This window comes from Musca vetustissima, unplaced genomic scaffold (assembly GCF_032173495.1).
Source record: "Musca vetustissima isolate MV318-11 ecotype Yass unplaced genomic scaffold, APGP_CSIRO_Mvet_v1 utg106576, whole genome shotgun sequence".
Taxonomy (NCBI): Eukaryota; Metazoa; Arthropoda; class Insecta; order Diptera; family Muscidae; genus Musca; species Musca vetustissima.
The window spans coordinates 9,089-74,941 of NW_026886122.1; the positions used below are offsets into that span (position 1 = coordinate 9,089).

Here is a 65,853-nt window from a genome sequence, read left to right on the forward strand (position 1 = left end):
ACAGATACTAAATTTGGTGCAATTTCTTACACTTTGTACTCAAATCAAATATAGCTTCACCCAAATCAAAATTGAGTATCAGTTAGTTGAGTACCATTAAGTACCAAATTTCATGGTTTGACCTCGAAGGTTCACCTAAATCCAACTTTTGCCAAATTTATTTCAATCTAACACACATACCCCAATCATACACTCACACAGTGATCCTAAATCCATATATCAGGATTCGAACTCTATCGGTCCACACACAATACAAATTGTACCAAATTTAGTACACAGTAGTACGAATTTCAAAAACTTCCACCTTAACCCAAACAAACACCCCCACAGTGATCCTAAATCCATGTATCAGGATTCAAACTCTATCAGTTCACACACAATTCAAATTGTACCAAATTTAGTACACATTAGTACGAATTTCCAAAACATTCTACATTCCCCAATCCTACCTCCCACACTGATCCTAAATTCAAGTTTCAGGATTCCAATTCCATCGGTTCACCCACAATTTAAATTGTACCAAATTTAGTACACATTAGTACAAATTTTTAAAACTCCCAACATATCTCAATCTTACACCTCAACAATGATCCTGACTCCAAATTTCATGATTCTAGCTCAATTGGTTCACCTAAAATTCATCTAAGTAACAAATTTCCAAAACTACGTACATATCCCAATCGTATACTCCGACGGTAATGCTAATATCAATTTTCAGGATTCCAGCCCGATTTGTACCTCTAAATTAAATTTGTACCAAATATAGTACCATATAGTACTTTTCGTACACATGAGTACACGGTTTCAAAACCATCTTCTTATATCCCAACCCTAATTCGCATTTCAAATTCCAAGTTTTTAGCTCTACCCGTTCACATGCTACAGAATTGTACCAAATTTAGTACATTTACGTACTTTCGGATAGTTATAGTTCGAATTTTCAAAAACCCTTTGGTACATCTATTCTACACTCCATCATCGACTACCAAACCAAATTTCAGAGTTCTAGCTCCAACGGTCGAATTTCCAAAAACCCAGCCTTATCTGTCACATTTGGACCAAGATTTCGACCTCACCCAAAATTTCAAGATTCTATCTTCAGCTGTTTCGTCTCGTTAAATCAGTCAGTCAATCACTTTACTATTTTATTAGTATAGATAAATTGTGGTGGCACATTCGCGGTTCTAATGGAAACGTTGTGAACCAAAACAACTACCACAACAATCTAACTTTCTGCGGTTCCATATTCCGAGCCTGACAATATTTGTACCCTCTTGATTAATTATACATCAACAGCTAAACCTGGCATATTTCCAAATCTTTGTTTTCCCGAGGTGAATATTCACGCCATAAAATAGAAACAGACATCCTTTTTTTATGGCCAGACCCCTCCCTCTGTGTAAAACTTCGTGATGTTCGTGTCATAATTGTGGTCTCCAAAGCGATCAGAAAAACACAGATAAATAACGTTTTTGGTCCATTTCATCCTCTAAATATTAACCGACCATTACCAAAAACAATAGGTGGTCTTCTTTGGCCAGAACCCGATACACATTCGTGACGATTAGTTTATAACTTTGGTCTGTATCGTGTTTTAAAATTATAATGGATATACGGACAGACGGATGGACGGACAAACACGTGTAGGTCGACTCAGTTAGTCGAGATATACGGTATACTTAAAGGTGGGTCTAGAACCAATATTTCTCGGCGATAAAAACTCTTGGGGCTGCACAAAATTTTAATACCCTATAATTTTGTATAGGGGTTCCCGTAAATTCAAGGACTATTTTTATATTTTTGGCATGTCGTTCATCTGTAAAGAGAAATAAAATGTAGGCTATATCAAAACGTTGAACTATACTGATATTTTTCTGCCAGGAGGAGAAGATTCTTAAATTTTGGAGAAAATATTATAACCAATATTTTTTTTTTTTAAATGACTCCTTATTTTAGGATTTACCATGTATGTAGTAGAATCTTCGTTACGGGACATTTATATTATGGTACTAAATGTCAACAATCATACGCTCCCAGCTACAATTGTAGTTGTTATTTGTTGTGTGTGTGTTTGTCCATCATTGCCAAGATTTTTTTCAGTCGAACGTTCAACCACCTGTAGTTGTTGTTTAGTTATTGTTGTAGCTTATTTTTCGCATTTGACATTGCAGTTTAGATCCAAACACATTTCTTTATGACACTTTGGTGCATTTATCTGACATCAAATGTGAACTAATGTGGTTATAAACGACATACAGACAAACATGGCTATATAAATGATATAAAATCAAAAACACAACATCAAATTTGCTTTAGAAAATTATTAAAAAAGAAAATCATGGCGAATTTTATGGGACATTTAATTTAATTTCAGCTGGATAGAGTCTTTTTTAGCAGTGTTTGTTGAAATTTAAACCGTCCTATTTTCATATTCCTTTTGTGGCATATTTTATTTTACACAATATCCTTACTACACTAACAATTTTTCCCAAGTTAAAATTTAAGGTTATACAATTTTTAAAAACGTTGCAATGCCACCCTAATGTTAGACCATAGCCGCCGTAGTAAAGTAAATCCCTTACTTTCTCATTGTTGTAACTTTTATTGTTGACAATGCTGATGTGTGTGCGTGTGTGTGTTTGTTTGTTGTGTTAGTGCATGCCACTTAGGTGAGGTTTGTTGTAATCTCAGTAGTGCCTAGGAATTTGTTTTACCTTGAAAGCCTTCAGGGTAATTTTTTAGAAATGTTTAAAGTGCATTCATTCATTTATTATTAAAATACAATGGGCGGAACAGTGGGAGAAATGGAGAACGAAAAACTATTTTCATTCGACAAATTTAACCAAACTTAGGAACAAATCGATAACATGCAAATGGCAAGTGAAAAAGCGTTAAGTTCGGCCGGTCCGAACTTTGGATACCCTTCACCATAGATATACTACTTGAAATGAAAATATAGGGAACATACCAAAAAGTGGTCCTATACCGACATTTGTACTAACCGATTATGTAAACCATAATACAAATTTTTAATAGATAATTATACCCGCATCCTTATGGCTAACGAGGGTTTATACACTTTGACACGGTGAAAATGTACCTCATCCAAATATTGGTTCTAGACCCCATGTTTCTTTGGATCAAATCCGTTTCAGAAAATTTGGATTTCATCAAAACGTTGCCCATCTTCCAAACATAGTTCAAGTTCGGAGATGAGGAATATCGGTCCACTCCTTCTTGTACCTCCCACACAGGGGCTAGGGCTAGGCCTAAATTCGGGCTATAGTTCATATATAGTTCATTATCGAACCTTACGTTCTAGTTTTTTATCTCGATATCCTCCGCAGGTGAAATGAATACAACAGAGTCTTAGAAGCAAACTTAAACAAAAACGCGGAACAAATCGGATAACTGTTTTAATATAAAAAGGGGCGGTTATATGGGGACAACCCCAAAAAGGGGGCGAATATTAATACATTTTGGTAGGGAGATTTGTTACCATACCAAAAATATTGCAGCGAATTCGGTTGCAAAACGCGCTCAAGAATCCCTTCAGAAGATAGCGTGATTAAAACAGACGGACGGACATGGCTAGATCGTTCTTTAACCTAATCAAGAATATATATACTTTATAGGGTCGGAAATGAATTTTTCGATGAGTTACAAACGGAATGACAAAGTTAATATACCCTCCATAATATGGTGGAGGGTATATGAATAGGATACTTTGAGCCCCGGGCAGACCGAATTATGTCGTCATTGGCTGAATTTTTATCAGGTTGGTCTGCTGTAGGTAATAATGCCATCTATCGGTGTCTAGAAACAACACCTCCTTGAACTATTGTGCAGTGGTTGGGGTCTTTGCTTATATAGTGTTGCAATTTTCTTCTGGGTTGCTCTGTCCCGGGAAGATCGACTTATGTCGTCATTGGCTGAACTTTTATTTGGTTGGTCTGCAGTAGCTAATGATTATGGAGTTGCCATCTATCGTTGTCTAGCAACAACGCCTCTTTAATTTTTTGTGCAGTGGTTGGGGTCTTTGCTTATATAGTGTTGAAATTTTCTACAGGTTGCGCTGTCTTCTAACATTCTTAATTTGTTTTATCCTCATGTGTTGATGTCCATCCCGATTTATTTTTAGTATGTAATGATGCTTCGGATGAGGTTCGTCGAATATTTTACAAATATTCGAAAACCACTTTGAAAGATTTCAACTTCATCCGCTGGTATTCGATCTCTAGCCCATCTGCTACACTACCTACTGCTCTACTACATTTCATTTAACTACGAAGGAAGTTCCGCAAAATCTCGCACTACTTTAATATTTTCGCATTTATTATCAGTTTAATTTTCTAACATTTCCCCACACTGTGACCCACTGTTCCATCGCATTTACTGCACTTTAAACAAAAATCCTTTTTGTATAGGCGAGCATAGTGAAAGGATTTTGGCATTGAAACATGGTCCTTAGCGTAAATGCCCTGCCTGCATACCCAGGGCTGGCAGGTTGGCAAGCCAGCAAATAGTGAATCCATGCAAATGGGTTTGTTGCTGTAGTATTTCAGGGGTGTGTGTGTGTGCGTGTGTATTTGTACACTTATCTCAAAATCTTTAACTTGTTTTATTGTATTTGTATTGTGTTCGTTTTCATACTGGATCTGCATTGCTGCAACGAGGATGATGATGATGGTGTGCACACAATTTCGATTTTATTTCTCGTCGTCGTCGTTTTATTTTCCATTTTTATTTTTTTTTTGTTTTTCACTTTTGCAAATTCGCATTTATTTAATTTGTCAGAATTATTATTTACATTTCAAATCTTGGCATGACGACGACAACAACTTTGTTGACGTTGAATTTGTTGTTGCAGTTGTTGTCGTCGTTTGTTGATTTCATTCATCTTGACCTAAATCTAGGGAAATTGTAAATGTCTTTGTGTGTGAGACAAATGTTCCAGCTTATGGGATGGGCTATTGTAGTTGTGTGATTTTGGATGATTCCAATCGGAGAAAAAATAATTGATTTGTTTGTGCCTTGACAATCTATTTGGAAGGGAGAATCTGATTTCTTTTAAAAATAATTATTATAAGGATCGGAAATCAATAAGAAAAAGAAGATCCGTCTGGGATTTTAAGATAAATGCAAATGAAAATTGTATATAGCATAGATGTGTCAAATTTGTAAATAAACAAATTTTAATCTATTTAACATTTTCGAGTTTAGAAGGGGTATGTCTGTTGAAATCACGATAGAAATTTTAATAGTTAGGATTGAGCTTTGAAATTTTATTATGTATGAAAACTAATTTGACCTAATTTTTACCTGGTCAAAATTAAAGCAGCTTTTTGAATTTTTCTTGTAAATTTGCTAGTAATGGAAACCATAAACATTACTTTTCATTACGACAGCACACCTACGAGGCATTGAATCAATAAAATGTTTAATTTGATCCTTGGGTATACTATCGCTTGCATCCTGAACCTTTGGGAAGAGGTTATGTTTGTTTCTTAGTGAATCCGATTTGATTTTGCTATCTATAATGCTCCAAAGTGATTTCTATAGGATGAAGATCTCTTGATTGTGTTGGCCATTATAAAATCCTAATTTTGACTCCCGCAACCAATTAATGGTAGACCTGCTGCCATAGCTTGTCCAGGCTCTTTCCAACGATAACCCAATTAACTCACCAATTCCAATTAAAGTGGTATTTTTACTACTATTAAAATTTGTTGATCAGTACGAAATTATGCTTTCCGCGGTCTCCCTCCGTGATGAACTGTCACTACTGATTTAATTCAGGATATCACGGATATATATATGGAATATATCTCCGAAATAATATTCTGTGATAAATTATTTTCATCATTGGTAATTAGTTGTATTGGTTTCTAAGAAATCCATTATCCGATTTGGGCCAAATGTCTATCCGATTTGGGCCAAATATGCACCGTTTTGTTGCCATTTTAAGATAACTTTAAAATGCATGTCTCATAGATGTTCTGCTCTCTATTTGCAAAAAAAAACTCTAGTAGTAGATTTTCACAATCCTCCCTAGATACCAAAGAAAAATATGATAATCGCTTGGTGCCAAGTCCGGACTGTGTTGCGGATGCATTAAAACTTCCCAACCAAGCTCCCGAAGTTTCTGGCGAGTTACTGTAGATGTGTGTGACATAGCTTTGTCCTGGTGGAACACGACACCTCTCCTGTTAGCCAATTCTGGCCGTTTCTGTTCAATTTCTATCTCCAAAGGTCCTGTTGTTGACAGAGATGACAGGGAGATCAGAATTTAGCGTTTGGCCATATTGAAGCAACTCATAATAAAATAATCCCCTTAGAGAACCTTCCTGGCCGCTAGTTCTGTTTTGACCACGGTTTGAGGTGTTTCTCCGCTCTTTGACCACGATCGTTTTCGCACAGGGTTATTGTATGTGATCCACTTCTCGTCTCCAATCACCATCTGCTTAAGAAATGGGTCTATCTCATTCACTCTGTCTCATACACTCCGCTCACTGGTTTATGTCTAGTGGTTTTTTTTTGTAATTGAAGAAAATTCCTTCTTTTTGATGGCGCGCATGATTGCCGATCAATGGAACATCCGTATCTCCAAATTCCAACCTATAAACTGCGATTATTGACTTCGCTCCAAAATTAGCAAAATAGCTGACCTAGGAGAAATTATTTTTGGAACATCGCCTATTTCGATCAAAAACCATGCTGGAAAATAGGGAAGATATTCACAGATTGGATTTATTCTGGTTCATGCGATAGATCTTGAAAATAAAAAATATGACAAAAAAAAAAAAAAAACAATTTCCTTGATTAAAAATTTTATTTTACAGAAAAATACCAGTGAGGGAAGCAGTATAGTCAGACGGGGCCAGAGATGGCCTGTCAGAAACAGTGACGTAAATGACATACATTTCCGACGTATAATACATACGTCAGAAACGTCGGAAACCTACCCAAATCCATTAGGTTTTTGACAAAATAGCTATTTCCTTTAATCAATTTGGAAATTACGCATGCTTTACTCAAATCCATAAAAAATTGAAAATTTTCTTCTCAAAAAAATTTAGAAATTTTTATCAGTTCTAGCAAGGAATAGTCAGATATATGTAAAAATAATATATATTCTTGAAAATAACCTTATTTGCTGATAATATTGAAATAAACGACGTTTACTACATTTATTACATTTTATACAGGTATATGACGTTATCGACGTTTACACCTTTTTGACGGTCGAAAACCTAAAAATTCGTCACACGGACCATCCCTGGACGGGGCCGACCATACGATACCCTACACAACTATCACGAAACTCTAACTTTCTGCGGATGCCCGAGCCTGGGCAATATTTCGTGATATTTGCACCCTCTTGCCCAATTAGAGGTCAACAGCACCTCTTCCTTACACTGACATATATTCCTAATATTACTAATATTCAGCACAGCCCTGCAAATTACTTGTCCAGATTCCCTTCACCGTGAGTTGTGTTGTAATTGACTCAAAAAAAAAAAAAAATAAATAAATAAAACAAAAATAAGTTTTCGGTCCACTTCATCCCAAAATTATTATCTGATCATCACCGATTATAGGCGTTATTCTTTACCACTACTGGGATCTCATGGAAATTTAAAAGCGATCAGCGTTATATTTCCGCCCTCTAGTGTGGTAATGGGTTACTAAATAATATCTCACCTGTATAATAATAAACACCTGTAAATATTTAAGTGTAACTCCCACATCTGAGTACATACGACCATATAATTGGTATCAATTTAAAGGTCAACCACTCAACTTCTTGGGTCTATGTCCTCCAGGGGCAAATATATATATATATATACGCCATTGAATACAAATTTTGTAATTTTTCACACAAAAGTCCGGGTCCATTTGACCCACTAATTATTGACCCATCTTTATAAAAACAGGCATGCTTATTCTTTAGCCCGATCCCGTTCCCATGTAAAATTTCGCGATGTTCAGGCCATAATTGCGGACACTGGAGCGACAGGAAAAACGGACAAAAATTAAGTATTTGGTCTATTTCAACCCCTAAATATTAACCAATAAAAGGGGTCTTCATTGGCCAGAACTCATGCAAATTTTCGTGAAGATTGGTCCATAACTGTGGCCTGTCTCGTGTTTACAAATTATAATGGACAGACGGACGGAAGGTCGGACTCACATGTATATATCAACTCAGCTAGTCGAGGTATAATTAAAGGTGGGTCTAGGACCAACTCTCTTGGGGCTGCACAAACTCTTGGGGCTGCACAAAGCTATAATACCCTGACAACATAGTTGTTTAGGGTATAAAAAACCTACGTGGTATCTTTATTTTTGAAAAAGTTATGCGACATTTATTAACATTGCAATTTTAGTTGCTTTAGTTTTGGCCACCAGTATATGTATTTGAAGACTTAAAGAAGAAGAAAATAAATTGACATAATTTAGTTTTTCTTGTTTTGTAGTAGTTTTTTTGTAACTAAAGAGAAGTGATTCTTTTCGACGGCTGGCATGATATCCAACCACTGGAACGACCACATCCAAAAATTTCAACGCCATTCGAAATAGTACATGTGTGGCTCTGGTATGAACTAGGAGTATAAGCATTAAAAAAAATAAAAATGACGGACCTTTGAAATTTTCACTTGCAATTTTAAGGCACTTTCTTGAAATAGTGATGTTCCGAATTAAATAAAAAACAAAATTTAGTTTTATTGAAAAAGTTTCCAATCCTATATTTTTGTGACCGAGTTTATTGTTCTGTCCCATTATTTATAGTTTAAACGAAATCTTTTATAAGAATTCGGATACCTTGAACCATGTTGTCTGTTTATATACTTCGTCCGTTTTAATTAGTTAAATGATCCTACCGGCATATTCCAACCAAATTTGCTGTAATTTGGAATTTCGAATTCTCAGAAGATAATAAAGTCTACACTCTGTTAAAGTCTTCATATGACGTTTTCGCCGTAGTTTAAATCTTTTAAAGGTCCCGGTGTTCTAAACCAAACCACGTATGGGGGTTGTGTTAAATGTCTGTAGCCAATTAAGACATTAGGTCTCCTGCGTACTCGATATTTTGTAACAATTTTTACTAAATGTCTTTTTATACAAAACTTCAGAAAAAAAGAGAGTGAATTGAGACAGCAATTTTGAATTTTGTATTAAAGATTTCGTTAACCCAGTGGGTTTCAATTGCCAATTATATTATGTATCAAATAAATCCTCATAGAGTAAGTTATCCCGACAAAAAGTTCTAATGTAAATGCCGTTTTACTGAGTTTTGAAAAATCTTACTGGAAAATGTACACAGCAAAGTTTTGAACAACCAAAAACCAATGGATATGATTGTCGCCTCATTAGAAAATATCTTTTATCAAAACAGGTTCTTTATATTAAGCGAATAGTATATCCTGTGTAGTCGAAACATTTCAGACCTTAACCCTTTGTGGCCCAATGTTGCTTACAGGCAACAAAGTGTTTTAGAACTTATATTTAATATGCAGCTAGTAGATATATATTATTTGGATTTCATTTGAAAAGACCTGATTATGGACGACACATATCAAAAGAAAAAATAAAAAAATTCAAAATTTGTGTAAAGTTATGAGCTTTTTAATATAGAGAAGAGGGTAAATTTGTGTACAGTACTAATTTGTGTATACAGTCCAAATTATTTAAATCGCTTCGTATTTAAATTTTACGAATTCTGCCATCAGAATTATTTTTGATTCTTGTAAAAATGAATATAGAGAATAATTTAAAATGATTTTTCTGTCGATTTTGTATTCAGTTTTTTTGATATTGGACTTTAATTTTTCCAAAAAATGTATTGTATCTCCGGAATGCAAGGATGTAGCGATTTGTGCATATCCATATCAAAAGAAAAAATAAAAAAAAATCAAAATTTTGGTAAAGTTATGAGCTTTTCAATATAGAGAAGAGGGTAAATTTGTGTACAGTACTAATTTGTGTATACAGTCCAATTTTTACAAAGCCTTTTTATTCAATAATTATACATCATAAATCCGAATTCGTATATTTTTATAAGAATAATTTTTACTACGAATCTATTAGTGGCAAACATTTTGAATTTCCTATTTTTAATGCCATTTTAAATACCATAAAAATAGTGGACCATAAATTTCCTCCAACCACCACTCTATTCCGATTTATTTTTCATTGTATAAAGGGGGGTAATTCATCACTTGTGTTTTACATTACAAAAGTATGTAAATCTAAATAAATATTTAATTGAAATTCTTTTTAGAAGTGGCTTTTCGGTACACATTTTCTACCTCGCATTATGTGAGTTGAAAAAAATATATATTTAGTAATACGCTAAATATATTCTCGTTTACAAAGCTAAAAAGGATTATTATTACAAAATATGACCACAAAAGAAACTAGAAAAAAATGAGGGAAATCATATAATGAAAATAAAATACACTGGATGGGCACAGTGTCAAAAACTGAATAAAATTTTTACGGAACTGAAGTGAGTGTTGGAAAAATAAAATCGTTATCCATGAATATTCCCTTAAAAAAGATTCTTGTGAATACAAAATAATTGGTTTTTAGTAACAATTTATTTCTTCCAAGTTGCTAAACCTCATTTGTATATTTTCATCCTGATTTCAATTCGTAACACTGTGAACAATTTTCATAATGAGTTATTCATAAATAACCGCAGCAACTACTTCGAAAAATACAACTGACTGCCTGGTTGGCTGGCTGACTGTTACGTGTTTATATTAATTAAGACAAAAAAGGACGAAAAGCACGTGAATTTTTGTTTTTGAGTAGCTCTAAGTGCTACTTGTTTATGTATGACTATGCACGAACGTGTGTAAACCTTTTACAAATGTACATTAGAAACACACACACAGCTACACTCACATAGATCCATGCAAATAAGGTGGCTGTTTTAGGTGAGTGCACATTATCGCGCCAAAATTCACAAAAACTTTTTTCTTTTTAATCTGTGGCCTACGGCTGCCTACGCACGCAAAGTGGTAAAGTTGAATATCTCACACACATACACACGCACATAGTCACACTGCCACAATGTCTGTTTTAGCCGCTCCTGCTGCTTTGCATTTGCGAAAGCCAAAACAAGAATTCGAAATAAAGTGAATATTTTATGTGGACTTTGCGTGTCGTGTTCTCCAGCTCACCCGTTTTCACGGGTCTTTCATTCGCGCCTTCGACTTACGACTTGTTTAGAAGGTCCTTTCTTTTTTTATTATTTTTGTGGCTAACATTTGTTACTGTGATTTTTAACATGGTCATCAGCAGTTTGAACTTTCAACGAAAGTAGTCACCAAAAATAAAAAAGTAAAACGAATGAAAGAGCAGAAAAAATAACAACACCAACAACAATACGGAAACGTATCCAGTTAGTGGTTAAATGGAAAGGTGTGCGGATTATAGTATATTTTATGGTTTAATTTTTGGTTGTGGGAAATTTAGAAAACAGTGGGTGGATATTATTTAAAAGGACCTTGAAAATTGTGTGAAATATTTTCTTGAAAATTGTGTGGAATATTTTCTCAAGGAATATTTGCCAATGCCTAAAACAAGGCGTGGATTTTTTAAAGAATATTTTATTAAGGACCATAACAAGGCGTGGATTTTTAAAGAATATTTTTTTCAAGGACCCTTACCAGGAGTGGATTCTTTAAAGAATATTTTTTTCAAGGACCCTTACCAGGCGTGGATTCTTTAAAGAATATTTTTTTCAAGGACCCTTACCAGGCGTGGATTTTTCAAAGAATATTTTTTTCAAGGACCCTTACCAGGCGTGGATTTTTTAAGGAATATTTTTTTCAAGGACTCTTACAAGACGTGGATTTATTAAAGAATATTTTTTCAAGGACCCTTACAAGGCGTGGATTTTTAAAGAATATTTTTTCAAGGACCCTTACCAGGCGTGGATTTATTATAAGAATATTTTTTCAAGGACTCTTACAAGGCGTGGATTTATTAAAAAATATTTTTTCAAGGACTCTTACAAGGCGTGAATTTATTAAAGAATATTTTTTCAAGGACTCTTACAAGGCGAGGATTTATTAAAGAATATTTTTTCAAGGATCCTTACAAGGGGTGGATTTTTAAAGAATATTTTTTTAAGCACCAATACAAGGCGTGGATTTTTTAAAGAATATTTTTTTAAGGACCAATACAAGGCGTGGATTTTTTAAAGAATATTTTTTTAACGACCAATACAAGGCGTGGATTTATTAAAGAATATTTTTTCAAGGACTCTTACAAGGCGTGGATTTATTAAAGAATATTTTTTCAAGGACTCTTACAAGGCGTGGATTTATTAAAGAATATTTTTGCAAGGACTCTTACAAGGCGTGGATTTATTAAAGAATATTTTTCAAGGACTCTTACAACCCGGCGTGGATCCTAAGAATATTTTTTCAAGGACTCTTACAAGGCGTGGATTTATTAAAGAATATTTTTTCAAGGACTCTTACAAGGCGTGGATTTATTAAAGAATATTTTTTCAAGGACCAATACAAGGCGTGGATTTATTAAAGAATATTTTTTCAAGGACTCTTACAAGGCGTGGATTTATTAAAGAATATTTTTTCAAGGACCAATACAAGGCGTGGATTTATTAAAGAATATTTTTTCAAGGACCCTTACAAGGCGTGGATTTTTTAAAGAATATTTTTTCAAGGACCCTTACAATGCGTTGATTTCTTTTAAAGAATATTTTTAAAGGACCCTCAGGAGTCGTGGATTTATTTTAAAGAATATTTTTAAAGGACCCTCAGAAGTCGTGGATTTATTTTAAAGAATATTTTTAAGAGAGCCTAATAAAACGTATTTTTTAAAAGAATTTTTAAAATATTTCAGAAGGTGTGTAATTTTTTTAAGGCGTAAAATTAATTAAAAGGGCTCTCAGAAGGCGTGGAATTTTTGAAAAACCCTTAGGCATGGATTCTTTTACATAATATTTTTAAGGGAGCCTAAGAAGACGTATTTTTTTTTTTAAAAATATTTAAAATGTTTCAGAAGGTGTGTAATTTTTTTAAGGCGTAAAATCAATTTAAAGGACTCTCAGAAGGCGTGGAATTTTTGAAAGACCCTCAGGCATGGATTCTTTTAAAAAAACCCTCAGGCATGGATTCTTTTAAAAGAATCTCATGCAAAGATTATTTTAAAGGACCCTCAGGCATGGATTCTTTTAAAGGACCCTCAGGCATGGATTCTTTTAAAGGACCCTCAGGTATGGATTCTTTTAAAGAACGCTCAGGCATGAATTATTTTAAAGGACTCTCAGAAGGATTTGAATTTGTTTAAAGGACCCTCAGACATGGTTGTTCGTTTTGACCCAAACTATACGCAGCCTAATAAGTTAACCGAACTTGTATAACATTTGAAGGTGGGGCTAATGGTTCACTCCTTTATTACCTCTCATTTCAAAGAGTCAAAATTATTAAAATTTGTATATCTTATATGGAGGGAACGGAACATCCAATGTCAACCATCATGAGCAAGTACGAAGATGTGACCATTCGGTCCACTCCCTCTAGTACCTCCCCACAAAGGGTAAACATATATTTTCTTTAGCAAACCAAATATAGTTTGGGTTTTTTTTACGACTAAGGATTTTTAGAAATAATATTTTCTTTCTCCACTGTGCCTCTAAACCCCTCGAATTCACATTACCTTGACGCTAAGCAGTATTTACAAATTATTATGCCTGGGCAAGGTCAAGACCTTCATTTCAATGTTACTTTTACGCGCTAGAGTATTTTGAACTCGTTGAAAAGGAAACATTACACATTTTATGTAAATTACCCGCTCATTAAGGATTTCAGTGGATTCTGTTTGGTTTATGGTAACGTCACATTTATTATACAAAGGTACGAAAATATTTGGATTTAATTCTGTGATATTAAAAATAGCAGGTGTTAAAGGTGTAACATTAAATAGAATTTATTAACATAATGTGGCGAACGGTAAAACAATTTTTTATTAATTATTTTTTGCCTTTAATATTTACATTATTTAATGCTATTTATATGCAGTCTTTATGGCATAAATGAAATACAAGAAAAATATACGTTCTCACGTTTATAAATTACTATAAATATGCAGAATCATTTTTTAAATTCTTTAAAAATCAACTTTAAAAATCAACTATCTACGATTAAAGCGATCAGCCTAAAGCTTGCGACCATAACCACAATTCTGGGTCAACGGTATGTCTTCCCCAGCCCATTCTATCCCCATTCCCCATCAACATTTATTTACAATTCCAATTACAGCACCAACAACAACAACGAGCATTTTCAATCTATTTGTCTTACCTTCAACCCTAACATTGTACATCTAGTTTCCGGTCTATTCACTCGAACTAGATGAGTTTATAAATATCATGCGCCTTATTTATAATTCATACAAAATGTCCCAATACAATGACATGGGACATGAAAACAAACCAGCACCACCACTCTGACCAACATTTTGACCCAAGGCAGTGGTGGTACAAAGAACAAAATACACTATTGCGTATAATATATGGCTGTTTGTGTGTGTGTGTGGATGTGTATAATGGAATCCATTAAATGCGGTGGTCTTTGTTGTTATAGATGTTTAGTTTTTTGCCCTTTTGATTTCTCTGATGTATGTAGTCGGTCAGGTTGTCCGTCTGCTGGCCAACCATAAAAGACAATGACATCCGTCTGTCTGTTTGCCAGTTTTTCCATTTCAATGCCAAGAGCATTCGAATAATAATTGTGCATGTTTAATGTAGTCCTGCTTGCGATTGCTAACGTGGCCATTTCAAAACAATTTATAATTATAATTTTCATATTGAATAATTTATTTATTTGTGAGACATTGTGTATGATGGGCGTATAAGTGATGGGTGCTGAAGGATTACTCATACGCTACAATGTACTGCTTATAACCTAAATATTTCTAGAGGGAATATTATAAGACAGAGAAATTCAAGCCTTGTAATAATAGCCCTCAAAAAATATTCTTAAAAAAATGTTCGGTAGAAATCCAAGCCTCGTAAGGGTCCTCGACAACATTTTCTTTAAAAATCCACGCCTTGTTCTAGTCCTTGAAATATTATTTACAAATTCAAGACTAGCTACAGATCTCGGGCCCTTGTCCTTGAAAAAATATTCTTTAAAAATCCACGCCTTGTAAGGGTCCTTGAAAAAATATTCTTTAAAAATCCACGCCTTGTAAGGGTCCTTGAAAAAATATTCTTTCCACGCCTTGTAAGGGTCCTTGAAAAAATATTCTTTAAAAAATCCACGCCTTGTAAGGGTCCTTGAAAAAATATTCTTTCCACGCCTTGTAAGGGTCCTTGAAAAAATATTCTTTAAAAAATCCACGCCTTGTAAGGGCCCTTGAAAAAATATTCTTTAAAAAATCCACGCCTTGTAAGGGTCCTTGAAAAAATATTCTTTAAAAAATCCACGCCTTGTAAGGGTCCTTGAAAAAATATTCTTTAAAAAATCCACGCCTTGTAAGGGTCCTTGAAAAAATATTCTTTAAAAAATCCACGCCTTGTAAGGGTCCTTGAAAAAATATTCTTTAAAAAATCCACGCCTTGTAAGGGTCCTTGAAAAAATATTCTTTCCACGCCTTGTAAGGGTCCTTGAAAAAATATTCTTTCCACGCCTTGTAAGGGTCCTTGAAAAAATATTCTTTAAAAAATCCACGCCTTGTAAGGGTCCTTGAAAAAATATTCTTTAAAAAATCCACGCCTTGTAAGGGTCCTTGAAAAAATATTCTTTAAAAAATCCACGCCTTGTAAGGGTCCTTGAAAAAATATTCTTTAAAAAATCCACGCCTTGTAAGGGTCCTTGAAAAAATATTCTTTAAAAAATCCACGCCTTGTAAGGGTCCTTGAAAAAATATTCTTTAAAAAATCCACGCCTTGTAAGGGTCCTTGAAAAAATATTCTTTAAAAACTCCACGCCTTGTAAGGGTCCTTGAAAAAATATTCTTTAAAAAATCCACGCCTTGTAAGGGTCCTTGAAAAAATATTCTTTAAAAACTCCACGCCTTGTAAGGGTCCTTTTCAAAAATATTCTTCAAAAAATTCACGCCTTGTAAGGGTCCTTTTCAAAAATATTCTTCAAAAAATTCACGCCTTGTAAGGGTCCTTTTGAAAAATATTCTTCAAAAAATTCACGCCTTGTAAGGGTCCTTTTCAAAAATATTCTTCAAAAAATCCACGCCTTGTAAGGGTCCTTTTCAAAAATATTCTTCAAAAAATCCACGCCTTGTAAGGGTCCTTTTCAAAAATATTCTTCAAAAAATCCACGCCTTGTAAGGGTCCTTTTCAAAAATATTCTTTAAAAAATCCACGCCTTGTAAGGGTCCTTGAAAAAGTATTCTTAAAAAAATCCACGCCCTGTAAGGGTCCTTGAAAAAATATTCTTTAAAAAATCCACGCCTTGTAAGTGTCCCTGGAAAAAATATTCTTCAAAAAATCCACGTCTTGTAAGGGTCCTTGAAAAAAATATTCTTTAAAAAATCCACGCCTTGTAAGGGTCCTTGAAAAAGTATTGTAAGGGTCCTTAAAAAAATATTCTTTAAAAAATTCACGCCTTGTAAGGGTCCTTGAAAAAGTATTGTAAGGGTCCTTAAAAAAATATTCTTTAAAAAATCCACGCCTTGTAAGGGTCCTTAAAAAAATATTCTTTAAAAAATCCACGCCTTGTAAGGGTCCTTAAAAAAATATTCTTTAAAAAATCCACGCCTTGTAAGGGTCCTTGAAAAAGTATTGTAAGGGTCCTTAAAAAAATATTCTTTAAAAAATCCACGCCTTGTAAGGGTCCTTGAAAAAGTATTGTAAGGGTCCTTAAAAAAATATTCTTTAAAAAATCCACGCCTTGTAAGGGCCCTTAAAAAAATATTCTCTAAAAAATCCACGCCTTGTAAGGGTCCTTAAAAAATATTCTTTAAAAAATCCACGCCTTGTAAGGGTCCTTGAAAAAGTATTGTAAGGGTCCTTAAATAAATATTCTTTAAAAAATCCACGCCTTGTAAGGGCCCTTAAAAAAATATTCTCTAAAAAATCCACGCCTTGTAAGGGTCCTTAAAAAAATATTCTTTAAAAAATAAGGGTCCTTAAAAAAATATTCTTTAAAAAATCCACGCCTTGTAAGGGTCCTTAAAAAAATATTCTTTAAAAAATCCACGCCTTGTAAGGGTCCTTAAAAAAATATTCTTTAAAAAATCCACGCCTTGTAAGGGTCCTTAAAAAAATATTCTTTAAAAAATCCACGCCTTGTAAGGGTCCTTAAAAAAATATTCTTTAAAAAATCCACGCCTTGTAAGGGTCCTTAAAAAAATATTCTTTAATAAATCCACGCCTTGCGTAGATCGCTAAAAATATTCTTTAATAAATCCAGGCCTTGTGGATGTCCTGAAAAATATTCTTTAATAAATCCACGCCTCAGTTGGCCCTAGAAAAATATTCTTTAATAAAAAAATATTCTTTAATAAATCCACGCCTTGTAAGGGTCCTTAAAAAAATATTCTTTAAAAAATCCACGCCTTGTAAGGGTCCTTAAAAAAATATTCTTTAAAAAATCCACGCCTTGTAAGGGTCCTTAAAAAAATATTCTTTAAAAAATCCACGCCTTGTAAGGGTCCTTAAAAAAATATTCTTTAAAAAATCCACGCCTTGTAAGGGTCCTTAAAAAAATATTCTTTAAAAAATCCACGCCTTGTAAGGGTCCTTAAAAAAATATTCTTTAAAAAATCCACGCCTTGTAAGGGTCCTTAAAAAAATATTCTTTAAAAAATCCACGCCTTGTAAGGGTCCTTAAAAAAATATTCTTTAAAAAATCCACGCCTTGTAAGGGTCCTTAAAAAAATATTCTTTAAAAAATCCACGCCTTGTAAGGGTCCTTAAAAAAATATTCTTTAAAAAATCCACGCCTTGTAAGGGTTCTTAAAAAAATATTCTTTAAAAAATCCACGCCTTGTAAGGGTCCTTAAAAAAATATTCTTTAAAAAATCCACGCCTTGTAAGGGTCCTTAAAAAATATTCTTTAAAAAATAAACGCCTTGTAAGGGCCCTTAAAAAAATATTCTTTAAAAAATCCACGCCTTGTAAGGGTCCTTAAAAAAATATTCTTTAAAAAATTCGCGCCTTGTAAGGGTCCTTGAAGAAATATTCTTTAAAAAATCCACGCCTTGTAAGGGTCCTTAAAAAATATTCTTTAAAAAATCCACGCCTTGTAAGGGTCCTTAAAAAAATATTCATTAAAAAATCCACGCCTTGTAAGGGTCCTTAAAAAAATATTCTTTAAAAAATCCACGCCTTGTAAGGGTCCTTGAAAAAATATTCTTTAAAAAATCCCCGCCTTGTAAGGGTCCTTAAAAAATATTCTTTAAAAAATCCACGCCTTGTAATGGGTTCTTGAAAAATATATTATTTTGTAAATCCTTGAAAAATATTCTTTTAATTTCGATTGTGAAAATTAATAACATATTTTCTCTTCTCTTTTCAGTCAATTCTCTTCATCAAACATAATGTTTAAATGCCATTGCCGAATCTCAACAACAACAATAACATCCATTAGCTATGTTTAAAAAATCACCCAAGGAAATTCTATTAAAAAATCTACGGTTCGTTCCACAGCAGCCAAAGTGGCTACTAACGTTGTCAATAATAATAACAACAGCGGCAGCAGCAACGAACCGAGGATGACGCGAGACGGTGAAATACCAGCAATATTCAATCCCAAACAGCATCGTGTTCGAACGCCCTCTGTTGTGGTAACGGGTGATTCACCCAATGGCCCATATGGAGGCGGTTTCACCAATATACTCAATGCAAGCAATCCTCAAATAACCCACCAAGACTCAATATCGTCTAGCCAACAAGATCCTAATGAAGTTATTACCATACATCCTGAATCATCCTGTACAGTTCCTGCGGCAAGAGGAGGTGGTGGTGGCGGCGCCGGGGGCGGTGCAACAGGTACCAGTGGCCCGGGTGGAGGTGGTGCTGATGGCGACTCTCCCACCACAGAGGGTGGACAAAATGCCACAACAACAACTCGCTTTCCCCGCCTTAAAGCCTGCAGAGAAACCTGCTGTTCGGAATTGGCACAAAAAATGTATTTCGGTGTGTGTGTCACCATCCTGGTCACAGCATCATGGGTGGGGGCAACGCACTGTATTAAATTCCTATATCTAAATCGCAGCACATATATGACAGCAATCGATGATATCGACTCGCTGGCAGCCGATGAATTGGATTTTGTCACCGACATTCAGGGTGTGGAGTTGGGTATCGATTCTTTGTTGCCGGTGAACGATCATACGCTCAGCCTCGAGGATGTTGAGGATGCAACGAAAATATTCAGCATACCACCGGAACCACCAAAATCGTCGAATATTTTTAGTGCTCCCTTCTTTGCAGCCTGGTTTTTCACAAATTTCTCCCTGTTGTTTTTCCCCATCTATGTACTGGGGAGAATATCTTTGAGAAAATGTGATAAGCCAGGTGAAATCTTGGGTGATATCCTGAGGGGATTTCGTGATCGGGGGTTTACTATAGGTAAGTGAAAAATGAAGATTATTTATAAAAGTGATATTCTAGAAATTCTAGTCATTCTTATGTCAGAATTTTAGTCATTGACACCCTATATACAGTCATATATAATCTTTGATGTGCATACAACTGAAGAAGATTAAAGCAAATAACAAAGTATGATGAAGATTCAAAGTGTGTGTTTTAGGTTTCAGGTCATTATATGCCCCTGCATTGACGTAAAATACCATACTATGACACATATAAACGTATGTTATTTGAGGGTTTCAGAGGGTCAAAATAACTCGTAGGAAAAAAAATTTCAAACATAGTGATTCCGGCCTACCAGACGAAAAATTCCATACATTTAACATTACAAGGATCTTCAAACTCACACAGACGTTGAATATTGACATTGTCATTGGAGTGGATGAATCTCTCGTATAAGTAAAACTCTCGTATAAGTCTTACACGCTCACAGCACTGATTCTTTCGACTTATGTTGACTGGAGACGCAAACCATTTCTAGTTAAGGTTCATGCATTTGTGTATAGTCTTTCAGCGGCACAGATAGTCCTTAGAAATCTTCAATGCGTAACTACTCACTACTGAAGCAATGATCTGTCCAGAGTAATTATTCATCGAACCCCTTCAGAAGATTTTCTGCGGTTGTTTTAGCTTTCATTTTTTTGATTTGATTCTCGAGGACCACGGTCTGGTAATCAATGCTATCAAGGTATTTGCGTCAATGTCAATAATCCATGTCATCAAGTAAAGCGTGCATAACAAGTATTCTCTGATCCTAGGTTCCTTGTAGATAGCCCTGTGGAATGTCGATTGACATGGAATTGAAATTTCAATACCCTCAGCGGAATACTAATTTGCTCCTTTATTGGACGACAGATTGAACATCGTAAAATGATACTGGTTTCCTTCAGCTCGTTGATGTTCCATTGTCATGCTCACAATGACTATATGTACTACTGCCGCATAAGTCCGACCTATTTTCGGAAAAAACCGCTGAACTTGTAAATGTGGATACAGTTGCATTTATTATCCTCCTTCGTTTGTATGGGTTAATAGTATTGGCTACAGCTGGTTTTCCCATAGCATAACCAAAGTGTATCTTAATTTACAGTTAACTTAATCATTCAAATTTTAATTCAAGTTTTCAAAGTTTTCCGTTTTAAAGCTACGTTCGAAGTCTTCCAGAACTCTTGCTAGTTTTTCATTCATGGTCTCATATATGAAGTTAAATATTTCACAGGACATAAATTCTTTTAACGGTTGGCATAATTACCGACCACTGGAACGTCCGAATCCAAAAATGTCAACGGTATTACATCGTACAAAAATTATCAAAATGACAGAATTGGTGATAAACTATTGGTCCACTCCATTTAGCACATCCCCTAAAAAACTTGTAAATTTCATGTCATGCGAATGAATTATCCGATTCAATACATTGTAATATTTTTACTAAACCAACATAAAATACCAAGATGGGGCAACATATTTTGGTAACTCCTCACAGATGGTCAACTCTTTGATAAAATCATATACCTTATATAAATCGAATAATAAATCCTGTGGGTAATTCCGTAGGCCTCAACAACGTTGTGGAAAATTTGATGTCAATCTAACTAACATGAGGAGTTTCATGTCCAACTTACTTAAAATCGGGCGAAAATATTTATGAAAGCTATATAGAAATATGAAGCGATTTCAACGAAACTTGTCACAGGTTAGGTTATAGTAAATTCAGTACGTTTTGTTTTGGTGCGTCAATTACTTAAAATCAATCTATAATAAAAGGGAGCTATATCTAAATCTCAACCGATTTTCACGAAACTTGGCACACATCACTCTGGACTAAATTTACATAAAATCTGACGAAAATATATATGGGAGCTATATCTAAACCTTGACCGATTTTCACGAAACTAGACCGACATCACTCTATGATCAATTCGGTACATTATACCAAATTTCGTGCAAATCGAAAGATATATAGGGACTTTGGTGCACCATTTATATAAAATCGACGAAACTATATATGGAAGCTATAACTAATTCTGGACCGATTTTCTCGAAACTTGGCAGACATCACTCTAGGCTCAATTCAGTACGTTATCGTGCAAATCGAAAGATATATAGGGACTCTGGTGCACCATTTACATGAAATCGGCGAAAATATATATGGGAACTATATCTAAATCTGGACCGATTTTCTCGAAACTCGGCAGACATCACTCTAGGCTCAATTCAGTACGTTATGCCAATTTTCGTGCAAATCGAAAGATATATAGGGACTCTGGTGCACCATTTACCTTAAATCGGGCGAAAAAATATATAGGAGCTATATCTAAATCTGGACCGATTTTTTCAATAGGGTTCGTCCTTGGGCCAAACAAATGAGCTGTACCAAATTTCATCCAAATCGGATTATAAATGCGACCTGTACATTGTTTACAATTTTACAACCAACAGACGGACAGACGGACGAACATGCATAAATCGACTCAGAAAGTGATTCTATGCGTATTCTCAAAAGGAACTATGGGTCTATCTCGTTTCCCATCATCGGTACCCCCATCATTCGCTCGGACTTTGCACACTTTTTCATACGAATTGTATATGATTTGATATTAAGGATTCTTATAGGGTGTAAAATCTTCCCATTGAAAATATAAATATTGGTCCACATCTTGGCATATTTTGAAGGCTTTAACCACATTTCCCAGCAAAGTAAGTGTAATTTTGCATTGTGAGTTATTGGAGACTGTCATACACACATACAGGTCAGCACATAGCTCCCATATAAAAGCACAGCCCTATTTTCATTCGCCGGTATTATCGGTACTTTAATGTTGATAGTCTAATTTCCAAACTCAGTATCTGTAATTTGGAAATTCATTTTCCCAAATAAACAGTATATTGTAGACAATTTAGAATGTCATAGTCATCATATGAAGTTCCCGACCTCATTTGCGAAATTAAAATTTGGCCCGGTCAATCTTAATGACTTGTTTACATATGTACTGCCCCTTTTTTATCGTTGGAAAATCAAACTATTCATGTGAAATGTACAGATATTTCAGTCAAAAACTCTGTTTTTTGGAATGAAATCAAAAACAAAAACCAGTGAGCGGAGCAGTATAGTCGGACGGGGCCGACCATATGATACCCTACACAACTTCCATGAAAATCTAACTTTCGGTGGTACTATATTCTGAGCTTGGGCAATATTTTGCTATATTTGCGCCCTCCTATAATTATTTGTCCAGATCCCCTTCACCGTGGGTTGTGTTGTGATGTTCGACTTTCAATGGCGGCCTATAAATCGACTCCAAAATAAAAAAAAAAAAAATACAAAAATAAGTTTTCAGTCCACTTCATCCTAAAATTATTATCTGATCATCATCGAAAATTATAGGCGTTGTCCTTGATCATAAACCTCATGGAATATTTAAAAGTCATCAGCGCAATATTTCCGCCTTCCAGTGTGGTAGTGGTTTACTAAATAATATCTCAGTACGTAAGCACCTGTAAATATTTAAGTGTAACTCCCACATCTGAGTACATACGACCATATAAATGGTATCAATTTAAATGTCAACCACTCCTCTTGGATATGATATCAACTTCTTGGGTCTTTGTTCTTCAGGGGTAAATATATACGCCGAATATATATACCCCTGAATATAAATTTTGTAATTTTTCACACAAAAGTCAGGGTCCATTTGAACCGCTAAATATTGACCGACCGAACAATAGTGGTCTTCATTGGCCAGAACCCATCTTACATGCAAAATTTCGTGAATATTGGACCATAACTGTGGCCTGTATCGTGTTTACAAAATATAATAGACAGACGGACGGACGGACACACATGTCTAGATCGACTCAGCTAGTCGAGATATGACGATCGGTATACTTAAAGGTGGGTCTGGGACCAATATTTCGCGGCGTTACAAACTCCTGGGGCTGCACAAAGCTATAATACCCTGACAACATAGTTGTGTAGGGTATAATAACATGCAAACGGACTATTAACGACCCATTGGTCCACTCCTTCTAGTACCTCCTCCCAAAAGGCCAAAAATGTCAATATTTATAAATCCAATATCAGACGAATCAAATTTCGGATGTGAACCAAACTTTGCACAACGCATTATCTCTACGAAGTCTAGATTAATTCCGTAGATGAGACCCACAAATGGTCAAAATTTTCAATATTAGTAAATCCAATAGCAGGCGAATGGAATGTCTGATTTGAACCAAACTCATTCCGGCACCTCCGTCACAAATGGTCAATATTTTATAAAATTTTATCAACATTAAAGCGAATCTGTGTGTAATTCTGAAGACCTCCGCAAACCATAGGCTGGGGGATATATATGTCGGAAACACCGACTGACACTTTTTTACTTATTTATGGTATCACTTCGTTAGAAATAGGGGGAGCTGAGACTGAAAATAACTTTTCTCGTGGGAGAAAACTCCTTAGAATTAGTTAAAATGCGTATTAGTAATATTATTTATTCGCCAGGGTGTACTTTTGTCAATACCAAGAAATAACATGTATGGATCTCACCGTCTTTAACACTTTATTTAATTATAGATTTTTTATGTCGTAAGCTATATGTTTTATAAATTACAAAATAAAAATGTTTTCCATTGCAGGACGTTTTCTTAATCGCTGCCTATCATTTTGTATACTATGGCTATTAACCACTTACCTTTATACGTTATCTCTGCGTGTCTTATTTGCCACCGATGCTATGGCCTTGTTTGCCACCAATGTGGCATGCGTTTACCTGCTGTCCTGGGTGATATTGCACGAGCAGTTTGTGGGCGTACGGGTAAGTGTCTGACTGTTTCTGTGTCTGAATGTGTGTTACAGCAATTCCAACAATTATTGGTCTGGCGACTTATCTTGTTATTAAATGAAAATGTAACATTTGCTGCAACATCGACAGCAGCGACATCGACAACACAAAAATAAACTAAATAGTGTATAATTGTATTAATGATAAACATTATTTTGTTGCCCCCCTCTATTTTGTAATTCTTGTTTTTGTTGTTCCCTTTTTTGCCAACAGATTGTTGCTGTTATTCTGTGTGATACGGGTATTGCATTGCTGGCGTACATGGATGGCATTACGGAAAGTCCGACACTGAGTGGGGTGGTATTGGCCACATTGGCAGCCGCTTGTTACGCCGTCTTTCGAGTATGTTGACGTTCTTAACATCTGTGGTATCCCGTCATATATGACAATCAATCAGTCAGGCAACTAGCCAACCAGTCAGTCATGCAGTCCAGTCCAGTCAACCGGTGGTTATATGTGTGTTCACTAAGCCATCGATTGCTGATGACTACTAGGTGTGCTGTACTGCTGCTGCTGCCAGACTAGTTGTTAAATGTTTTAACTTGTTGTTGCTACTTTTTTGTTGTTGTTTTTTTTATTTTTTGATTCTTTGTAACGTTGTAATTATTGTTGTTTTTCTCTTTTTCCATTGTGTTTTTTCCCATTCGTCTTTTTTTTTTTTTTTTTTGTTTAATATTTAATCAAGGTCATGTTTCGCAAAGTGATGGGCGATCCGCCGGTGGGACAAATTGCGTTCGCCTTTACAACGCTGGGCTTTCTCAACGCTCTACTCATGTGGCCAATATGTGTGGCATTATATTTGACGGGAACGGAAATAATGCCATCAGATCGTATGCCTTGGATTATTTTATTGATTGCCAGTATATTGTTGTTGGGTAAGTGGATGAATTGGGGTGAGGTAAAGGAAGGATGTATGGACGTTTGGTTGTTTCTGTTCTGAGTGGATAAATGTTCGATTTGACAATTTGTTGTTTTTAAATTGACGCAAACAATCGGCCTACAAAGTTGACATAAGCGGGTAGCCAGAACGTTACTTCAGTTATCGGCTAAGTAAATTTACATTAAATTGAAATTGTTTTTCATTTTGGTTTTTCCCATTCGTCTTTTTTTTTTTTTTTTTTGTTTAATATTTAATCAAGGTCATGTTTCGCAAAGTGATGGGCGATCCGCCGGTGGGACAAATTGCGTTCGCCTTTACAACGCTGGGCTTTCTCAACGCTCTACTCATGTGGCCAATATGTGTGGCATTATATTTGACGGGAACGGAAATAATGCCATCAGATCGTATGCCTTGGATTATTTTATTGATTGCCAGTATATTGTTGTTGGGTAAGTGGATGAATTGGGGTGAGGTAAAGGAAGGATGTATGGACGTTTGGTTGTTTCTGTTCTGAGTGGATAAATGTTCGATTTGACAATTTGTTGTTTTTAAATTGACGCAAACAATCGGCCTACAAAGTTGACATAAGCGGGTAGCCAGAACGTTACTTCAGTTATCGGCTAAGTAAATTTACATTAAATTGAAATTGTTTTTCATTTTGGTTTTAATCCGATATAAAAAGAGTGTCGTGGTATGTAAGAGTGATAAAAAGTAGATTTGATTTTAATATATTTTTAAATTGACATAAATACGATTTTAATATAAATACTCTACTAAACTTTTAGAAATTTTTTAATAAGGGAAACATAAAATATTAAAGGAAGCTGTTGTTCATACATTTATTTGAAGAATGTGATTTCCATTCACTGGTACACCTGAAACCAAAAAATTTAAAATGGGTTACACAAAATACATGTTCGAATGAGATAAATTTTGATGACAAACTGAAGGTCGTCCTTTCATGATGCTTTTTGAGCATCATTCCTCAAATTAGGTATTATTTGGCCAAGAGTGCACCAAACAGGGACTTTTACTGGATGTAATAGCCTCTCTTGAACTACTTATGATTCTCAGAACCCCAAATAGGACAATTTTGGTTATTAATATACCCATTGTGGGACAATAATCACAATATGTGTAGTAATGCTGATAATTTGTATGCGTTGTGAGATAGTTAACCGATCCATTTTGTCAAAAAAGCTCTATATATTGAACCCTGAATACTTAAAATAGATATTTTAAACGCCACACGTACATCTCAAAGCCCTAGGATGTTTGGTATTAATTTTTTTGAAGGGACTACAATTTGGCAGAAAATGTTAAGGTTATGTAAATGTTTTAACATAGCCCCCATATAAAGCTCCTACCCATTTTCCATTTTTGAAAAGTTTAACCGCATATTCCAAACGAAGCACTACGGGTCAGGAATCATTTTTTTCGCAAAAAAATCCATTTTAGGTAGACATTATATATTTGAAATCTGGCGATACCCTTCACCACTTTGGGTATATAGTCTACATATGTATCCTAACAGACTTCACCATTTTGAAGGAACATTCACATGAAATTGAACACACTTAAATATGTGATCTTTATCTATATCTAAACCGACTAACATAAATCCCTACACATGCCACTTTGCAACCTATGCTAAATTTTGTAAGCAAACTTGACACACGCTATTTGGTACGGTTTAAAATCTAATCTCAATCAGATATCCATTGATTAATTTGTTTACAGTTAAGGTCGAAATTATATATGGAACCTATGATATATCTATATCTGAACCGATTTCAAGGAAAATTGCCAGTGATTAATTTATATTAACTTCAGTACGTTGCGTCAATCGGCCTAGCTATGGATCTTTATTGCACCATTTACTTAATATCGGACGAAAATATATATAGGAGGTGTATGTAAATCAGAACCGATTTTACGAAACTTAGCACTCATCATTCTACACTTAATTCAGTACGCTATACCAAAATTCGTGCAACTCGAAAGATATATAGGGACTTTGGTGCACCAATTTTAGACGCAGTTCAGTACGCTATACCAAAATTCGTGCAAATCGAAAGGTATATAGGGACTTTAGTGCACCATTTACATAAGATCGGACGAAAATATATATGGGAGTTATATCGAAATCTGAACCGATTTTTCCGGAGCTTACCACACATCGTTCTAGACTCAATTCAGTACGCTATGCCAAATTTCGTGTAAATCGAAGGATATATAGGAACTTTGGTGCACCATTTACATAAGATCGGACGAAAATATATATGGGAGCTATATCGAAATCTGAACCGATTTTTCCGGAGCTTACCACACATCGTTCTAGACTCAATTCAGTACACTATGTCAAATTTCGTTCAAATCGCAGGGACTTTGGTGCACTATTTACCTAAAATCGGACGAATATACATATGGGAGCTATATCGAAATCTGAATCGATTTTCACGAAACTCACCACTCATCATTCTAGACTCAATTCTGTACTCTATGCCAAATTTCGTGCAAATCAAATGATATATAGGGACTTTGGTGCACCGATTTTTCCCAATTTCAATAGGGCTCGTCCTTGAGCCAAATAAATGAGCTGTGTCAAATTCATTTTAATTCGAATCGAAAATGCGACCTGTACTTTGTTTACAGTTTAACATGTACAGACAGATAGATGGGCGGACATAGATAAATCGACTTAAAAAGTGATTCTATTCATGTTCTCAAAAGGAACCTCGTTTATTTTACCCTGTACCACAGTTTGGTGAAGGGTATAAAAATTGACCGCCGTTTTCGATCCACCCTATAAAATGTTTACGTTTTTCCTGCATCGTAATCAGCATCCTTGAAACCCTTATATGTGATATGTATTTATTTCATAAACCCACTGTTCTAATTATGGCAATAAAATGGGATCTCTGTCCCATAGTGCGATGTGCTTAAATTTGGCATTGGCAGATTCCTGTTGAATAAAAAACTTCACACCATTATAACTTTTGAAAGGTGAAAACATATCGTGGAGGGTACAAAAACTTCGGTCCGGTCGAACTTAAAGGCATTTTTTGGAGTCGACTTACAAATGCCCGACAAATGACTGAATTGTAATATTTCTTCTAAACTGTGCACATCGTAATATTTCTTTCAAACTCAAATAAAGTTCGAAAATGGAGAAAATTGGTCCACTCTTTCTGGTACCTCACCCACAAAATGGTAATATTTTACCCACATACAGTTTACCTGTATATAGGTGGGAGATGGTTCCGATCCTAGTAGCTCAACGGAATACTCAAATACAATCCAAACTTTACACATCTTAATATTATTTAACATGCACAGATCAGGTCTGAAAATAGAAACCGTCGGCCAACAAAGTGTCAAATTTTTAAAAATTTGTTAATCCAATATAAAATGTTTACCAAATTTAGATTAAGTCCAAAGACAGGACCTATAGGTTTACCTAAATAAATTTTTATTAAAAAATTGCCGTCGACCGTTGTTCGAGCGCCCATTCCACATATCTACGACGCTGTGAATGGTCGGCTAGTTTCAGTTATGTGCAGTAAGACAGTCCTAATTCCTGAGAACCACGAGAAATCAATACATTCGGGTTTACGGCAAGGCGTACAACAAAAAATTTTTGGTCTGAAAGTTAAAGAGTAATTTAAATGGCTAAATCACAGAAACAAGAAAAAACCATGCCCGAAATAACAGTTAAAAAAGTAGAAGTAGTTTTTGTTCATGTTCTGAAAAAAAGTAATTTTCTCAATAACAGACGCTCAGTTTGGAGAAGTGGGTTGGGAACATATCAAAAAATAAGCAGGACATTTGTATGAGCTATTTTCAAGCTTTAACCTAAATTGATAATTTCTGGAGGGGAGTTTTCTATTCACCAGGAATCCGATATGCCGAATTCTAGTCACTTCGATGAGGAAATTCGGTTACAAATTTAAGAATACCGAAAATCGGGTGGGACCTTTATGTTGGGGTTATGTCAAAACATGGATTGACGTCGAAAATTGTCTAGAAATTGTTATTTTCGCTCTCAAGGAACCTAAATTACAGTAGTATCTGTGGGAAATTAAGCTAAAACCTTAAAAACTACGGGAAATTCTCATCGGAAATTCGATGGGAATTGTCCCATTGCTAAACAAATCTAATAAAAATCCGAAAACTGGGTGGAATCTTTATGTGGGCAGGGATGCGAAATGAAATTATTCAAATTGTACTGGCGTTCAATAAAAAGTGTACTTTTTTCAGTCCGATTGTACTTTTTATATATTTTTAATAAAATTTTTATTGTTATTAACAATTAATAAAAAAACACATTAAGAATTCATTTTTATATACACATATATAAAATGAAAACTTAAAAACACCTCCATAGGTATACTGACAGATACTTGAAATGAAAATATAGGGAACATACCAAAAAGTGAACCTATACCGATAATTCTAAAAAGCGGTTTATGTAAACAATTGTGTACACCAAATACAAATTTCAGCAATTTGTTATGAAAACCCAAAAGCGTGGACTTATACTAATAACGCATGGAATATACAATCCTCAAATTACTGCAATTTAGATTACATAGTGTAGGAATTAGCGAATATTTGGGGTTATACATATATGAGGGCTATGCCTAATTAATGACCGATATATATATACATTTGGAACCCAATTTTTTAGTTATGTATCTCAATTCTTCCCTTCAGGAATTATCATTATATGGAGAAGATGCCTGAATCCTGCCGACATACATGAAATACAAATTTCAAATTTCAATTTACAACAATGTCTCAGAACCCGACCCAAAACGCGGAACAAATCAGATAACTATTTTAATATAAAAAGGGGGTTATATGGGGACTACCCCTAATAGGGGACGAATATTAATAATTTTTGGGAGGGAGGTTTGTTTGTTATGCGACTACAAAAAACCAAATTTCAAATTTCGAATTTGGGTTATATGGGGGCTACTAAAAAAGTGGACCGATATTTATAATTTGTAGTGAGGACATTTACCCAAAAAAGAACCCAACGTACCAAATTTCAGCGAATTCGGTTGAAAAACGCGCTCAAAAACCCCAAAATACCGAAATTGGGGATGCCTTTATATGGGGGCTACCCGATATTTGGACCGATATTTGTAATTTTTTTGGTACCCAAAAAGAACACAGTGTTCCAAATTTCAGCGAATTTGGTTGAATAGTGCTCTCAAGAATCCCAAAATATCGAAAATTGGGTTGTACCCTTATATGGGGGCTATGCCTAAACGTGGACCGATATAGCCCATCTTCGAACTTGACCTGCCTGCAAAATTTTGACGACCTATCTCAGAAAATAACGTGATTACAACAGACGGACGGACATGGCTAGATCGTCATAGAATTTTACCCTGATCAATACTTATTGAAAATTTCGATGAGTTACAAATGGAATGACAAAATTAATATACCCTCCACACTATGGTGGAGGATATAAAAAGGGTTTAAAAATTCTGAAATAATAGAATGGAGTCTTAACTTTTGGGAATAAGCTTCGAAATCATTTAGAATCTATTCGAATCTACACTAATTCAAGAGTGTCCCTACAAAATTTCAAGTGAAAATCTCAAGAACTCTTGAACAGGGTTTAAAATGCTAACGCCAAAATAGCAAAAACACAGAAAATTGCCGCACTGCTAACTAAATTCATCCTCAAAATATGCAGCACAGCCAAGCACAACTGCAGCAAATAGCAATAAATTACGAATAATTTTAGCAAGCATAACTAAAGCTTCTTGATTTTGTCAGCAGCTACAAAATAGCAATGAGCAACTACAACATAATTGTCAACGCGACTAACAACCAAAGCTTACAATGAAGACTAAGCACCTCGACTGTGGCTGGTTAGCAAGATTTTTAGCAAACAAAACCCGAGCATTTTTCGAGTTCAGTGTTGCCCATTGAAATTTTATAAATTATATGAGAGAATTAAAAATCGCGATTATGATAATTTAATTTTTTCGTAGAAAGACAATTAGTAATACTTGCTAACGAGTTTAATTTAATATACTATTTAGTTTTTAGTACTATTGTTGACAGTTTTTGATTATGATTTAACAAGTTTAAATTAAATAAAAACGCACAAAATGAAATGCCTTTTTTCTAATTTCTGCGTTAGCAACACACAAACATAAAAACAACCCTCAGCTGATTATTCGTCGGCAGCGAAATATGAATATGTAGTCGTACGGCCGATTAGTCATAACAAAAAAGCTCGCATGTGCAATACGTGCTTAGCACGGATGCTACGAACTAAAAAAGCTAGCCGTTTGCTGATTTAGCCATAATGTCAATATTTTTTAGCAGTAGCTCTGTAAGACTAATGCTAATATTTTTTGATGCTGCATTTTAAACCCTGCTCTTGAAGATATTGTGTCAGCGTCAAGTGATGGCTAAAGGGCTTCTCAAACTTTAAACGCGTTTTTCTCTTTTGCGAATGGCGGGCACGATAACTCAAACACTAATAATGAACTAGGATAAAGCACATCGGTGAAGATCTTCCTTATTTTTTAACTTGGTTTTTGGTAAAAAATCAGCAATTTTCCAAAAATATTATTTCAAAGGTCCGCCATTTTGTTAATTTTAGAGCGAAGTCAATAATCCTAGTTCAACCGAGAGTCAGACATGTACTCTTTCTAACACCGTTGGAATTTTCGGATTCCGATTTTCCAGTGAGGAGTTATCATGCCCGCCATCAAACATAAGGACTTTTCTTTAATTACAAAAAACAAAAAAAAAAAAAAAAAACAATAACAAAGCTTGTTTGTAAATTATTTTTCTTCTCTTTAAATCTTCCATTATATATGTGCAAAGTTACAAACCTTAAAAAGCATTGGTATTGATTTACCAGCCCATTGAAAATCTTGAAAAATTAAAATAGAGAATGGGGGGGTTCCCTTAAGTGAGAAAAATTTGATACAATTTAGAAATAGTGCTAAATATATCATTGGGGTGCTATTGTATTATTGACTTCCAAATAGTGCTAAAATTAGTACAATTGTACCAACTTTTGCATCCCTGATGTGGGGCCTATAATAGAACATGGACGTATATATAAAATTTTCCGCTTTAATTTGTTTTTAACTTGAAAATACTGACAATGGGTCGCTACTCTTATATGTGGATATATAATAGCAAGACAAAAAATAATAGCAAAGGAAAAATAAATCCTTTTTTTGTGTAAATGATGTAAAACAGTTTTGGGCGATTTTTAGCTCCTGGACGATGTTCCATCTGCTAACATGCCGATCAACTTCGACCATTTCTCCGATCTTATCGACATTTTCGATGACCGGTCTACCTGTGCTAGGTACATCTTTAACATCAAAAATTCCTGAACGGAATCTACGAAACCAAAATTTCACATAATTGGCTGTTACAGTATCGGAACCATAAACAAAGACATAGAAACCGTAAAGACTCGACAAAATGCATTTTGACAAAATAGTTTATGAAAACATATCCAGGGGGAATCAGGCATAACAGAGGCATGTTAAGAATATGAACGCCAATACGCGATAATGTGTATAAAAAAATTGAAATAAAATCAGAAATCTGCACTCGAAATATATGTTTTTATTTTATAAGCTTGAGATATAGCGCTTAAAATATTTAATATTCTTTGCTCTGTTGTTATGATATCATAACAACAGAGGAAGAAAATCCATCTGTTGGAAATTGTTGACGTATCAATTTTTGCCGCTTGGGTTGCATTTTCGCCTTTGTCAAAGAAAAACTTTAAAATGTACCGAATTTTCTCTTTGTTCACTTCCATTATGAACGCCATGTAATTCACAATGGAATACACCAATCAAAAAACAGCAAAAAATTTATTTTACTGCGAAATGTCACCCTTCCAACGAGCATACAGCTGAAATTGTTTGATCGATACTTCACGAGAAATCTGCCGAAAAAATAATGTCTTTATTTTTCCCTAACCTAATATATTTTTTTGACAATGACAATTTTTTACCCCTGGACCCAATATATAGGAAACAACCTTCACAATTATTAAACATCCTTCCAATTTACTCCTTTCTATATTTATATTTACAAATAATAATTTAATTTTTCTTCCTCTTCTTCCTCCTCCCTCTTTTTATAGTCTTTCACATTCTAATGCAATTTAGCTCGGCTGTTACCTACAATATGTTTGTTACATTAGGTTTAATTACTGCTGTTCCTGTGTCCGGAGGTAATTAGAGAGAACTCTTTGCTCTTCTTCTTCTACATCATCTAATTGCCATCGTTTATTCGATTTGTCTCTGGGGAGTGCGGGCGATACGATTCGATATCCTTTAGAGAACAAGAAGAAGATGAATGAATGGTGGTGGTGGAGGATGGAGAGACAAAGTGTTGATTATTGAATTAATTTGCACAGCAATTAATTTATTGTTGTTGCTATTATTGTCCTTGTTGTTGTTATTGCTGTTCCCTTATTACTGTTGCTTCTGTTTTGCAGCATTGGATGTTGTCCTATATGGTGCCACATTTGCCGGCATGAAATTGGCTGGTGTTATATTAATTGCAGTGGGTTTCTTTTTGGTAATGTTTCCGGAAAATTGGCCAGATTATATAACACGATTATTAAGGTGAGTTCAAGTTTGTAGGCAAGTGTGTGTGTGTGTATTTAATTTTCATCACTTGTATTATTATTAACACTTCCCCTCAGTCTTTTAATTTGTTTGAAACGTAAACGTAATAATTGCTAAAAACAAAAGTAAATAAATTGCTAAATAAAGTAAATTTTATTTAAAAAATATTTAACTTTGTCATTTTTTTAATATTTTTATATAAATATTTTATATACCTACCATATATAATATAAAATTTTGTTTCTTTTTTCTGTAACATTTTCTATATACATAAAAAATATATATTGTATTTTTTTTAATTATTTAAATATTTGAATGACATTATTTGGAATTTTCGAAAACAAAAAAAAAAGCAAATTAAAAAATAAATTTTCTTTTTCCATTTTATTTTATTTTTTCAAAAATACCTTTCAGAAAAAGTGGTCGTGCTATACTGCGTTATCAATGTTGTTGTGAGTTAGCCGAAATTCACTACACCCATTCGGTAGGAGTCCTCCCAATATTTTTGTTCTAACAAAATAGTGTATAGTGTATGTGTTCACACAATGACACATTCACACACAAACAACTATATGAAAATGCTCTTAGTTTTCATATACATATATATATATATATACATTTATAACTGTTAATGTTGAACTAGTTTTGCAAATCCTTAATGGAATATTGTTGCAGCTGCTGCTTATACATCACAAGATTAAATGTAGATGTGTTTGTACGTGTGTGTGTGTGTAAATTCTTGAAAAAATCGACTTAATCCCAATATTTACGATCATGATATTAAAATATTTTATCCTGAAATATCAGAGATTTAGGTATGGATTCAAGGTCTATAAGTAGGAGTGGAGCATTACAAGGCGTGAATTTAAAAAGAAATATTTTTAAGGTCTATAACTAGGCGTGCATTTAAAAAAATATATTTTAAAGACGTCTCGGAACTCCATAGGCGTGCATTTAAAAAAAAAATATATTTTTTTTTTCAAGTTCTCCAAATAGGCATTGATTTAAAAAACATTTTTAAGGTCTGTAAAGAATATTTTTTCAAGCACTATTACAAGGCGAGGATTTTTTACAGAAAATTTTGGATCTAAAAAAAATATTTTTTTTCAAAGTCTATAACTAGGCTTGGATTTAAAAAAAGAAATTTAAAGTCTATAACTAGGGTTGGATTTTTAAAAACAAATTTTTCTGAGGTCCATAAATAGGCGTGGATTTTTAAAAACATATGTTTTTATGGTCCATAAATAGGCGTGGATTTTTTAGTAATATTTTTTCAAGGTCTTTTACTAGGCGTGGGGTGGCGTAGGGGGTGATAGATACCAAGCAACGGCTCTGATTGGCTTTAACATGGCGAAGTCCAGGTTTATCTTGGTCCTCTTTCATCTCCTCTTTTTCACCTCGCGGTGCCACCTGGGGAGATATTTTCATCACCCGACGATAAAAAATGGGTTGAGGCGTCGGCTTAGTTGCCCACTCTCGGAAAACCCAACCTACTATGAAAAAGCAAAGAAAAAGAAAACCAAACCCCCCTAATGTTGACGACCCCCGCCAACGTATAAAGGACCACGATCTGCGAATCTGCACTTGGAATATGCGCACGTTGTACAGAACAGGAGCTGTGTTCGCTTTGGCGGATGTATTCAAGAAGTACAAAGCCGATGTTATTGCCTTACAGGAAATACGATGGAAAGGGACTGACCTAAGTAAATCAGATGATTACGCCCTGTATTATAGCTGCCATGAAACGAGACATGAATTTGGCTGCGGATTTATGGTTAAAAGGAGAATAAAAGCCCTCGTCTCTAGATTCACTTCAGTAGATGAGCGAATTGCTATAATCCGTATAAAAGCGAAGTTCTTCTACATCAGTCTCATTTGCGCCCATGCTGCGACCGAAGATAAAGATGAACAGACCAAAGACATATTTTACGAGCGCCTAGAAACAGCATATGATCGTTGCCCTGGCTATGACATCAAAATTCTGCTAGGAGATTTTAATGCCAAAATCGGAAGGGAAAATATCTTTGGCCCCACCGTCGGAAAATTCAGCCTCAATGAAGAAACATTTGACAACATCATGAGGTTGATTGACTTCGCGGCAGCAAAAAACATGGTAGTTAGCAGCACCAAATTCGAGCATCTCGATATACACAAGGTCACCTGGATTTCTCCTGATCAAGCAACCTGAAGTCAAATTGACCACGTTATGATAGACGGAAAGCATTCTCCAGTATTTTAGACGTTCGATCAATACGAGGAGCGAATATCGATTCGGACTATTACCTTGTGGCAGCCAAGGTTCGCACCCATCTTAATGTAGCACCAAAGTGCGATCTAACACAACATGGAAACTCGACGTCGAAAAGCTGCAAACACAACAGGTGGCAGAGGGCTACTCCGCTCAACTTACCCACCTGCTTGACGAAAGCACTTCTTGTCCCGATAATAATATAGAAGCACAATGGCAAAGAATTGCCTAAGCCCTACAAACTGCAGCAAAAGGAACAATTGGTTACCAAAAACCACCACCAAGAAACCCATGGCACGATCAGGAGTGTCGTAATGCTACTGATATGAAAAACGCAGCGTATAGGGCAACCCTGCGGACAGTAGGAACACATAGTGCGATGGAGAACTATCGGGAAAAAATGAGAGAGGAGAAACGTATTTTCAGAAAAAAGATGAAAGAACAAGAAAAACCTGAGCGTGAGCAAATCGAGATGTACAGGAGTCAGAATGAAGTCCGAAATATCTACCAACGGATAAAACACCAAACCGAAGGCTTTGGTGAAGGCACATCCTCCTGTAGTGATGAAGAAGGAAACCTGGTGACAGATACAGACAGCGTGCTGAGGATCTGGGAGGAGCATTTTAAAAAAAAACATCTGGTATCAAATAGTAGCAGTGAAGTTGATAGATGACGGTATATAATGTATACCACATAATCGACTATAAAGCCACATTCGACAGCCATATCCGTTCAGAGGTGTATAAAGCCATGTCTGCGTTTGGCGTTCCTGCAAAATTAATACGGCTATGCAGGATAACTTTAACTGACACAAGATCAGCAGTTCAAGTCGGAAGGGACCTCTCGGAGCCCTTTAGTACCGAACGAGGATTCAGACAAGGTGACAGTTTGTCGTGTTACCTTTTTAACATCCGGCTGGAAAAGGTCATACGGGATGCAAAGGTGAAAAGAAATGACACTCTGTACACCAAACAACACATGTTACTCGCCTACGCCGATGACATCGGTAACAGACAACTTTGAACAAATTGAGAAGGAGTCTGCCAAAGTGGGTCTGGCAGTAAACGGCGAGAAGGCCAAGCTGATGGCATCAACGCGCAAGACGTCCAGTAGACTCGGACCAACTGTGGAACTTGAGAACTACAGCTTCGAGGAAGTCAAAGATTTTATATAGCTTGGTACCGCCATAAACAAAACGAATGACATCAGGTTTGAAATTCGGAGAAGGATAGTGATGGCCAACAGTGGAAGTGGAAGACAACATTGCCGAATATGGTCTTTTAAATTGGAAAAACTGCGAAAAGACCGACGCGCCTGGAAATATTTTTAAGCTCGGCTTATGGAACGAAAGTTCTGTCACAAGCCAGCTAAGTAAAGTAAGTAAATTACGAGGCGTGGATTTTTAAAGAATATTTTCCATAAAAATATCGAAGGCTCAAGCTTGGATTTATAAAGAATATTTTCCATAAAGATATCGGAGGTTCAGGCGTTGATTTTTAAAGAACATTTTCAAGAGGAATACCAAAGGCTCTGGTGTGGATTTTTAAATAATATTTTCCCAAAAAAATATTAGAGGTTTGGGCGTGGATTTTTAAATAATAATTTTGAGAGGAATACCGAAATCTTAGAAGTGGATTGTTAAAGAATATTTTTGAGGGGAATATCAAAGTCTTAGAAGTGGAATTTTACAAAATCCACATTTCGGGGAATTTTGGAGGTATATATTCAAAGAGTATTTTCTCAGCTGATATTGTCGATTTTTTTGGGAATTTACACATAACACACCAACCAGTAACAAACAAATAATTTAAATTTTTTACTGAACAACAACTGATTGAATTTTTTGTTAATTTCAAAATTCTATTTCCAATTTTTTTGTTTGTGTTTCACTTGAGTTAATTTCACAATTGAAACTTTCTTCAATCTTCTCAAAACTTTCTATATATTTCTGCGATAACAGTCATAACTTCTCTTCTTCAAGATTCTGATTTGATAGCGTTCATAATTTTGTAATTTTTTTCTAGAAATGTGAAATATTCAATATTTCACAGAGTTTCGTTTCCCTTGTTGTTGTAAATTCTAGAGTTTAGAGAAAAAGGAAACAAACTTGCCGCCTCTCTCTCTATCTTCCTTTATTGATTTCTAGCGCTCTTTCAAATGCTGTGCTCTCTGCTGTTGTTGTTAAATACCCAATCCTCACTGATGTTTTAAATCGAAAAAAACTGTTATTGATGGATTAAAAAAAAACTGTTAAATTTGAATATTATTAACTTGGCTGTTGTAATCGATGTTGTAAAAAAACCAAAAACAAATATTTCACTTTAAACGCTCTGATTGATTAATTGATATTCCTATAGTTGTTGGTGTTGTTGCTGTTATTTGCATTGATTACTTGGTAACCAGCAAAGTAAGATAACTAAACGTACCTTCTGAGTTTATTTTTCATAGATCGTTAGATGTATATTTTGCTGAACTCCTATCTCTATCCTCACTCACCCACACAAAACTCACATTATTTTGATGGCGGCTGCTTTGAAAAACAAAATTTAGTTTCCCTTCCAAAAAAATTTAGTTATTGCATTTTTAAAGGAAACTAATGACCAGTATATACTTTGTTTGTATTATGTATATATAATAAACATTTAAGTCGTATTTTAAAATTGATTTGATTATTTATCGACGTTGTTTCTATATTTTATTTTTTGATTTTTGAGCACTAAACGCTTCAAGTGGTACACCAATACAAAAAAAGCATGTTGTTTAATAAAAAATTAGTAAATTATTTGTTGTTAAAAGAAATATTTTTATGAAAAAAATATGAACAATCTCATTGACAGATTTGTAATATTTTATTAATTAATTTTTAAAATATATTCTTTTCATGAAAAATTAATAAAACAAATTTGAGGTTAATTAAATATTTATTAATTATATAAGGTAATTATGTTTTTATAAATACTAACAAAGGTTATAAACAAACAAAAATATTTGTAATTACTTTTATCTATTCCAATTTTATTATTTGTACCATATGATATTTAAAATAATTTCCGTAAAATTATAGCTGTTTGCTATGCTGAGAAAGGTCCGGATGGATAGGAGTTCAACACTTTATACCAGCAAAAGTAAAAAAATATATTTTTCAACTTCTAGGGGAATTCAAGATATCCAGCAAACTTGAATATTTTGAAGGCAGAACCATCATTTCGTTTCAAAACTTTATGTTATACAGTTAATTTTTTATGGCATAGTATATTTCTTGGAAGTAAAATAAAAGAATACTAGGGAAACTTTTCAATATTTACTTACTTACTTAGCTGGCTTATGATAGAGCGGATGTTTCATAAGTTCAGCTTGAAAAAATATCTTGGCGCGTCGATCTTATGCGCATCTCATCCAATTTGAAAGACCATTTTCCGATATGTTGTCTTCTACTTTCCTTCGGATTCGTGTCCTTCCCCTTCTGCGTGAAACATCATTTGGCTCGCTTTTATATGCCTTTTGAGCTGGGGCACCTTTATCGATTCTCACAAGATGGCCTAGCCAATGTAGTCGCTGCAGCTCGATCCGCCTGACTATGTCGATGATGATAATAGATGGTATAGCCGACCCATATATCTTCCGAAAAAATTTTCTCTTAAGCACTCCAAGAGCTGCCTCATTTGCTTGCGCAAGTACCCATGCTTCAGATCCATATAACAGCACGGGTAATATCAGCGTTTTGTAGAGTGCGAGTTTTGTCTAGCGAGAGATGGCCTTGCTTTTGAGTTGCTTACTCAAACCATAATAACATATGTTGGCCAACACTATTCTCCTCCGGATTTTAATGCTGATGTTATTAGTTTTGTTTATGGCGGTACCGAAGTATATAAAATCGTTCAAAACCTCGAAACTGTAGTTTTCAAGTTCCACAGTTTGTCCACAGCTTGGTCTTTTCGCCGTTTACCGCCAGACCCACTTTGGCAGACTCCTCAATTCGTTCAAAGGTGGCTGTTAGCGCTCGCAATGTTCGACCCATTATGTCCATGTTGTCGGCGTAGGCGAATAACATCTTCTGTTTGGTGTACAGAGTGTCATTTCTGTTGATATTTGCATCTCGTACGACCTTTTCCAGCAGGATGTTGAACATATCACACGACAAACTGTCACCGAATATAAAACCTCGTTCGGTATTGAATGGCTCCGAGAGGTCCTTTCCTACTTTAACTGCTGACATTGTACACACAGTTAAAGTTATCCTGCATAGCCGTATTAATTTTGCTGGAATGCCAAACGCAGACATGGCTTTAAACACCTCTGAACGGATAGGTCTGTCTAATGCGGCTTTGTATTCGACGAATAGGTGGAATGTGTCGATGTGTTTTTCGTAGGTTTTTTTCCAAAATCTGGTCAATGGTGAATTTGTCAGACATTGGTATGGTCCAATGATGCCATTGATCATTGGCTTTAATCGTTCACACAGCAATCTGAATAGCACTTTATATGCGATGGGAAGGAGACTAATTCATCTATAGTTGACACATATCGTCTTGTCTCCTTTTTTGTGCACGGGACACAGGATGCTGGGGTTCCAATTACTGGATATGTATTCCTCTAGCCAAATTTTACAAATGAGTTGGTGCATGCTCCTGACCAGCATTTGAGCACCAGTCTTGAATAGTTCGGCTGGTAATCCATCGGCACCTGCTGCTTTATTGTTCTTCAGCCGATTAATTGCTACTCGGACCTCATATTTGCTAGGTGATATACAATATATACTTTACTCGTTGGTAAAATTTCCGGACTTCATTCTGACTCCTGTACATCTCGATTTGCTCACGCTCACGTTTTTCTTCTTCTTTCTTCTGAAAATACGTTTCTCCTCTCTGATTTTTCCCCGATAATTTTCCATCGCATTACGTGTTGCTACTGTCTGCAGTGTTGCCCTATACGCTGCGTTTTTCGCCTCAGTAGCATTACGACACTTCAGATCGTACCATGGGTTTTTTATTGTGGTTTTTGGTACCCAAGTGTTGCTTTTGCTGTAGTTTGCTTCTATATTATTATCGGTATAAGGAGTGGTTTCGTCTAGTAAGTGGGTAAGTTGAGCGGAGTATGCTTCTGCTATCGGTTGTATTTGCAGCTTTTCGACGTCGAGTTTCCGTGTTATGCCATGTACAGACGGGCGTCGTTCGCTCTCTCATTCGTTGTTCGACCCTTAATTATGAAGTAATTACTTAGTTCCCCATACAAAATTGTCTGAGCGAACACCGACTTTTGTACGTTGTTCAATTTGAATCACTCTCCGAATAACCAAGAAATTTGTCCCATCCCTAACAATTGAGAGAATTTATCGAAAATAAATTAATTTTGACAGCATGAAAATATTTGTAAAATTTTCAAACTTTTTCAGTAAAATTAAAAATGATGAATGAAAAGTAAAAAATTTTTGAGTTTTTATATATGCAGAAGGAAGTAAATTTTGTAATCTACATAATCCAATATGTATTTCTTTCCCTTTGGTTCTAATTAGCGTACAAAACGAGAAACCAATGTGGGGAAACCCAAACAAAAAATTCTCCAATTTTTTTATGTGACATTTGAATTGAGAAAAAATGAAAATATACTCAAAACAACAATACTTTCAGAAAAAATGGAAAACATGAATTAAAAGTAAATAGATATGGGTTCATACTATAGTCAGGAGAAAGAGAATTATTTTTTCTATTTAGATCCATATATGATTCACGCAAATATGTTACAATTTTGGTGTAAAACTAGAAACAAAAAGTTTGAAATAAAAAACTCTGATGACATGAATTAAGAATAGTGTTGTATGAACGGGTTAATTCATGTACGTAATTCTGAGAGCGAACTACGTTGTTCGAATGCCCGTCAGAACATGGCATTACATTAGATCGCACATTTGCTGCTACATTGGGACGGGTGCGAACCTTGGCTGCCACAAGGTAATGGTCCGAATCGATATTCGTTCCTCGTATCGATCGAACGTCTAAAACACTGGGCGAATGCCTTTCGTTCAATATTTAAAATATTCCAAGAAAATGCAATGTAAAGCAAAGAACCTCTTTTTCTGAATATAAAATTAAATAAATTAATTTTTCAATGTTTTTTTTTTTTCTTCTTATTAACAATAATAATTTTGCATGTTATTTTTACACAATAAAAAATTGTGCAATTTTTTTTTTAATTTAATACTAAACCAAACTAACAAAAAAACAAGCTTAACAAAAAAAGTATTGTAAAAACAGACAACTAAAGAAACAAAATTCTGTAAAAAGAAATCTTCAAAATTCATCGTAACTGTACTACTCTTTTTTCTTCTTCTATATAAACAAAATCGTATTTCGAAATTTCCATATATTTACAGAAATATCATCTTATTGGGTCACAACGCGAGGTGAGTTTCGAAAATGTGATTCTTTTTTTTGGAAATGAAAAGAATTTCAAAAAACAAAAAACTATATTGTCTATGTTAGGATTATATATTTTTTTCTATGCAGGTTAATTTTTATAATATTAGTTTATAATTTTTTTTATATATGAAGTTAACTATGAAAGGATTGAATTTTGAGTTTTAATATTTTGTATTCGATTCTATTAATGAACACAATTTTATTTTCTAAATTATCACAGTGCTATAAAATGAAAGTATATAATAGAATATGTTTATGGCAATGCCATGAACGGCGTTCGCATAAACATGAGCGGCGTCAGAAAATCAAAAGTACAACGGCGGCATAAAGTGATAGTTGGCGGTGGGTTGTCGTTTATTTCAAGCAACCCACACATATACAAAGCCAACGGAACAAGTATTCAGCTGGCCAAAACAAAAACAAAATGATATTTCTGCCGGCTGTGTTGCATTTTGTTTTTGGAAAGATCAGTTCATTTTTGACTATCTTATTTTTAATTTCCACTACAAGGCAAAAGAGGTAAAACCCCAAACATTAAATGGTCCTTCGAGCAGTATAGTGTTTTTTTTATATTAATAGTGATGCAGTGCCTTGGTACAATTATAAAAGTGCAAACAAACTAAAATAATACTTCAAAATTTATATGTCGATGATGTTATTGATGGTGGTCATTCGATTGAGGAAGCGGTAGACTAAAAAAATTAACTAATTTCTGCTATGGGATCATTCGATTGAGGAAGTGGTAGACTCCTATGGGATCAGTAGGACTTCAGTTAAGAAAATGGACATTTAATGAACCACAAATAATCAAGGATTTACCACCAGATCAACTATTACCACTTAATTGCTTGGATTCATCTGAAAATGATTCCACCAATACCCTTGGTATAAAATGTTATATCTCAGGATATTGTTTCTCATTCACATTGCCTTCAATTGAAAACATAACCAATTATTTATAAAGAGAAGTATTATCTACCATATCACCAATAATTATCGTAACAAAAATAACAATGCAACAGATATAGTTAGATAAAATAGATTGGGACTATAATCTTAAGCCCATAACATTGATTAACTGGCAAAACTTTGTAAGAAATTCCCGCTGGTATATTTTTTCTCTTAATACCAAGTTGGATTAATTATAACCCCCAGCCAGGCATGCTTACCCATATACGCTACCGTAACTGAGGGTCGACGGGTAAACACATGTTCTCTTTCTTTCTCTTTACGTCAGTCGTTTTTAATGGTGAATTCTCAGTTACGCTCGCACACACTTGCTCTCAATTTAATTTTGCCCACCACTGCCCCCAGCGCACACATTGAACTTCACGGAAATTGTGACGCGTCAGAAAGTGCTTATGAGCCTCCTCCTCCGAGTCGATAATACGGTTGGCACATTTCTTTTGGCTGCCAAAACCAGAGTGGTGCCTATTAAAAATATGTCACTGTCACGTCTTGAGCTGTGTGGAGCTGTACTCTAACGAAACTAACTGCTTCTGTAACAAAACCGACGGACTCGACAATTTTCTAAGCCTGGGTGAAAAAAACCCGCCCTGCATATGGAGTATATGTAGGAATTCGAGTTTCGGAAATAATTCACAACGTTGGTAATGATAAATGGAAACACGTCGAATCGGAATCCAATCCAGCAGTGTAAGCAGAGGATGTTCACTGCAGGACTTAAAAGCACATTCATGGTGGTAGTAGCAGGGTCCAAATTGTCTAAAACTTCCAAAAACCCAATGATACGACTCTCGAAATTAAAACAAGTGAAATTTTAGCAATTACAACTACACATATCACACTGCATGAGACTGACCCTTTAAAATATTATTCTTCTCTATCACGCGCGTTTAGAATGAAAATCAACTCAGAATTTTCTCTGAACTGTTTGCGGATTATACAAAAACATTACGTACAAACGAATACAAGCTATTAGAAGGAAATATAAAATTTCCGCCTAGCACTACTCTATTGGCACTAAACCCCTTTATAGATTCAAAGAGCAAATGGTCGACATGTACAGTCACTAGCCTTAACATACAAAGAACGCAACCGATATTGTTACCATATTCATCGAAATTATCGCAACTACTTGTAGAATTTACACATAAAATCACCTTACATGGGGGAAATCAACTCATGACACGTGGGTTACGTACTGAATTTTGGATATTTAAATTGAAAGTAAGACTATTCATCACTGTAAAAATTTGACTTTTTTAAAAAACACAACCAAACTCAAATGATTTACCTCCAGAGAGAACCACTCTTGACTTTGTAAGACCTTTACTGGTCGAACATGTTTATTTACGATATGTATGTATTTTCGTATGTTTTGCCACCAAGGCAATTCACTTGCAGCCTACTAGAGATCTCTCCACTCCTTCGTTTCTCGCTGCCTTTGCTCGATTCGTGGAAAGACGGGGTTGCCCAGCATGTATTTATTCATACAATGTAAAACACTTTGTGGGTGCATCTGAATGTCTAAAAAAGGATCGTATATATTTGTTATACCGCCTGGCGCTCCCTACTTGCGTGGATTATAAGAGGCAGGAGTTAATCCTTTAAAGCACATTTGCGAAAATGAATTCCAAAAATAAACTTTACATTTGAGGAACCTAGCACAATTTTAATTCGAATTGAAGCATGTCTCAATTCAAGACTCTTGAGCCCCGCCAGTGACGACCCAAATGAATTAGCTCCCTTAACATCCGCGCATTTCTTAATTGGGTCACCAGAACCAAATATCTCCGACACAGATATTTAATTTGTTAATAAATGGAAAATGTTAAACATTATTTCACAACATTTCTGCCATAGATGGAAAACCGAATATCTGAATGAATTACATAGAAGAAATAAATGGAAAAGAAAAATGTAATGGAAGGGGACCTTGTGGTTATAAAAGACGACCTTTTGCCTCTGACTGAGTGGAAATGGGAAGGATTTTGCGAACGTATATGGTTGGAAAACGAATATCTGAATGAATTACATGAAAAAATAAATGGAAATTTCAGTAAAGAAAGGGGACCTCGTTGTTATAAAAGACTGTTTGCCTGCGACTGAGTGGAAAATGGGAAGTATTTTGCGAATATACGAGTTGTCGACATTAAAACTTCAATTGAAACGTTTAGTCGACCCAATGCAAATGTTGTAAAATTGTTTATCGACTGACTAGTCGTACATTTCTTTAAGAAAGACACGGTACTTTATTTTCAGACGTGGCAACATACCTACCCAATCAAGATTGGAGATTTGAACCCAGTCCCAACCGACCAGCCTATCGCCGTCCAGCACGGCTCGTAGCAAAACGACAACCCATAGCCAACTACCACTTTTTGCCGCCGTTGTTAATTTGTTTTCTGACATAATATAATTCTATGTTCAAATTTGTAGCACTGTGTAATTTCCACATAACAAAAAAAAAAAAACACTTTTTTAATGACCAATGATTACCGATTATTTTCGATTGATTTTAATTGTCATGTTGTTTTTGTTTCCAAGGGCAAAAAACATAAAACAGAGTGTCATAGTTGTTATTGCAAATGGAATTTTGTTAAACAAAAAAGAAAACTTTTACAAATTTTCAACCCGTTTGCTCCTGTTCCTAGTTTTAAAATTTAATTGTTTGGAATATGAATTGTTTGATTTTTTTTCTTTATTAAATTATACTAAATTACATACCTACCGACATCCTTACATAGATACGTACATACATACATACATATTTTTAACATTCAATGATTTCTTGTATTCTCTAAAACCGTTTATTTATCTTATTTTTCTAAATATATGTTTGTGTGCGTGTTTGTGTTTTAATGTGTGTGCTCTCAACCAATAAATTTTTTGAAATAAAAATAACCCACACAAATACACATCTATTCTCCTAAAAAAAATACATATAATCGAAAACAAATTCTTGGATATGGCAGATTTAAAGATTATACCCCTACTACTGGTACTGTTATGATATTGATATTGAACCATTTGTTGTTATTTCTTTTTCGTAATTCACTCAAAAATAAAAATTAGAATAACAATAAAATCACCACCCCTCAACACACACGATTCTCTATATATACTTTTTTTCAATGAATAAATTTTACTAGAAAATAGTTTCGCTTTCTCTCTTATCACTTCTTCATACATTCTTCACTCACCTTTTTTTCTACTTTATCTTCTTTCACCTGCTTGAAAGTAGTAGTTTTGTAAATATTCAATAATTCCGTAAAACTGAAAATTGAAATTGAAATGTAAATTTTTGTAGAAGGTAAGTGAAATAATGATTTTATTCATTTTTAAATCTGCTAATGTTCACAGCTCTCCGTGCTTCTCCAAAAAATACACTCGCTTTTCAAATCAGTCACAGAGGATTCAAATATATACTTGCAGTTTAATGAGTTGTCTACAATGTTAAAAATTCGATTGTATAATTGTCGGAAATGTGAAATGTGTAAAAATAACACAATACGTTAAATTCGTTGCAAAAGACGTTAAAGTCCACCATGGAGACTCATAAACTGTACTTCTTATATTCGTGATGGTAGGATACTTAAAGTGCTTAAACGGGACGGGGCTTTATATGGAGAACATGTAGAAACGTGTTTTTTTTCATCAGGAGGTTGTGTAATCTCTGAAACCCCAAATTGATTCATTATAGCCACATAAGATGGAAAATACGGTATTGGACCGTCAAAATACGCGTGGGACCTTTATATGGGACTATGTAAAACCACTGACATTTACTGAAAAACATTTTGCCAGCCGCTATAATCTGAAACTGGTGTGCCGTATCACAATCGCCCCCATATTACAGTTTTTCAACCGAATTGGGTGCAATTGTTGGTATAGGTCAAGTTTCAATGTAGTCTCCATAATGGTACCTTTCAAATTTCGATATTTTGGGGATATAAATTATAAATTTGAATAACTACCTACTTTAACAATCATAAATACCAATTTCGAAAACATCACAATCTTAATTCCAAATGTAAAGATTCCTGCTCTATCGGTTCACTCTAAATCCAAATTGTACCAAATTTAGTGCCATTTTGTACAAATTAGTAGACATTTCCAAAACTTCCTACATACCCAGATCCAACAACCCTACAGTGATTCTAACTCCAAATGTCAAGATTCCAGCTCTACCGCTTCACCTCAATCCAAATTTGGTATCATTTAGTGCACATTAGTAGAAATCTTCAAAACGTTTTACATAACCCAACCCTACACCCTCTGTTGGTTCACCCTAATTTGGTACAAATTTCCAAAACGTTCTACACATCTCAATCCTACACCTCAACAATGAATTTCAGAATCCCAGTTCTAACAGTTCACCCATAATTCAAATTTTACTAAATTTAGTACACATAAGTATAAATTCCAGTTCTATCGGTTCACCCAGATCCATATTTGGTGCCATTTTGTACAACGCATTAGTACTAATTTCCAAAACGTTCTACATATTCCAATCGTGCAACCAAACAGTGATCTTAACTCAAAATTTCAGGATTCTAGTTCTATAGATTCACCCAAAATTTAAATTGTACTAAATATAGTACACATTATTACGAATTTCAAAAATGTCTTACATACGCTAATTCTACACCCCAACAATGATCATAACATAACTGATCATGTCAACTGTCAGGAGCTCTATCGGTTCACTAAATCTAAATTGTACCAAATATAGTACGATTTAGTACTTTTCGTATACATAAGTACAATTTTTCGAAAATCACGTACATATCCCAATCCGACGATAATGCTAATTCAAATTTCAGGATTCCAGTTCCATTCGTTTCTCTAAATTCAAACGGTACCAAATTGATTACAGTTTAGTACTTTTCGTATACATGAGTACACGCTTTCAAAACCACTTCTCAACCTTAATTCGCATTCCAAAATTTCAAGTTTTTAGCGCATTTTAGTACTTTTTGGATATTTATAATTCGAATGTCCAAAAACCTGTTGGTTCTATCAATAAACCTCAGTACAGATTTCAGAGTTCTAGCTCCACCGTTTCGTCAATTACAAATGGTATCGTATTTAGTACAGTTTAGTATTTTTTGTGCCGTTCTAGTACGAATTTCTAAAAACCCAGCCTTATCTGACCGTTTTCTCTTGTCGAGTGACTTATACTAAAATTTGATGAAAAATATTTTTGTCCTGTATACCATCCTTCTAAAATGACATCTAGTGGGGAAAAGTCGGGTTCAAACCTAAATATTTGTATTTATGATGCTTGGCGTTTAGGCAGATTTTCCAGTTTTGGTCTATTCTGAGACATATAGTAAAACTTTTGTAGAATATTCTGACCTGCCATAACCTCGTTTTAATTGAGTTTTCAATTATTTCAGGAAAAGGGGACCAAAAAGACCCCTTCAAAGAGTCGGCTGAGCACACAAAAATATTTATCGGATTTACACCAGTAATATTGCCAAAGACATCATATACGTAAAATGCAAGGATTTCGAGAAATCCTAATTCGAATATTTTAAAATGTCTTGGAAGGGGGGATTATTATATTTTTGTCCTTTATACCATCCTTCTAAAATCGGTTGTAATCCTAAATACTTTTTGTTTTTAAGTCTTTTTGGGATTAGGCTGATTTGCGAGTTTCTGTCTATTCTAAAACTTATAGTAAATCTTTATCGCGAATATTTTTTTTTAGAATATTCTGACTTGATATAATCCCTTTTTAAATAAGTGTTCAATCATTTCTTGAAAAGGGGGTCGAAAAGACCCCTTCAGAGGGTCGACTGAGAGTCAAGGTAGTAGACAAAAATATTTCTCGTATTTACAACAGTAATATTACCAATGACACCATATACCTAAAATGCAAGGATTTCGAGAGCATTTACATATATCTTCTATTTTTAGCCCCTCTGTAATTTTGTATGTAATTCCCCGATACTTATTAAAAAGTCAAAAATTTTACACCATCAATATTTATATCCAGTGGTAATTAGTTGTGTTGGGTCCAATTCGACTATACTCCTTCGCTCAAATATTTTCGGATTGTATTAAAATAAGCCAGTAAGGAAAGTTTAATAGTCGGACGGGCCGACTATATGATACCCTTCACCATTTTGGATACATGCAAGAGATGATAATGTGTACAATATCCTGTTGATAGAAGAGACATAGCATCTTCGGATGACCATTGACATTGAATCGGGTGAAAAACAAATGTGATCTACATCGATATTTGAAACAATTAAAAACAATACACATACCATTCTGAAATTTATAAAGAAATTGCATGTCAATCTGGCAGAATTGGATTTTTGGTGCAACATTTGTATGAAATCCGGCAAAATTGTATATAGGAGATATATGTACCGATTTCAACAAAACATCACACACATCAAACTGGACTTCAATATGCTGTCCAAAATTTTGTCTCAATCAGACAAATATTGGGAGTTTGGTGCACTATTTACCTAAAATCGGGCGAAACTATATATGGGAGCTATATCTAAATCTGAACCGATTCCAACAAAACTTCGCATACATGAATCTGGACATAACTCGGTACTCTGTGAAAAATGTTGTCTCAATTGGACCAATATTGGCAGTATGGTGCTCCAATTTACATAAAATCGGACGAAACTATATATGGGAGTTATATCTAAATCTGAACCGATTTTCTCCAATTTCAATAGGGTTCGTCCTTGGGCCAAATAAGTGACATGTGCCAAATTTTATCCAAATCGGATCACAAATGCGACCTGTACTTTGTTCACAAAAATACATGGACAGACGGACATGTATAAATCGACTCAGAAAGTGATTCTATGCATATTCTCAAAAGGAATCATGGGTCTATCTCGATTAATTTTGCCTGTTACAAACTTGTACAGGCAAAACAACAGTGTGGTGAAGGGTATACAAATTACAAAAAAAAAATATGATTTCAAATCCATATAAGCTAGAATATCCTCAACGATCAAAAATTGTTGTCAATTTCGAGAATTAATTTTGTAATTCGAAAACTCAATTTCCAATTCATAACATTTAATTTGTAATTCGAGAATGTAATTGGTAAATTCAATAAAATTCATTTGAATTTCAAATAATTCTATTTGTAATTCCTATATATTCCAATCGAAATGAGCACAGTTTCATTTGAACTTTAAAGAAATTAATTTACAATTCAAAGGATTCAATGAAATTCATAACATTTCACTTGTAATTCATAATATTTCAATGGTAATTCGTAACAATTCATTTCAAGAAGGAAAGAATATGTATGAAATATCGTTTGTGTATTACCCATAATGTTTTTTTATTAAATTTAAAATTACATGTTATGAATAACAATTGAAATGTTATGAATTTCAAATGAAGTTCTTTGAATTTCAAATGGAATTTTATTAATTTCAAAAGTAATTTCTTTGAATTTCAAATAGAAATCTATGGATGTCGAAAGATATTCTATGAATTACAAATTAAATTCTCGAACTACAACTGATATGTTATGAATTGTAAATGGAATTCTCGAATTGCAAATTACATGTTGTGAATTACAAATGGCACTCTCGAATTACATTTGAAATGTTTTGAATAAAATGTTAAACATGTGTAGTTATTAAGTAATCATTAACGTACCTTTTAAAATATAAATTTTCAAAATATCCTCACTGCAATTATATGAATCCTTAACATTAAATATTTAAAATACTAACACGACACAAATTTTGCACAATCTTTAAATACAGGCTTTAAAAAATCCCAATTCTATCTTCTTCTTCTTCTCTATATTTGAAAATTTGGCATAATCACCGTAACTACTAATGACACTCTAACTTCTGTTGAATACTTCTTTAATAAATGTATTTAAAAATTTATATTTTTAGTGTTTCAGTTCCTTGACAATTAAATTTTTGTTATTCCTTTGTTGTTGATTTTTTTTGTAGCCGTAGCCAAATGTTATAAAGCTAACAAAAATATCATCTCTTTAAACACTAATCTTTAACTGTGGCTTCTAAATTCTCCTCTTCTATTTCACTTTCCATGTAAAAACAAAAAACAACAAAAACAATAACCAAATCAATTGGATTTCTTTAATGCTTTAATTTCACAAAAAAAAATAAAAAAACATTTCCTTTCAAACCAAAAAAACAGTCGTCCTGCATTTTGCAGACGTGATGTGGTGGTGGCCTCACCACCCACAAGATAGACAGCCAGGTATTGATGATGAAAGTAAAACATACAAAAAAAAAAACCCAAAACAAAATCGATGAAAATGTTAAAACTCAAAATCACAACAACAAAAAAAAAACGAATTACAAAGTCAATGCAACAAAGAATGCCAATTTTTTTGCTCAAAAAAGAAAAAGAAATTATTTTAAACAAAAGTTTTGAAAAACAAATAATTTTTTTTAAACCAATAACTATTAGAATATGGACTTTGTGGGTATTGAAAAAAAAATAAACAAACCAAAGAAATGGGTAAGTACCAAATTTTGTCTAAAAGAGAATCAACTCAAAAAACACACATCAATACACCATTTGACTTTCACTTACAATTTTTTTCTTCTTCAATTGATAGCTTAATAAAAAAGGGAATTAGGGAACTATTTTGTTATAGGGAAATTTTCTTTTTTTTAAAAAAGTATATATTATTTTCTATATAAAATATAATTTTTTATTAATTGTAAAAATTATAAACATGTTTTTTATTATTATATATTGTCTTTCTTTGTATATTATTGCAATATAATTTTATTCCAGATCCCAACAGATTTATGCAAAACAAAAATATTATGCCGTTAATGTTCATGCTTATGCTTAATGAAAAAAAAAAACGAAAAACAATTAAAATAAAGTGATTTAAAATAAAAATATTAAAAATATGAATATTATAAAATATATAAGCAAACATGAATTGTTTTTTTCGTATAAGCAAATTTGTTTTGTCAAGCCAAGCCTTTACATATAAAGGGTGAGCTTTACCAAATATAAATTTAATTTAAGCTATTTATACATAAATAGAAATATCTTTTAATGATTTGAAAATTTTAAATAAACGGCTTGTGTAAATATTATTGAGATAAAAAAGCTTTTAGGAAAGCAAAACGAAATCCTGCTTAGCTTTTAGTTAAGAATGACGCTACTCTGTATGAATATATTGAGAACTTTTATACATTTAAATTATGAAACTAACTTGGTTGAACTTGATATAACATATTTTTAATTATATATAGAAATATATTTCAAACCGTATATTGTCTATACACTATAGTTAGGATAACTATTAACTTTTTTAAAAATTTGTACCTACATTTTGTACATACTTTTCAACATGGCATCTTCCCAAAAAATGATCAGTATTTGGAAGGGAATCTAATATACAGTAAATTGGAAGAGAGTTTTCGATATATGCCAATTTCGATTTTAGTATCCGATGAGGCCCATCTTCATAGTACTTTTAACAGATCTATATCAAGTCTAAAAATGGGATCAATTTTTTTTAAATCTTATATAAAGCATATTCTGCATCCAATACGATACGATATTACGTCTATCGGTTTATTTGTAAAATTTCATGTCAATAAAGCACAAAATGTCATATGGGATGGATTGAGCAAAAAGGGAATTCCACAGAAAATAATCCGAAAAATAAGAGCGATGTACCTAGAGGCAGAACTCTTAGTTCTTCACAACAGGAACATAAGCCAACCATTTCGCACCAAACGCAGGAGTAAAACTGTTCACAATTGTACTGGATAAAATAATAAATGAAGTCTGCTCTCAGAGAAGGGGCAAACCATGGGGTCTTTCACGACAGTTCGAAGACTTAGACTACGATGATATCTGCCTTCTCTCGCACCAGATATCCAACAAGCAGTCAAAAGTAGAAAATTTGGAGAGACTGGCAAGCAAAGTTAGACTTGGAATGAATTTCAAGAAAACAAAGCCTATAATCATGTTTCGGAAGCATTAAAACATCAAGTGATGGTGCTGAAACAGGCGTAACCAAAAGGCTTATAAAAGCGATAGCAGCATTCGGCCTTGGGATACGTAGTCGAGCGCAAAAGTCGACTTTTCGATTTTTGCCTTTGACTAAAAAGACGACTTTATCAAATCTGTTCACAATCAATTTTCGACTTTTACCGACTAATCGATTAAATTTAATCTTTTTTGATTAATTGTTGTCAACAGATAAAATGAAGTTCTCGAATGTGTAATTTTTGAACAATTTGGACTTTGGGATTAAACCAAGTATTTGTGAGGAAGATCAAAAGTCGATCTTTAAAAGTCGACTTTGCGATTTCCTGAAAGATAAAAATTCTACTTCAACTTTTAGACTTTCAATATAAAAAGTCGATTAATCGTTTACTCGAAAGTTGATTTACTTATACCTAATTCGGTCGACTGAAGTTGTATGGAGAAGCTTACATATCCAGGAAAGCCAACCTTAAAATATTTGAAGCATGTATAAAGTCGATTCTGCTATACGACAGCGAAGTCTGGCTTGTGTCAAATACCATCACGCAAAAGCTATAGGATGCCTAAAGATCATATGCAGAATATTCTGGCCCAACATCACAAGTAATGTAGAGCTGTGGAATCTAATGGACCAGGAACCCATATAAAAGCAAATTTAACCTAGGAAATTGAGATGGATTGGCCAGATCTTATAAAAAATGTCCATAGCATAAAGAATGGCTCTCGAATGGAATCCCCAGGGATCAAGAAATCGAAACACCTGACGGCGAACAATAATCCAAGAATTAAGACAAAATATCCTTACATGGGAAGATGCAAAACCAACGGCAGCTAACCAAGTAAGATGGATATGCTTTGTTAAAGTCCTTTGCTCCCAAAAGGAGTAACAGGAAAAAAATCCACAAAGAATGATCGTAACGAACATGAAAATAAAATCGAATTCAGTTCCTCCGCAAAAGGAACTAGTTTACATGTGGTTCAATTGTTTATGGGTACACGTCAGTTAATTCGACCAATGAACCGGAAAATATAGATGAAAGATTAGAACTACTGAACAATAGGAACTACAGAGACAATAGGAATTAGACCAACTAAAAAACCGAACATATCAACAATAGTCTTTTTGCGGATTACTTTATTCGAAACATTGTAAAGAATAATAGTGTAATCAAATTGCCAGTAGGTATTGTTATGTGTGAACAATAAATTTTGAGAATTTTATTAATAAATATCTATTATGCCTATCATATTTTTAAGATCAAAGTTCTACCAAGCTCTTTAAAAAAACGTAAAATAATAAAATACAGAGTAGTGTCAAAATTTTCCAACTGTAAAATATAAATCTCTTGAACCTTCCCTACTATTTTCTGAAACTCTAAACAAATTGTAAACTCTCGAATGATAATAGTAAATGTGTAAGCTATTTTGTACTATGTAATATGTAGTCCTATCTGTAATTCTCATTCGATCTCTATCTCTCTAACTGTCCACTAGTAAACTATTATTGTAACGTTGACGTATGACGTTGTAACGCTTTATTTTTGAATCTAAACTATTGCTAATGCTACTGCTGCTGCTTCTTCTTCTATCCCCACATCAACATATCCAGTTTGCGTAACACCAACTACATCTCTTACAGCCTTGAAGCCCAAAAGCTTAACTTTATGATTGCAAAATATTTTAAATTAGACAGTTGTTTTTATACCGCTTTAATGGCACAAAATTGAAAATATTTAAAATTTTATGGTTTCCAATTTAAAAAAAAAAAAAAAATATCAACTGAACACGCGCTTTCAATATAGTTCACTGCTTAAAAAAACTAACATTTTATTTAGATTTACTTCCTTGACTCGTTTTCATTATAATTTACTATACTCTTCATCACCTCTATTCTAAGAACTTTTGTATTATATATTTAATTTTTTTAACTTATCAGTAAACTACAAAAAAAAATCAGTAAAAAATTATGCAAATGTATGAGAATACAATTAGAAATTAAATGCAAACAAAATCATCATGGTATAATAATAGAAGGTAACAGCAAGTGTTGTTGTACAAAAACCAATACAACAACCACATGGAAATTTGTTATTGTAAGTTCTACTAGTGCCAACTCATTTGACAGAAAAATGTTAACAAACAAACAAATTATCATCAAATTATTTTTATTTTGAAAATGGAATATTTTCGAATCCTCAAAATAAAAATTGAAAAACATGAATGAAAATCTATCAAATTTATATTTCTATCGCTTCCACATCTTTCCTTTAATTGAGCCATTGCCATATATATGTGTAACACATATGACAATGCTGGGAATAGCGAGTAATTCCTTCAAGAAAGATTTGCTTCCTCAAACTTTCCCAGCAGGCAGATTGAGTAAATTGAATACGGGGGCACATTAATAAAGAACAATTTCAAATTGTTTGCGTTCCCAATTTTCCTGTTGGGTGATTTTTAAATACATAATTTGTCAAATTCATATTGACACTAGTATTACGTTGGAATCAAATCAGCTGGGATTTGCTGTTACCTTTTATAATTGTACCATGCAAAATCATGAACAATTATGTAGTTAAAAAAAAACAAAACTAATTAAGAAAAATGTTGAAATAAGTTGAGAATAAGTACAATATAAATCCTGTTATTTGACTTGGATAGTCATTTAAAAATATTCTTTAAAAAAACCACATCTATGCCATGGATAGTCCTTGAAAAATAATCTTTTAAAAAATCCATGCCTATTGTTACGATAGTCATTGAAAAATATTCTTTAAAAAATCAGTGCCTATGCCATGGATAGTCCTTGAAAAATATTCTTTGAAAAATATTCTTTAGGATAGTCCTTTAAAAATATTCTTTAAAAAATCCACGCCTATCATATCCATATGGCCTAGGATAGTCCTTTAAAAATATTCTTTAAAAAATCCACGCCTATCATATCCATATGGCCTAGGATAGTCCTTTAAAAATATTCTTTAAAAATTTAACGCCTAGGATAGTCCTCTAAAAATATTCTTTAAAAAATCCACGCCTATCATATCCATATGGCCTAGGATGGTCCTTTAAAAATATTCTTTAAAAATTTAACGCCTATGGCCTAGGTTAGCCCTTTAAAAATATTTTTTAAAAAATCCACGCCTATCATATCCATATGGCCTAGGTTAGCCCTTTAAAAATATTTTTTAAAAAATCCACGCCTAGCATATCCATATGGCCTAGGTTAGCCCTATTAAAAATATTTTTTAAAAAATCCACGCCTATCATATCCATATGGCCTAGGTTAGCCCTTTAAAAATATTTTTTAAAAAATCCACGCCTATCATATCCATATGGCCTAGGTTAGCCCTTTAAAAATATTCTTTAATAAATCCACGCCTCAGTTGGCCCTTTAAAAATATTCTTTAAAAAATCCACGCCTATGCCATGGATGGTCCTTCAAAAAATATTCTTTAAAAAATCCACGCCTATGCCATGGATGGTCCTTCAAAAAATATTCTTTAAAAAATCCACGCCTATGCCATGGATGGTCCTTCAAAAAATATTCTTTAAAAAATCCACGCCTATGCCATGGATGGTCCTTCAAAAAATATTCTTTAAAAAATCCACGCCTATGCCATGGATGGTCCTTCAAAAAATATTCTTTAAAAAATCCACGCCTATGCCATGGATGGTCCTTCAAAAAATATTCTTTAAAAAATCCACGCCTATGCCATGGATGGTCCTTCAAAAAATATTCTTTAAAAAATCCACGCCTATGCCATGGATGGTCCTTCAAAAAATATTCTTTAAAAAAACCACGCCTATGCCATGGATGTTCCTTCACAAAATATTCTTTAAAAATCCACGCCTATGGCTATGATAGTCCTTCACAAAATATTCATTAAAAAATCCACGCCTATGTCATTGACAGTCCTTGAAAAATATTCTTTAAAAAATCCACGCCTATGCCATGGATGGTTCTTCAAAAATCCACGCCAATGGCTGTGATTGTCCTTAAAAAATATCCTCTTTTAATCCGCAACTTATTTCAACATGCTTAATTTCCGCATTATTAGGGCTCTAACATTCTATTGCAAATATTTAGATTACTAACATTCTTTAATTACATTAATTAACATTTTTACTAATATTTAATTATTTCTCAATTTATATTTTCCCAAAAAAATCAAAAAATTAAAAAATTATCACAGATGGGGTCGAGGTCCTCGCCACGGTTCGTTAGCCGGTCATCATCCCACCATTATCGATTATCGGACGGGATACATAAGGTCCCATCTTCGGTCACCCTCTGGCCGTGTGAGATGACTGATTTGTCGCCAACCGGTTTTCTGCAACAACAGCAGCACAGCCAACAACATCAACACCAAAGCAATCATCATAATGCATCAGGTACCACAGCAACAACAACACCAGCCAGCAGTAGCCGGCATCATCAACGCCTTGGACATGGTCATTTATATTCCAGTCTATCGCTATCGTCCACCGGTGGCGGTAGTATTGGCATACCTGGTATTGTTGGAACAGCTACAGCTGGCCTGGCAGGCAGCAGTGGCGCATCTGTACATCATGCTACAAGCAGTCATGGCAGCAGCATACGTGCTCCTCCAGTTGGCAGTGGTGGTGGCCGTTTATTTTCATATTTTGGCAATGATCACGAACATGAACGTAAAAAATCTGAAACATCATTTTTCAATTTGGGTTTTCGTCGTAAATCTACAGTGGTTTATTATGCGGCCACCGATTAATTGCGATGGTGTTCGTGAAACGACAGAAATGACAGCGAGAAGAACGGCAATGCTCATCAAATCCCTGATTGGCTTTATGACCATATAATAAAAGCGGCGGGATAATAAATATCGTATCGTATATTAAGTACAATATTTAATTAAGCACACACAGGCCCACAGGCCCCAATACAAATCCATGCAATTATTATTAAATTAAAAAAATAAAAAAAACAGCAACAAACTTCTACAAAAGTTGAAAATTAAGGTAAATAATGAAAATAAAAAAATAAATATTTTAAATGATATTCGACTCTGAAGAAATTCAATGTTTATTATTAAGAAACTGATTGAAAAACACAAATAACAAAAAGCGACAAATGTATTAAAACTAAATTACAAATACATATACAACAATTAATTAATTTTGTAATGTTTAAGTTTATTTTGTAATTACGATTATTTGTATATAAAATGTCCTTTAAAAATATGTTTTTAAAAAATCCACATCTATGGTTGAGATAGTCCTTAAAAAATATTTTTTAAAAAATCCACACCTATGGTTAAGATAGTCCATTAAAAATATTCTTTAAAAAATCCACGCCTAAGGGTGGATAGTCCTTTAAAAAATCCACGCCTAAGGGGTGGATAGTCCTTTAAAAATATTCTTTAAAAAATCCTCGCCTAAGGGGTGGATAGTCCTTTAAAAATATTCTTTAAAAAATCCACGCCTAAGGGGTGGATAGTCCTTTAAAAATATTCTTTAAAAAATCCTCGCCTAAGGGGTGGATAGTCCTTTAAAAATATTCTTTAAAAAATCCACGCCTAAGGGGTGGATAGTCCTTTAAAAATATTCTTTAAAAAATCCTCGCCTAAGGGGTGGATAGTCCTTTAAAAATATTCTTTAAAAAATCCACGCCTAAGGGGTGGATAGTCCTTTAAAAATATTCTTTAAAAAATCCACGCCTAAGGGGTGGATAGACCTTTAAAAATATTCTTTAAAAAATCCACGCCTAAGGGGTGGATAGTCCTTTAAAAATATTCTTCAAAAAATCCACGCCTAAGGGGTGGATAGTCCTTTAAAAATATTCTTTAAAAAATCCACGCCTAAGGGGTGGATAGTCCTTTAAAAATATTCTTTAAAAAATCCACGCCTAAGGGGTGGATAGTCCTTTAAAAATATTCTTTAAAAAATCCACGCCTAAGGGGTGGATAGTCCTTTAAAAATATTCTTTAAAAAATCCACGCCTAAGGGGTGGATAGTCCTTTAAAAATATTCTTTAAAAAATCCACGCCTAAGGGGTGGATAGTCCTTTAAAAATATTCTTTAAAAAATCCAGGCCTAAGGGGTGGATAGTCCTTTAAAAATATTCTTTAAAAAATCCAGGCCTAAGGGGTGGATAGTCCTTTAAAAATATTCTTTAAAAAATCCACGCCTAAAGGTGGGATCACATGATTGTCGCAATGCGCCAATTTAAACCAATTTTTATTGTCCAAAGTTTTACTACAATAAATAAATTGTCACAATCAAATTCTCTGCGGTCACATGATTGTCCAACTTTTCATAAATTTGATTGCCGCATATTGTCTCAAAACCATCAAGTGACAATTATTGTCCAACTTCAGTCACACGATTGTTCTACTACACGGCAAATATCAGAAGCAGCTGCTATGTGTCAAAGTTTGTTTATTAAAAATGTTAAAGCATTTAAAAATTTGTTTTATTAAGATGTGTTCTTTAAAAAAAAAGAAAATTGCAGCAGCTATAATTATGGTGTGTGCATTTGACGATGAGAAAAATGAAAGGAAAGAAAAGAAAAAAAAAGTAAATAGAAGTACGTGGGTCAGAGAGTGGCTCACAAAAAGAAGCACTGATGGTGCATATGACAAAACATTAATGGAATTCCGGGAAATCGAAAACCAAAAGTTTTTGTTTAAAAATTTTATCCGGATGGATGACGAAACGTTTATCGAATTGTTGCAACTAGTGTCACCATATATTAAAAAACAAGACACAAACATGCGAAAGGCTATTCCCGCAAATACGCTTAGCTGTGACACTTCGATTTCTTGCATCTGGTGACAGTTATAAAAGTCTTTCGGTCTTCTTCCGTGTTGCCCCAAATACCATATCACTTTTCGTACCAATTGTTTGTGATGCTATTTATAAAGCGTTAAAAGGTGCATACATAAAGGTATGAAAAATCTAAATACACACATATTTATGCTTTTTAATTGACTTATTATTTCTTTTGATATGTATGTAGATACCATCCACGCAGGAAGAATGGAATGTCGTTGCTTTCAAATTTAACAAACTATGGAACTTCCCGAACTGCATAGGGGCGGTTGACGGCAAACATGTGCAAATTATAGCACCACCTAATTCAGGAAGCACCTTCTATAACTATAAAGGTACACATAGTATAGTGCTAATGGCAGTTGTTGATGCCGAATACAACTTTTTATACGTTGATGTTGGCTGTAATGGTCGTGTGTCGGATGGTGGAGTCTTTGGAGACTGTACTTTTCAACGTGCTTTAAACAATAATGAGCTAAATTTGCCACTTCCAAAACCATTGCCAGGTCGTCAAGCAAATGTTCCATTTGTTTTGGTTGCGGATGATGCTTTCCGCATGCAGAAACATTTGCTGAAGCCATATCCTGGTAAAAGTTTATCTGCAGGGCAGAGAATATTTAACTACAGGCTATCGAGAGCACGACGTGTTGTAGAAAATGCATTTGGCATAATGGTCAAGCGATTTCAAATTTTTTCACGCCCTTCCAAGCTTAATGCAGAGAAAACAACCTCTACAACTCTAGCTTGCTGTGCATTACACAATTTTTTGTTAAAAAAAAATTTAAATTATACAACGTCGTTGCTTGTTGATCGCTACGATGAGGACGGTGCTTTAATTCCTGGTACATGGCGAAATGACTTCCCACTAGATGCTGTGAGTGGAACAGAAAATGTTCCAAGTTCTTATATAACAAGTGAAGCAAAGGCTGTTCGGGATGAAATGGAAAAGTATTTCATGTCTCCTATTGGAGAATTGAGCTGGCAATATAAAAATATATAAATAATTTTATATATCAAATAAAATTTAAACTTTAATTTAAAATCAGAAAATTTACTAGTTTTATTTAATTCATTTTTAGTATCTAAAAAAATACGGACTAGGAAGGTACTTCAATATTGCAAACAAAATAACAAAACAAAAACTTACATATACATACTATAAAAATTCAATTTAAAAAATGAAATATAACGCAAAAAATTTATCAAGGCTTAATCATCTTCTTCAGCTTCCAAAGCTGCATCCATTACGACTTTGACAAGCTGGAAATGCAGTTTGTTCGCAGCCTTCTTGTTTTTCTTGGCAATTTCTCGCATTTGTGATGCCAAATACATCCCAATCGCGTGCCAATTATCTTCCTCCGCATCTAAACACTTAACTGCACGCTGCAAAATGTCACTTTTGTCTACCTTTACAATCTCAGCAGCGGCATGTTGTGAAGTACTTCCAGAGTCATCCAAATCTAATGTTGACACTGTACTTGACATTTTTGACACAGAGTGGTCGTTGTAAAATTGCATTGCAGACCAATGCGGCCAATGTGGTATGGTATTTTCGGCTCCCTGACCAGATTTTGATTTTAGTTTTTTTTTTTACATTTTGAAAGGCCGTTTTAATGTTGCACCATTTGGCCTTGCAGTCTTCCACCGTGTGCCCTGTACACATTTTTTCAATTTCCCGCCATGCCTGCTCCCGTTTATTCCTATCTTTGTACTCGGTGGATGAATACTGCCAAACACATGGATGCTGTTCCACAGCTTGTATCAGCTCCTGTATTGCAGTGTAGGTCCAGGAACAAATTACACTTGGTTTTTTTCTTTTTTTCGGCACAGGTGTTTCTGGTTGCTGATCGGGGGAAAAGAACTCAAGCTCAGCTGAATTTTCGTATACAATGCAATCACCGAATTCCATATTAAAGCTGCAAATACATAATATGAACATAATTATAGCAAATACAACAATTTAAATTAACTTTACTTTACTTACGACAAAGAAATGTTGACGGTACAAACACAAGAAAAAATATTATTTAAAAAAAATCAGGTTATTGACGCGTATTGTCTTCTTTGATTGACGCACTAGAAAACAATAAATATTGACGCATTTTTCAACTTTAAATTTGCGCAAGGTTGTCTATTAACAGTTCACACGATTGTCGTACCAGAGTTGTATTTGATTGCCGCAAATCAGCACAATTTATTTTTGATTGTCGCATTGGACAATAAATTGTGCAATCACACGATTGGCATATAAAATGCACCAATAATTGGCGCATTGCGGCAATCATGTGATCCCGCCTTAAGGGGTGGATAGTCCTTTAAAAATATTCTTTAAAAAATCCACGCCTAAGGGGTGGATAGTCCTTTAAAAATATTCTTTAAAAAATCCACGCCTAAGGAGTGGATAGTCCTTTAAAAATATTCTTTAAAAAATCCAAAAGGGGTGGATAGTCCTTTAAAAAAGTCCACGCCTAAGGGGTGGATAGTCCTTTAAAAAAAATATTCCTTTAAAATATTCTTTAAAAATCCAAGCCTATGGCTATGATAGTCCTTCAAAAAATATTCTTTAAAAAATCCCAGCCTATGGCTATGATAGTCCTTCAAAAAATGTATTTAAAAATATTTTTATAAAATCCTGTATTTTTAATAATAATTGTTATTATGAATTATAATAGAAACTATGTGTGTTAAAATTCAGTTAGTGTAATTTCTTTATTTATACTTGTATATGAATATGTAAATTGTTAGTCTCTATTTTTTATTAAAAATATTTTGATTTTGTTTTTTAATTTATTTTTTTGAAAATAAAAAATTAATATGTATTATGCATTTAAACAAGTTGGATAAATAAATAATGATTATCAAGATATTACAAAAAAAAATTATGAAAATTCAAAATCCATTGTTAAGACACAATTATTGTTAAACATTTTTTATTAAAAATTAATTTCGTATTATAAAAAGTGAATATGAAGAAATGTGTTAAACAATTGTCAATATATTTATCATCAATAATTGTTAATTTGTAAAATGCAAACTTATTTATAAGAAAAGAAGAACAAAACATTATTGACTTGAAAACTATAAATAATTTTTAGAAGAGATGTTAAAAAACCAACAATAATAATGATTTGTGATAATTTGGAATTATTTTATTTATTTAGTTTTTAAAAAAGTAAATCTAAACAAATGTTAATTGTTATTTTTAATGATAAATTCTATCGACTAAGATTAAAATGTTTTAATTATAATGCAAATGAATAGAAAATAAAAATATAATAATAAAGTTATTAAATATAATTAAGAAATAAATAATCATTACTCAGAAAAATAATCGAGAAAGAAATATAAATAATCATTGACGAGTAAAAAAAAAGAAACGAATAAAAAATGAAATGAAACTATAGTCAATCTCATTATAAATAAAATTCAAAATTAAAAAAATGGAATTAGTAATTTTTATTTAAATATAAAACGGCATTTACATTAGAACTTTTTGCAGTGTTAACCTACTTTATGAGGACAAAAATTGGCAATTGAAACCCACTTGGTTAGCTAAATCCGGTATAATGTAAACGCACTATAATACAATAATACAATTAACTATAGAAAGTAAGTTGAGAAATTTTGGAGGTTTTTTTAGGATATGAGGACATATGAAATATTCGATGAATTTTCCATTTACCTTTGTGTAACACTATTCTGAACTCAACTTTTTGGGTGGTTATTGAAAAATTGCAATAAAAAAAATGTTTTTCTTTATAAATTTTATTTTTATTATTTTCATATTTAATCTACCCTAATATAAAATTTACTGTGAATAAATAATAAACCTTGTCACCTACTGTACATTGAGAAAACTGTCACCACAATTTGTGTCACTTAAATAATATGAAAAATAAAATTCAATATCGACAAAACCTATTTTGAGAAAATTCAACAACAAAAGCAATATTCATAAAAATTCTAAACCATTTGCAAATCAATTAAAAAAAATCTTATCTAAATTTTGCAAAACATCTTCATTGAATATTATTATTTCTAAAACAAAAAGTTTAAATAAGAAAAGTATTATTATTTTGGGGACAATTATCTTGAACTTTTATCTTAGTCAAGTTTGGAGCAATACAACTACTTTTTTGGGGGAAATTTTGTGTCGGGGGAACAGAAGTCCTTTAAACATTCAAGAAACAAAATGATGAGCAAATTGATAAAGAAATATGGTAAGTGAACAATTTTTTTATTATTTTCTGAAATATTCAAGCCTATTGCCTAATTCTTCAATAAATGTCATTCATTCTTCAATAAATGTCGATCAAAAAATGTCTTTAAAGATCCACGCCTATTGATATGAAAATTCTTCAATAAATATCCTTCAAACAATATATTTAAAAAACCCACGCCTATGGCTATGATAGCCATTGGAAAAATATATTTAAAAACCCCACACCTATGACTATGATGATAGTCCTTTAAAAATATTCTTAAAAAAATCCACGCCTATGACTATGATGATAGTCCTTAAAAATATTCTTAAAAAAATCCACGCCTATGAATATGATGATAGTCCTTTAAAAATATTCTTAAAAAAATCCACGCCTATGAATATGATGATAGTCCTTTAAAAATAGTCTTTAAAAAATCCACGCCAACGATAGTCCTTTAAAAATATTCTCTAAAAAATCCACGCCTATGGCCAACGATATCCCTTAAAAAATATTCTTTAAAAATCCAAATATTTAAAAAGTCCACGCCTATGGTTAAGATAGTCCTTGAAAAGTATTCTTCAAAAAATCCACGCCTATGATAGTCATTGAAAAAATATATTTAAGAAAAAACACGCCTATGGTAGTTCTTGAATAAATATATTAAAAAATCCACGCCTATGATAGTTCTTGAAAAAATATATTAAAAAATCCACGCCTATGATAGTTCTTGAAAAAATATATTTAAAAAAAACACGCCTATGGTAGTTCTTGAATAAATATATTAAAAAATCCACGCCTATGATAGTTCTTGAAAAATATATTTAAAAATCCACGCCTTGTGTGTCTTGAAAAATATATTTAAAAATACCCGCCTTGTGGGTCTTGAAAATATATTTAAAAATCCACGCCTATGATAGTTCTTGAAAAAATATATTTAAAAAAAACACGCCTATGGTAGTTCTTGAATAAATATATTAAAAAATCCACGCCTATGATAGTTCTTGAAAAAATATATTTAAAAATCCACGCTTATGGTAGTTCTTGAAAAAATATTCTTTAAAAAATCCACGCCTATGATAGTTCTTGAAAATATATTAAAAAATCCACGCCTATTATAGTTCTTGAAAAAATATATTTAAAAAAAACACGCCTATGGTAGTTCTTGAAAAAATATTCTTTAAAAAATCCACGCCTATGATAGTTCTTGAAAAAATATATTTAAAAATCCACGCTTATGGTAGTTCTTGAA

At 33.7% G+C, this 65,853-nt stretch overlaps 1 protein-coding gene across 2 annotated transcripts; it reads left to right on the forward strand.

Moving 5' to 3' along the window:
* Positions 1-18,661: 18,661 nt before the first annotated feature.
* Positions 18,662-58,359, forward strand: LOC133333602 (solute carrier family 35 member F3-like). Of its 2 annotated transcripts, XM_061541912.1 has the most exons (10): positions 18,662-19,579; positions 24,239-24,417; positions 24,658-24,786; positions 25,130-25,319; positions 33,477-33,566; positions 33,834-33,963; positions 34,381-34,450; positions 42,585-42,614; positions 57,786-57,984; positions 58,138-58,359. In XM_061541912.1, the coding sequence occupies exons 1-10, from the start codon at positions 18,721-18,723 to the stop codon at positions 58,338-58,340; spliced, it is 2,079 nt and encodes a 692-aa protein (XP_061397896.1). In that variant the 5' UTR covers positions 18,662-18,720; the 3' UTR covers positions 58,341-58,359. The 2 variants fall into 2 exon arrangements, with proteins under 2 accessions (XP_061397896.1, XP_061397897.1); XM_061541913.1 differs by lacking the exons at positions 34,381-34,450; positions 58,138-58,359 and having other exon boundaries at positions 18,669-19,579; positions 57,786-57,925.
* The last annotated feature ends 7,494 nt before the right edge of the window (positions 58,360-65,853 follow it).

Excerpts from the sequence above, each read along its gene's own strand:
- LOC133333602 (XM_061541912.1), top strand. The coding sequence starts at position 18,721 with ATGACGCGAGACGGTGAAATACCAGCAATATTCAATCCCAAACAGCAT. Across the intron at positions 33,567-33,833 it reads TGCTGTTCCTGTGTCCGGAG|CATTGGATGTTGTCCTATAT; the intron begins GTAATTAGAGAG and ends TCTGTTTTGCAG. Across the intron at positions 34,451-42,584 it reads AAATTCACTACACCCATTCG|AAATATCATCTTATTGGGTC; the intron begins GTAGGAGTCCTC and ends ATATATTTACAG.